The sequence below is a fragment of the Malaclemys terrapin genome, chromosome 13 (assembly GCF_027887155.1).
Source record: "Malaclemys terrapin pileata isolate rMalTer1 chromosome 13, rMalTer1.hap1, whole genome shotgun sequence".
NCBI classification, from domain to species: domain Eukaryota; kingdom Metazoa; phylum Chordata; order Testudines; family Emydidae; genus Malaclemys; species Malaclemys terrapin.
The window spans coordinates 36,173,277-36,224,711 of record NC_071517.1 but is presented as its reverse complement, the minus strand read 5'-3'; the positions used below and the strand labels follow the sequence as shown (position 1 = coordinate 36,224,711).

The 51,435-nt window shown below is 41.2% G+C and overlaps 3 protein-coding genes across 3 annotated transcripts; all 3 read right to left on the bottom strand.

Annotated features, from left to right (window-relative positions):
• Positions 1–6,603: 6,603 nt before the first annotated feature.
• Positions 6,604–7,305, bottom strand: LOC128848024 (olfactory receptor 1030-like). The gene has a single exon (XM_054047732.1). The coding sequence runs from the start codon at positions 7,303–7,305 to the stop codon at positions 6,604–6,606; it is 702 nt and encodes a 233-aa protein (XP_053903707.1).
• A 9,480-nt stretch (positions 7,306–16,785) lies between these two features.
• LOC128848096 (olfactory receptor 1009-like) lies at positions 16,786–17,724 on the bottom strand. The gene has a single exon (XM_054047873.1). The coding sequence runs from the start codon at positions 17,722–17,724 to the stop codon at positions 16,786–16,788; it is 939 nt and encodes a 312-aa protein (XP_053903848.1).
• A 23,004-nt stretch (positions 17,725–40,728) lies between these two features.
• LOC128848077 (olfactory receptor 5A1-like) lies at positions 40,729–41,661 on the bottom strand. The gene has a single exon (XM_054047836.1). The coding sequence runs from the start codon at positions 41,659–41,661 to the stop codon at positions 40,729–40,731; it is 933 nt and encodes a 310-aa protein (XP_053903811.1).
• Between the last annotated feature and the right edge of the window lie 9,774 nt (positions 41,662–51,435).

Sequence of the window (51,435 nt, the reverse complement as noted above, 5' to 3'; positions counted from 1 at the left end):
GACACACAGGAGAATCTGGGCAGGCCAAAAGAATGTAAATCAGATAGGTTCTGTTCCTGTAACTTAAGGGGGAAGCCAATCTAATTTAGCTTCTAGTTAGAGTGACCAGACAGCAAGTGTGAAAAATTGGGATGGGAGTGGTGGGTAATAAGAGCCTATATAAGAAAAAGACCCAAAAATCGGGACCGTCCCTATAAAATCGGGACATCTGGTCACCCTACTTCTAGTGAAGTATGAGATTAGATGACACTAAGTATGTGTGCAGGGCCCTGGGAGGGGCAATGCTTCAACCACTACCCAGGGTTTTTTCTCTGGTTTCAAATCTTCACATCCTCAGCTCAGAACACAAACTACTCCTGACTCTCTGAGTCATCAATTTATCCAGTCAGGCTCTTTGAATTGACCTCGACTAGGTAATCAGCTGGACAAAGGGTCTCTACTCAAAGTGCAGCTTCAAAAGGATGAATTCCAGGTTAGTCATTTGCATCAGCTTCACCCCCAACAATTTCACTGAAAATCCACTTCACACATATCATCCCCAAAAGTCCTTTGAAGTCCCCAATATCTCCCAGCAATTGCATTATTCATGTCTTCCTCCTAAAGAAGCACCATACTATCCTACAGAAGTACATAAACATTTGCATTTTTAATAAAATGAACTCCAAAGTTGTGAAACTTAATTCAGTAAGGTTTGTCCAGGACTTTGCAGGACACTATCATATCTGTCAAAATGACAATCTTGCCATATAGTATCTGAATCTCTTGCTGCCCTTACGCAACTCAAATCTTCTTCTAGCCTTCTTCCCATCTATATAGGGTTGGCTCTTTGTGTCTTCTTATCCATTCCAGTCTGTCTTAAAGGCAGTTCCTTGGAAACTCTGAAGCTAATCAAATCATTTACCATGACATCCATCCATCTAGTTGTGGGTCTGCCAACTCTTCTCTTACCCTACACTTCTAAGTTTAACTCCCTGTTTCCTATTTTTTATTTCTTCTGATCTTCTTTTCACATGGCCAAACCAAGTAAGCATGGATTCTTTTAGCTTTTCTGTAGCTGGTACCAATTTCACACTTCCCTTAATTCATTACTTCTGAAAACGCTCCGTTCTTGTAAGTACAAGTGTCCATCTTAACATTTTCATTTCCACTGCATACAAGATCTGCTCCTGTCTCTTCCTCAAACACCAGCATTGGGAGCGTTACAAAAGTGCAGCTTAATTACCATTTTGTACTTCTCGTCAATTTAATAGGCTTAATGAAAACTCAAATGCTCATATAGTGCCCCATCCTGCAAAAGGTTTACTCCTGTGAATAGGATGAACACAGGAATAATCTTATTGAAATTAAGTATGAGTACAGGCTTCTACCATGAGCATGAATCTTTCGGCAGGATGGAGCTCGTACACAATGTTGATTGGACTCAATCCCGCAGGTGGTCTATAAGTGGAAGTCCTTTTAGCCTCAGATGGATTTCTGAATGCAAACAGGTTGTCAGGATATGTCCATTTAGTTTAAAAACTAGTAGACAGAACAAGAGAAATGCACATAGAGGGGGAGAGAAAAGAACAGCAATAACAGAAAATGCAGCTTCTGTCTCTGGTGTTGACTCTCATTTGTAACCTCACTCCTCTAGAAACACAGGTCCAGCACATGGTTTTATTAGCCACGCTGAGACCTGACAAGCTTCTACCAGTATTGGGCTGGTTTGGGCATTGCTTTTAGATGCCTTTTTCTGGTCACAGGCTCACAACAGTGTTGCAAAATACACTGATTGTACTGCTAAACCAAACTTTCATTAGTCAGAAGGAAAAAATTGAGGGATAGGAAAGATAAGAAATTAAGTTGGAAAGGAAAAAGACATTGGCTCTCTCTCTCCCCACCCAACCCCCACACATAATGTCTTACATCTCAGGTGGTATTCAGAATTTATCTGAGGAGGTTGGTGTTGTCATCTGGGTTTCTCTCTCTGGCCCAATCTGATCAGGACATCTCTCAGCATTAGGATGGCAAAAGTCCCGAGTCCTAAGAGACGGTGGGGTATCAGCCAGGATGTTGAAGCTCACTCCAGTAGCCAGTTTTTCTCCCCAAAGTCTCTATTTAAGAATGCCAAAAGGGAGTGATGGGTGCAACAGTCCCTCCCCTCATTACGTTGTCCACCAGTTAGTCCCAGTTTCTTATATGCTGATTTTTGTCAGTCATTGATTTCTCCAGTTTGGCTCTTTGAAGGGGTATGTCCATTTAGTCTAAACATTCAAGTGCATGCAGTATCATGTATACAGAGAAGAAGAGATTCACAGAAACAATAATAGGGAAATGAAGAAGCCCATTCAGTGGAGACCTCCTCTCTTTCTTCTTGAAGGATTTTCATCAGGTGAGTGTGATGGTTTGGTGAACCACTGTTGGGAGGGTGTTCTATGCATGTGCTGATGGCATGAAGAGGACACAAAATTAGATAGTGGAACTTCTTGCCACAGAGAGACTATAAAGAACAAAAATGTAGCAACATTCAGATAAGGTTTGGATAAGAAAAATATTCATAGTTATTATAATTAATTATGACAATATATTAAACATCATGTTTCAGCGATTAAGCCACATAACCCAGTCACTGTCCAACATTAAACAGTTTTAAACAAGGTTCAGAGTTTGGTTTTCAGAGACTCCAGTCTGCGTAGTATCTTGTCAAACACAACCATTAAACATCTCTTTTTATAACCTTTTATTAAAGACAAGAAGGAAGAAAAAAACTATTTGAAATGTAAAATATTAAATATGGTTTTCATTTTAACAACATCCCTTCTTCCCTTTCTCTTGAGCTGGAGACAGTTTTTATAAAAAAAGAATTAGATAAGTTGGTCATCAATGGCTATTAGTCCAGAAGGCCAGAGAGGCAACCGCATGTTCTGGGTGTCCCTAAACCTCTGACTGACAGAAGCTGTGAATCAGCGACAGGGGATGTATCACTCAATAATTGTCTGTTCTGTTCATTCCCTCTGAAGAATCTGACACTGGCAGGGGTGGCAGGTTTGTAGAAATGTTGCTGGTGCCCATAACCCGCCCTTGCCCAAACTCCACCCCCCAAAACTCTGCCCCCCCACCTGCCCAAGGCTCTGGAAGGGAGTTTGGGTGGGAGAGGAGGTCTGGGGTGCAGGCCCTAGGCTGGGGCAGAGGATTGGTGTCTAGGTTCTGGAGGGAGTTTGGGGATGGAAGGGGTGCAGATGGAGGGGTTGCAGGAGTGAGGGCTGTGGGGTGTGGGTGCAGATGAGGGGTTTGGGTGTGAGAGGGGCTCAGGGCTAGAGTAGTGGTGTAGGGGGTGAGGGCTCTGTCTGGGGCTGTGGGGTTTGGGGTGTTAGAGAGGCTCAGGGCTGGGGCAGAGGGTTGGAGTGTGGGGGGATGAGGGCTCTGGCTGGGGCTGGGACTAAGGTGTTTGGGGTGTGGAAGGGGCTCGGGCTAGGGTAGAGGGTTGAAGGTGCAGGGGGGTGAAAGCTCTGGCTGGGGGTGGGCTCTGGGTTGGGGCAGGGTTGGGGATGAGTTTGGGGTGCAGGCAGGTTGCTCCGGGACAGGGCCAGAGAGGAGGACTCCCCCCGGCCCTTTCCCTGCCGGCAGCAGCAAGCTCTGGGGGAGGAGCCCCACTTTCCTGACCCCCAGCAGCACACTCACCCCCACCACTGTCACTGAATGTGCTCCTAGGGCCCCTCTCAGGTCCAAGAATCTCCCTTGACTTCCCCATGGGGAGTGCCGGGGGGCGCTGCGTGCACCTCCTCCCCTGCTGTTGCCCCTGAGTGTAGCTTCACTAGGGGTGAGGGATGGGACTGCCTCCTTGCCCAGAATGGGGCAGGAGTGGTGACTGCAGGTGGGGGGGGATGTGCTGGTGGAGGTCCTGCTGGAAAAGGGAAGGGTCTGACGGGGAAGGGCAGGCTTAGAGTCAATCTGCCCTGGCAGTCAATATGGAGGGCGTTAGGACCCTGCAGCAGCAGTTGCTGCAGTGAGGCAACGTGGAGCTGCCCTGAAGAGACAGTTAGTGCTCTGGAGCCCTGGGAAGGCAAGAGGGGGCCAGGAGAGGTGCAGGGGGGCACAGGTGGGACCGGGGAGGGGACACCTGGCCCCAAATATTGGTGGGGCTGAACCCCTGGCTCTGAATATTTCTGGTGCCCAAGCACCACATGGGCATGGAACTCGCCGCCTATGGCACACTGGCCACTGGCAGAAACATGATACTGGGCTAGATGGACCATTGGTCTGATGTGGGATGGTCTTTCATTTGTTCTAATGTTCTAACATGATGATAGGTGGTTCCCTACTCAATGGGAGATGACGAAGAGAGGGGTGTGTTCTAAACTCTAGTGCTGTCAAAGAGTTCAGTCCCCATACCCCCTTGAGCAAGTCACATTTTTCTGCTTTTGATTCTCAGCTGGGAACCCTCTAACCCCACCTAAGGCCTTTTTTACATGAAGCTGGGGCGGGAGGAGGAAGAAGAAGGAATTAGAAGGAGGAGACCACTTATAACTTTTTATCGCAATGGTCAGGGTAGTCACCTGGGATGTGGGAGGGCCCCACTTTAAGTGCCTGATAGAGAGACAGGATATAAACAGGGGATTTCTCCCCACCCATGTGGATGCCCTACCCACTGTGTACACTCATGTGGGTCTCTCTCTACCTCTCCTGTTCAAGCCTAAGTTCCTTTGTGGATCTAGCCCTCCCTGGGGAGTAAACCCATTGGCTCCAATGATTGTTATATTATCATTATTACTTATTAATTATTATTATTGAAAATTCCTTGAGATTTTTATATGGTAGAATAAGATAACTGATATGAACCTTGTGACTTTGTCCTCACCCACAACGGTTTCACATTTGGGGATGTGACGTTGCAATCTATATGGTTTTATATAAATATGCTACTGAGTGAATATAATGTGACTGGAATATGCTTCATGCAAAAGGTCTCTTGCAGGTATCATTATAAAGCTTATAATCTACTGAGTGTGATCATCCTATTTGTATAACTGTACCACTCTTGTATCTGAAACTAGAAATATGAAATATCACTCTGAGGGCCTATTGTAATTATGCAAAGTGTGGGCCATTAATGATGGTTTGGAATCTTGATGACTCCCATTAACCAGGACCATTGTCTGCAGGTGGCTGTGTTTTACCTGTAAGTCTTCCTGTATATGTGTGTATTGGCAAGTGGGCAATGAAGCTTTGCAGTGACATGTGATCACGTCACCTGAACTAGAATCCATCTTTAACCTGATGTCTTTCCATTGAGAAGGAGGGGGTGGGAACCCAGAGAGGGACAAACAATTCCCGCCTTATGTAAAATATATATAAAGGGGTGGAACAGAACAAAGGAAGGGTAGGAGCCATCATGAAGAATCCCCTAGCTCCCACCTGAGATGGAACAAGGGCTGTAAAAGGGGAAATAATTGTGCCCAGGCCTGGAAGGTATCCAGTCTGAGGAAAAAACGTACTGAAGCATCTCTGAGGGTAACTTGAAGAAAATATTCACCAGCAACCACACACGAGAGAACAAAAACACTAACCCAGGAACCTATCCTTGCAACAAAGCCCGATGCCAACTCTGTCCACATATCTATTCAAGTGACATCATCATAGGACCTAATCACATCAGCCACGCCATCAGGGGCTAATTCACCTGCACATCTACCAATGTGATATATGCCATCATGTGCCAGCAATGCCCCTCTGCCACGTACATTGGCCAGACCGGACAGTTCTACGCAAAAGAATAAGTGGACACAAATCTCACATCAGAAATCATAACATTCAAAAACCAGTAGGAGAACACTTCAATCTCTCTGGCCACTCAGTAACAGACTTAAAGGTGGCAATTTTGCAACAGAAAAGCTTCACAAACAGACTCCAAATTAGACACCACCAAGTTAGGCTTGAATAGAGACTGGGAATTACACACATTGAATCTAATTCCCCATGTTAAGTATTCTCACACCTCTTGTCAAACTCTCTGTAATGAGCTATCTTGATTATCACTACAATTTTTTTCTCTTGATTAATTAGACTCTTAAAGTTGGTAGGACAGCTCCCACCTTTTCATGTTCTCTGTATGCGTATATATATCTCCTCACTATATGTTCCATTCTATGCATCTGATGAAGTGGGTTGTAGCCCATGAAAGCTTATGCTCAAATAAATTTGTTAGTCTCTAAGGTGCCACAAGTACTCCTGTTCTTTTTGTGGATACAGACTAACACGGCTACTACTCTGAAATCTGATATTAAATAGATTTACAACAAATTAGTCAAAAACAAAAGAACAGAGATTAATAGATGAAGAGATTCTTTTTATAGAATGGGCCAGATCTTCAGCTGGCATAAATTGGCCATAGCTCCCCTGAAGTCAGTGGGTCAGATTAAAGAGATATGGAGAGAGAGGAAAGGGAGAAATGTGTGAATGACTCTACAGCCCGGAGCTCAGAGCACTCACTCTGGATTTAGGAGACCCAAGATCCAGTCCCTCGTGCTCCAATGACACTTGTACAACTGGGAATCTGGCCGGCTGACTTCATTGGAGCCACACTGATTTAAACCAACTGAGGTTTTGTCCCACCATGTCCATCAGTTACCTGAGCTGAGAATTTCCCAAACACAAGTTATCCACATTTCTATGCTCTCTGATGTAAAAATATGGGTTTGGTGTCAGGTAGAATAAGCCAACCACAATCAGGTGGGAGCTGCAGATGGAGAAGGCTTTATGCCTGCCCTCCACAGATCGTATCCTCAGGATAGTCGAGATGATGTGAATGTAGGTGATCAGGGTGAGGAGGAAGGCGCTTGATGCAAATATGACAGCAGAAGTAAGAAGCACCACCTGATTGGTGAGGGTGTCAGTGCAGGACAGTTGTAATAGAGGAGGGCGCTCACAGCTGAAATGGCTGATTTGATTGGGCCCACAGAAATGCAACTTGAAGGTAAAAACAGTGTTAAGCAGGGCATGGAAGAAACTTATTGCCCATGCACCACCCACCAGCTGAACACAGATCCCTTTGCTCATTCTCTCCATATAACGCAATGGGTCACAGATGGCAGCGTAGCAGTCATAAGCCATCGCTGAGAGAATGAAAGCTTCAGTAACAACTAAGAGGAAAAAGAACATCATCCGGGTAATGCAGCCATTGACAGAAATAGTTTTGCGCTCTGTGAGTAAGGTCATCTGCGTGTTAGGTACCGTGGCTGAGGAATAGCAGATATTAAGAAAGGATAAATGGAAGAATAATAAGTACATAGGGATGTGACGATGAGACTCAGCTCTTATCACCACCATGATCACTATGTTACCAGCCAGAGTGATTAGGTAAATAATTAAAAACACCAAGAAGAGGAAAATGTGCACCTGTGGGTCACTGGAAAGTCCCAGGAGAATAAATTCGGTCACTGTGGTTTGATTTTCCATTGATATTTTTCCAGCAAAAATCCGACCTATAAGACAAATGAATAAATAAATAAAATTAACTCAGGTTATAAAAGTGAATTGAACTGTCATCTAGAGGTCATCTCTTCAGTAGGATGAATATAAAGTGAGCCCTATTTTTTTTAAATAGACAAGATTTAGAAAAGCAACAGTAATAAAATGGATGGAATTTGTGTGTTCTACAATGACAAAATGGGCCAGATACAAAACAGGACTTAGGTCCCTAACTGCCACTTTAAGCACTTAAATCACAGAATCAGGCCCCACAGGTATTCACAAAATCTGCACCCAGCTGGGACTATGGGACAGTCAGATGCGGGCCTTGCTTAGCCTCTCCTGTTGAATCTGTTTCACGGTGGTTAAAGAATTAAAGAGGCATTGGAGAAAGGGGACTGGATACTGGATCTCCTGCATCCAGTGTGAGGGCCCTAACCACCAGTCATTCACTTGCTTGCTGTTTCTCTCTGGCCTAATAACTCTTTAATCTGTCCCTCCCCTCTAACATCAGCAGAGATACAGCTGTTTTTACTCCATTTGAGTATCTGGCCCCTTTACTCCAATGGAGCTATGGCTGATTCACACCCACTGAATCTGGGATCTCGCCAATTCTATAAGTACCTCTTCATCTATTACATTTTGTAATTTGTATATAGCAGTGGTTTTTGGCCTTTTTTCATTTGCGGACCCCTACAAAATTTTGAATGCAGGTGCAGACCCCTTTGAAAATCTTAGACATAGTCTACATACCCCCAGGGGTCTGTGGACAAGAGGTTCAGAATCACTGTTGTAGGATATTTAATATCTATAGCATATTATTGGATTCATCTCTATTAAAATATCTAGGATTTCTATAATAATAATAAAATAATAATAATAATAACCCCCCAAGACATAGAAATACTGATTCGGGCATAGGCTGACAACCCAATCGAATACAGAGAACACAGGCAAATCGATAAATATTACAAATGCCATAAAGAGGGCCTCAGAATACCTGAGCTTTATGTCAAGCTCCTCCACTGCCAAGGTGTGTGAGTGGAAGTGGGTAACCCCAGGCTGAAATCATGCAACTGTCCAAACAATTCAAGAAAACCAGAGATAATTTTCAGCCAAAGAGTGAAAAGGACGTGTAGTGCAAACCAAGAAGTGATCTAACATTGGATTTTGTCAAAACCAGAAGAGAGAAGCTGGAGGACATGAATGCTCCAAGACTTGAAGGAGAGAAATGACAACACCGAGAAAGAAATTACTGAGCATTAACTCATTGGACAACTGAGAGGTTAATAGCAAAGAGGAGTCATTTATGCAAATGGAGACTGAAAGCCTGGAAAGGCAGATTAGTCATGTCGACCCACATGCAAACATTTTGGTAAAAGCAATGACTCAGGATCAACAGTAGTGTGGCACACTGCCAGAGTGATCAAGTGAAATCAAAGGGATAAGTAAAAATGTGAAATCCAAAAAAGACAGCTGCTAGTGATGCAACAAGTATTGAATAGCAATCAAGATATAGACAGGATGGCTGACAGTGTGATAGAGGAAAATGTCTGCTATCTGTGGAGGAAGAAGTTGATAATCAAGAATACAACATCAAAACATGTTAAAAGTGAGACAGAGAAAAAGATCATCTGGTGGTGATAACAAGCAATGACAGAGAGTGAATCCCAACCCAAGAAATCATGAAAGATAGTAGAAAAGAAATCCCCACACAAAGACTGAGTACATGGACAGTGGTGGAGAGAGATAAAACCCATTAGGGATAGACGATGAATAACCTCATGGCTTCTAGAAGGATATTGGAAAAGAGAGACAGAAAGCCTAAATATGAGTGCACAAGAGGAGTCCTTAAGGGTTATTTACATAGAAGTAAGATCAAGCAACAAAAGTGCTCCCTGAACTGCGTAATGTGTTCTGAAAAGGAAGAGACTGTGGAACGCCTGATGAGCCTGGCTAGGAGAGAACACACACATAAGGCCACCAAGTTCCTGCACTGGAGTCTCGGTGGAAGCACATATTTAAACGAATTGTGTGTTATTACAACTACCAAACCAGAAGCTCTATAGAGAATGAAGAGGCTAAGATTTTAAGGGATCTGGCAATTGTCACAGACTGAACAGTGCAGAAAAACAGGCCAAATATTAATAGATATCGCCATACCAGCAGATAGTGTCATAAAAAAGAAACAAAGAGACAAGATAGCAAAGTATGAAGAACACTTCCACACAGTAAATTGATTATGGAAAAATAGAATACAGATGATCCCAGCGATTATTGGAATACTTAATGATCCCTAAGGGTCTGAATGAGCAGATGAAGAACATGTGAGGAGTGCAAGACATCATGGTCAGTGACTTCCAGCAGACAGAGCTCTCAGACACTGCGAGAATGTTAAAGAAAGTCAAAGGAAAATGAGATCATTTGATCATCGAAAATGTAGGAATTGTGCAGAGGGTTTAACAAAACTCCTGACTACCCAAACCTAGTGACTCAGTGCATGTAGGCTTCATTGGTGACTTATGGGGATACATTTTAGAGAGTAACTTTTCCCTTTTTATGCTTAAAGATCTTGCATATTGTGAAAGCTATCTGTTTAAAAAAATCCCCCCTATGTAATACCGAGGCACAGTAATAATGATCATAATAAATGATTGTGCCCAGCAAACACACTCTAGGCACGCTGACATGATTTTAAAAGGAGGGATCTGATTGTAACTTAATGGGAGTTTTGTTTCTAAGTCACTTAAACTCAACCCAATGTAACTTTTGACTCAGGATCCTGCACATCTGAATATCAGGCTGTTCCTACATAAGAGAATCTCTCCTGCCCTAATGGAATTGACATTGATGTGTAGAGGAAATGGGAATGAAGTCAATGTTCTGTCCAATGTCAAATATAAGTTTATCCCATATGTATCCCAGAGAGAAAATACATCTTTTCCCAAAAAGCAACAGAGGGTCCTGTGGCATCTTTGAGACGAACAGAAGTATTGGGAGCATAAGCTTGCATCTGAAGATCTTGCATCTGAAGAAGTGAGGTTCTTACCCATGAAAGCTTATGCTCCCAATACTTCTGTTAGTCTCAAAGGTGCCACAGGACCCTCTGTTGCTTTTTACAGATTCAGATTAACACAGCTACCCCTCTGATATCTTTTCCCAACTATCAGCTAATCAGACAAATGCCTGAGCAAAGAGATGGACCTTGCCTTAGTGGTAACAAAGGCACTGTGCACAGTGAAACCAAAAGCTGTGTCTTCTCTAGAGAATGCCCTGCCCCTAATTTACTCACCCTCCAACACACAGACTCCACAAGTAGAAACTACTGTTACCCTGCACCAGCTGATCTCAGTTTTCTCAGTGCTGCCTGGAGAAAGAGAGAGAGAGAGAGATGTCTGGGTTGCCAGCCATGACCCCTATGCTAATACTGACTCTGTGTGAGCCGACTGCTGAATCCAGGCAGAAATAAAAGGGACGCTGCAGAGAGACCCACCCCTAGATAAGAGGTGGGGGCAGAACTTGGTCCTTTGAAATTAAAAGGAAAATAAAAAAGATAACAACGAATAGAAACATGAATCAACTAACCTGCTTTTTTAATGTGGATCATAAATATGGTGAGATCATTCAGACCTGTGATTTTCTCTTTTTGTTTTCTTAGTCTATCTACTAACTTATTGATTTGTCTGTCTAATCTCTCTCTGCCTCTGGGAAACAGCATTTAGGACGTCAATTTTTTTTTTGTTTTTTTATGAGGAGCAGTGAGAACCTATCAAGGTATGTAGAGTTATCAGTGGGAGTGGAACAAAGACCCTTCCCTTTCCTTAGCAAACTCCAAGACTAAGTGTTGATTTCTTGAGAGCTGTTTAAATGCTGTCTTGTTCCCCCCGGAACAAGGTCCCTGAAGTTCACTCTCTGTGATAAGCTACCAATAACACTGTGTTGGGTCAGCCCTTACACAACGGTGTATGGTTCATAACAATGAGGGTACTGAGGCTTAGATTATGAAAAGATCCCAAGTGATTTAGGTTTCCAATCTCAGGGACAGTCAATTAAAAAGGCATGTATTTAGGCTCAGATTCTCTAAAGTAGGCTAAGGAGTTAGACATCCAAATAGCAAATCATTTAATCTCCCTAGACTCCTTTGAAGATGATTGCCATAATGTATAATTACAACAAGAGGGCAGAGAGGATTAAAGCATGGGAATAGGCCAGATATCCTTAAAGATCACCAATAGATGGATACACAGGTTAACGAATGAGAAAGGAGGAAATAAACTGTAAAATGCCAGGAAAGAATAGGAAATGAGACAAAGGAGAAGCTATGTTGTATAGAGATGGGCAAAATTTTTCAGACAAACAGCTGATTGACCTGATACATTTGTACTGAAAACTGTTTAGTTTCCTCTCCTCAGCTGTGTTTAATGGATATGTTTCTTCTGCATATAAGAGAGATGTCATCACAACATTATGTAACACTTGTTTCTTAGTTGTCACATAGACATCCTGCTACCCAAACAGGGGCCTTTGAATGATGCTGAAATGCCATTGACACAAGACCCATCAGAGGTGTGACTTCTTCAGACATAGAACCTCCTGCTGTCAGCTGAGTACCCAGATACATAAAACTATTCACCCATTCAATGTTGTTGCCATTTACATGCTCTATCGGCAGGTCATGAATAACCCGGGGCAAAAGAAATTGCCCATCCAAATTATTTGTCAAAGCATTCAGTGAAATCAGAATGAGTCTACAAATAACTCAATGGCACAAAACAAGGCCAACATTCCCAGCTAACGTTTGACTGACTAATAAAACCACTGACATGGGTCTATGCCTTTTTCAAGAGATCAGAACTTCCACCTACATCTCAGTACATTTCCTTATGTGAATAGTATACATTTTTATTAATTGTTTAATGTGTTACATCATGATAGACTATCAGCATTATTTCTCTTTATATGTCTCTGTGTGTTGTTTATTCTTCTATCGGGATATATCTCTCTCTGACAAGTTGGACCACTTTTATTAGTGAAAAAAGAAAAGCTTTCAAGTGAAAAGGAAGTTCTTTTTGAGATCACTGTTCAATGGGTAGAACATCCTCTGTGGGGCAGAGACTCCATATCTTGTGGATATGAAGTGAGCCAGCATGATATGGAAAATAAACCTGCATCAAAAGGATATTGTTTTCCCTCCGAAAGGGAGTATGGGGATTGGAGCCATGAACCAGATGGAGATTCTCAGGGTCTGCTGAGTGGGGTTTGCTCCTTACACAGGGCTGACTGTGCAATGATTGCACAGACCTGCATTGCTCTTCCTTCTGACAGGGGTATTTTCAGGCTGACCAGTTACCTGTCTTCACTGCGTTATTCCAAGCAAAAGATAAACTGCCTAACAGACCAGCTTCACATTTCTTCTCAGAGAGATTACACAGGGATTTCCCTGTGGATTCATGTTCTTCACACCCTCATGTCAGAACAAAAACAATGTCTGACTCTGTGAGTGACTCATTAATCGAGTTTGTCTCTTTCAAGTGACTTTGCATATGTAATCAGCCAGACAATCTCTTCCCAAAATGCTGCTTCAAAAGAAGGGTTTCCAGGTGAATCATTTGCATAGGGCCGGCCCTAGACCAAATGGCTCCCCAAGTGAGAAGCGTCTTCGGCACCTTCTCTCCATTTGTTAAACTTTTGAATACCTTATTTTTTATTGCATTTGTAACACATTTCATGACGTTGGTGCATGATTTCAATGCATGATTTATCCCTGTCATATAAGAAGATAAATTTGCACACTAGGATTTGTAAATCTGTATTTTGTCACTAACAACACAGCTGGAGAAACATAGACATGGCCCACAGTCTTATTAGCCACCTATAGACGTGCCAAGCTTGTACCAGCATCCAGCTGTTTAGGATGTTACTTTCAATGGCCTCTTTCTGGTCACAGGCTCACAGCAGTGCTCCTAAGTACACAGTCTTTTCCTGCTAAGCCAGACTCTCATTGGACAGAAGGCAAAAGGGGAGGGATAGGAAAGAGAAGAAATAAAGCGGTGAAGGAAAAGGAGATGGGGTGAAGGGGAGGAAGACAGAGTGAGAGAAAGTCTCACATCTCAAGCGGTATTTGGGATTTAGCGGGGGGCAGTGGTTGTGTCATCTTCCTCCCTCTCTCTGGACCAATCTGGTCAGGACGTCTCTCAGGATTAGGATGAAGAAGTTCTGGGGTCCCAGGAAATGGTGGACGTGTCGCCATGATGGTGACGCTCACTCCAGTAGCCAACTTATCTACCCAAAGTCTCTTTCTTTAAGAACTCCAAAAGGGACTGCTGGGTGCAATAGCCCATCCCTTCATTACTTTGCTCACCAATTAGGCCTAGTTTGATAAACAAGACAGTGTGAGCTCAAAAAATCAGTGTATGAGGCATGACCTTAGCACAGTTTGTTAGTTCTATCAGGAGACCGTTTCCTTTGGACTAATTCAGTCTCTCTTTCTCCCTCCCTTGAGTGTCTTTTTCCATCACCATTTGATATTATAGGCTACTGTGACATCTGATGAACTGTCGCATACTTTTTACAGTTGAGCTCACAATGAGGGTAAGTTTGTAGGCCAAATAACCACAACAATCTGCAGTCCATTGGTGAGGTTATTTCCCCCAAATGACAGAAGGTTATTACCATCAATCATCTGTTAAGCACCAACAAAATACAAGTCTGTATGCTTAAAATGAAATTAAAGAGAGTCTATGATCCAAAAATATATATAATATGGCCTGTATGATACAGGAGAACAGACTAGGGATCACAGTGGTCCCTTCTGGCCTTTGAAGCTATGAAATCAGTTCCTTGTTATACTTGGCAGTGTACAAATATTACAGATGATACAGAAATTTCCATCACACAGGAAGCTCCATATTTTGACATTTTCTTTAATCTCACCAGGGGCTAAAATATGAAATCTCATGGAGAATGTCTAAACAGATACAGAAATGCCTAAACATTTCATTTTTAAATTTGATTGTAACAAAACATTTCCTCTTGAAATGTCCATTTAAAATGAAAACTTACATAGTGAATGAATATTATTGTGTACAATGAGCTTGAGATGAGTCATTTTATTGTCAATTTAAGTAAAAATGGAAGTTTTCATTTCAATTGGACATTTTGAAATGAAAGCTTTCATTTCATTTTGGGATATCAAATTGAAATAGAATCTTCCCCCCGTCCCAACAAAAAAAAAAAAAAAATGAAATATTTTTCTTCCAAATTCAGATTTTCACACAGAAAATTTCTAACTTGATGTAAGAACACTTTCAGATTTTGTTATCCAAACATAGGAAAAACTTTTGACCAGAAATAACAAACATAAAAGTGGTCATCATTCCTGTTCTAAAGAAATTACAGCCCAACAGAGTGCTGCTTAGTGGGAAGGACACTTTGCAAAAGCAGGAGGTGAGAGTAGCTAAATCATGCTATTTTCTATTCAGTGTGCTGGTTGCAAAAGTTGTGAATTTTAATGAGGAAGAGGGACATGATTTTTTTCATGAAAATTTTCCCATTCTCAACCAGCTCTATTCATTTTTTGTGAAAAATGTGAAAGAAGAAATTCTCCATGTGAAACCGGGAGGAGAGGGTGGTGTCTTTCATAATGGGGAAAGGGAGTGCATTTTGTTAGTCCTAGGCTGAGATGGGAAGAGATATGGGACTACCAGTGGGCACATGATGATTATGTGATTCAAGGCAGAGACAGGGATGGAAGAGATCAGGCTTCAATATCTTCCTCTCCACTGACTTTCTGACTGACCTTGGGCATGTCACTGGGACTACATTTTCCCCATCCAATAGAAGTAGGGCACCTAATTTGCCTAAACTCTTTTGAAAATCCCAGCCTGATGGTTGACTCTTGATTTACCCGAGACCACATTTCCATAAGACCAACTTTGACAAAAGGTAGATTCTGAATCATAACTTTATTTGCTGAGGCAAGATCCTCAGCTGACATATATAGGTGTAGCCCTGTTTCTTTCAGAGGAGTTATGTTTCTTTCTACCATCTTTGGTGCTGCATCTAAGGGTGAATTTCACCAGGGTGCATAGTGCCAGCACCACTTCCTGTTATGTTTAGGATTTAAGTGGAAACTCGATGATACGTGGGTCTTTCCAAATCAATGGTGAGGGAAATTTGAGGAATGTAAAATCACTTTAGAATATGGACACTATGGGCCAGATTCCCAGTTCATGTAAATCCATATAGTGCCATTAAATCAATGGAACGAAGTGGATTTACACCCAGAGTTAGATTCAGAAAGGGACGTAGCTGTTCTAATGCTGAGCATTGTAGTGGATAACTTTTATGTGATTTTTTTCAATCACTCAGTTTCCAGAGTCTGAGTTGGGCGGCCAGGCTCCCTACACAGAGAATGGGAAGACATAGGCAACTAGGAATGGGATTTAAAAAAAGCCAACATGACAGATCGTTCCTTAGCCAATGGGAAAGGCCAAGCAGAGGGTTGTGTTCTAAACCCCGCAGGTATCACAGGAGTTCAGTCCCTATCTCCTCTGCGGGAAGGCACCTCCTTCAGCTTGGGATTCTCAGCTGGGAAGTCTCTAACCCCATTTAAGGTGGCAAAAAACATGGTGAGAGAGGGGAGAGAAGAAGGAAATAGGTGGAGGAAACCCCTCAACTTTTATTCTAGCAGTTAGGGATGTAGCAGACCTGCCTGATAAGGAACAAGCTTTTAAAAAGGGATCTGCTTCTACCTATGTGGGTGCCCTAACCACTGCGATATGAGATACCTGATATGTGTCTCTCTCAATCTCTCCTAATAGAGCCTTAATTCCTTTGTGCCTCTTGACCTAGCTGTCGATCACACTCATTATTAATTATTGTTATTATTGGAGACAGAGACACTAATAGTTATGAATCCTATAAGATACCAGAGATAATAATTGGGTTATCAACAAAATACTCTAGAAGAACTACAGAATGCAATAGACAAAGATATTATTTTCATAGAACTGGCCAGATCCTCAAGTGGTATAAATTAGCCATAGCTCCATTGCAGTCAGTGGGTCAGATTGAAAGAAAGAGAGAGAGAGCATGAATGGCTCTAGATCCTGATGCTTCTAGCACTCACCCTAGATGGAGACCCAGGATCCTGTCCCCTTTGCTCCAGTGTCTCTTCTACCCAATGGGGATGTGGCCTGCTGAATTCATTGGAGCCACATTGGCCAAAACCTCAGCTGGTCTAAATCAAAGTGTCAGATACCCGAGCAGAGAATCTACCAAACACAAGTTATACACAGTTCTATGTTCTTTGTGGGTTTTTTTAAAATAAGATCGACACTACCTGAGAAATTTGAATTTCCCCAACATTTTCCTTAGAGCTGTTTTCACCTCCTTGTTTTTCAGGCTGTAGATGATGGGGTTTAACATGGGGGTCAAAACACTGTACTGGATGGAGAATATTTCATCCAGTACTACAGAAGAGACTGAGCTGGGTTTTGTGTACTGGAGAAAACCTGTCAGGTACAACAAGCCAACCACAATAAGGTGGGAGCTGCAGGTGGAGAAGGCTTTACGCCTGCCCTCCACAGAGTGTATCCTCAGGATGGTGGAGATGATATGAATGTAGGAGATCAGGGAGAAGACAAAGGAGCTTGATCCAAGTATGACAGCAGAAGTAAGAAGCACCACTTGATTGGTGAGGGTGTCAGTGCAGGACAGTTGTAATAGAAGAGGGAGCTCACAGCTGAAATGGTGGATTTGATTGGGGCCACAGAAATGCAACTTGAGGGCAAAAACAGTGTTAAGCAGGGCATGGAAGAAGCCTATTGCCCATGCACCACTCACCAGCTGAACACAGATCCTTGTGCTCATTGTGTCCATGTAACGCAATGGGTCACAGATGGCAGCATAGCGGTCATAAGCCATGGCTGAGAGAATGAAAGCTTCAGTAGCAGCTGAGAGGAGGATGAAGAACATCTGAGCAATGCAGCCTATGACAGAAATAGTTTTGCGCTCTGCTAGGAAGTTCTTCAGCATATTAGGCACCGTGACTGAGGAATAGCAGATATCAACAATGGATAAATGGAAGAGGAAGGAGTACATAGGAGTGTGAAGGTGACAATCAGCTCTTATCACTACCATGATCACTATGTTACCACCCAGAGTGATTAGGTAAATAACTAAAAACACAAGGAAGAGGAAAATCTGCATCTGTGGGTCACTGGAAAGTCCCAGGAAGATAAATTCGGTCACCGTGGTTTGATTTTCCATTTTCATTTATTCAGGAAATCCGTGATCTGGAAGACCAGAAAAAAAATAAAATTAACACTTATTATGAAAATAAATTGAAATAGTATGTGGAGATCAGCTGTTCCATAGGATGAATGTAAAGAGAGCTCTATTCCATTCCATAAAATGTGTGTTTTAAGTAGACTAAATTTAGAGAGCAAGAGAAAGAGAGAGGTGAGATGGTATTTGTGTGTTTTAAATAATCAAAATAAGCTGCATACACAAAAGGATTTGGGAATCTAACTGCCACTACAGATGCCTAAATCCTATAATCACGTCCTACTGGTATTCACAAATTCCCTGCTCATCTCTGACTAATGGATAGTCTGATTTGGGGCTCCCTTACTCTCTCTTCTTGAAGCTGTACCTCTATGCATAATTCATTAAGAGGCAGTGCAGGGTTAGAGGATACGTAGTCTTCTGCATCCAGGGTGAGTGTTCAAGCCACCAGGCCATAGAGGAATTTATTCTTTTGCTCTGCAATCTGGCTTTATGACTTCAATAGAGTTACAGCTGAGTTACACCAGCATGGGATCTGGCAGATTGGCTGCAGTGAAACTATGGCCAATTTACAATAGCTGGACATCTGGCCAAATCTATAAAAATAATCTCCTTCTCCATTACAATCTGTCAGTTGTTCTAGACTATTTTGTTGAAAACACTATTTAATATCTGTAGTATATAATTGGATTCTTACCTATTAAAATCATTAGGATTTTTCAAGAAGAAAAATCATAGAATCATAGAACTGGAAGGGACAGCAAGAAGTCATCCAGTTTGGCCAACCTGTTCTGAAATAAATAAAATGAACGGAGATATCCCATCTCCTAGAGCTGGAAGGGACCTTGAAAGGTCATCATCAAGTCCAGACCCCTGCCTTCACTACCAGGACCAAGTACTGATTTTGCCCAAGATTCCTAATTGGCCCCCTCAAGGCTTGAGCTCACAACCCTGGGTTTAGGAGGCCAATGCTTAAACCACTGAGCTATCCTTAGTCTGATAAACTTAAAAATCTCTTAAAAATGATGGAGATTCCAAAACCTCCCTAGGCAATTTATTCCATTGCTTAACCACTCTGACAGTTAGGAAATTTTCCCTAATGTCCAACCTAAACCACCCTTGCTACAATTTAAGCCCATTGCTACTTGTCTTATCCTCAGAGGTTAAGAAGAACAATTTTTCTCCATCCTCCTTGTAACAACGTTTCATGTACTTGAAAACTATTATCATGTCCCCTCTCAATCTTCTCTTCTCCAGAATAAACAAACCCAATTTTTTCAATCTTCCCTCATAGGTCATGTTTTCTAGACCTTTAATCATTTTTTTGCTCTTCTCTGGACTTTTCCCAATTTGTTCATATTTTTACTGAAATGTCGCACCCAGAACTGGACACGATACTCCAGTTGAGGCCTAATCAGCACGGTCTAGAGCGAAATAATTACTTCTCGTGTCTTGCTTACAACACTCCTGCTAATACCTCCCAGAACAATGTTTGCTTTTTTTGCAATAGTGTTACACTGTTGACTCATATTTAGCTTGTGGTCCACTTTGACCCCCAGATTCCTTTCTGCAGTTCTCCTTCCTAGGCAGTCCCTTCCCATTTTGTATGTGTGCAACTGACTGTTCATTCCTAAGTGGAGTACTTTGCATTTCTCCTTATTGAATTTCATCCTATTTACTTCAGACCATTTCTCCAGTTTGTCCAGATCATTTTGAATTATAATCCTATCCTCCAATGCACTTGCAACCCCTGCCAGCTTGGAATCATCCGCAAACTTTATAAGTGTACTGTCTATGCATTATCTAAATCATTGATGAAGATATTGAACTGGACCCAGAACTGATCCCTTTAAGACCTCACTCATTATGCCCTTCCAACATGACTGTGAACCTCTGATAACTACTCTCTGGGAACTGTTTTTCAGCCAGCTATGCACCCACCTTATAGTAGGTCCATCTAGGTTGTATTTCTCTAGTTTATGAGAAGGGCTTGCGACACTGTATCAAGAAGAAATGAATGTGACCAGAAAACATTATCTCGACACAGTGACATCATTTTGAAAAGAGTGGCCTGATAGAAAATTAATTGGACTTTTCCTCCTAAGTCACTTAAACTCCGACTCAGTGGGATTTTTGACTCTGTTGTCTACACGTCTGAATATCAGGCTGTACATACAGTAGAGAAATGAACCTGCCCTTCTGGAAGTGAATGACATCAGTTATTAATGGAAAAGGGAATAAAATCAATGTTCTGTCCAATGTCAAAATTATTTGTCCCCATACACCCCTAGAGAAAAACTAAACTTTTCTTCCATTATCAGCTCATGAGACAAATGCCTAAGCAAAGAGATGGACCTTGTACTAGAACATGAATGTCAACACAAGCAGATTCTGTGCACAGGGAAATTCAATTCCAAGGGCATTTTCCAGAGAATCCCTTCCCCTCTCTCTCTCACGCACACACGCCCACACACACACACACCCTGCTCTCAGCTATCTCAGTGCTGCCTTGAGAAAGAGAGAAAAAGAGTAAATCAGTACTGATTCAAGTAAATCAGTTTCACCAGCCATGGACCCTGTGCTGTAACTGAGTCTGTGTGAGCAGACTGCTGCAGCCAGGTAGAAGTCAATAGGACTCTGCAGAGATCTACCCCTAGGGTAGAAGGGCAGAATCTGGTCCTTTGAAATGAAAAGGATACAAAAAATAAAAAGGAATAAAAATATGAATCAACTCACCTGCCTTTTAAGTGCAGATCATAAATATGGTTAGATCATTCTGACCTGTGATTTTCTCTTTTCTTAGTCTATCTACCTCATTATTGATTTGTCTATCTAGTCTGTCTATCTGTCTCTGGAATACAGCATCCAAGGAGATCCAATATTCTTTACCCAGAGCAGTGAAACCCCTCAAGGTGTGTAGGGTTATAAGTGGGAGTGAAGGAAAGAGCTTTCCTTAGCTGACTCCAAGACTAGGAACTGATTATTGAGAGTTGTTTAAATGCTGTCTTGTCCCCCCGGGACAACCCCTGAAGTTCACTCTCTGTAACAAGCTCCTAGTTACATTGTGCTGGGTCAGCCCTTAAGCAATGGTATATGGTACCTAAGAATGAGAGCATTGAGGCTTGGGTTATCATATGCATCCGAGTGATTTAGGTACCCAATCTCAGTGACAGTCAATTAAAAAGGCATGTATTTAGGCTCAGATTCTCAAAGCAGCTGAAGGACTTAGATGCGCAAACAGCAGCACATTTCCTCTCCCTAGACACCTTTGAAGGTCCTAGTCTTAATGTATAATTACCACGAGTGCAGCAGAGGAGAAAGAATGGGGAATGACCAGCCATCCTTTAAAAATCATTAGTGGCTGGATACACAAATTAAGGGATGAGAAAGGAGCAAATAGACTGAATAAGATGGCAGGAAAGAAAAGGAGATGAGACAAAGGAGGAGCTTTTCTGAATACAGGTGGTAAAATTTTTCAGACAAGTAGTTTATTCACTGAAAAATGCAGTTTGGTTGACCCTATACTATTTGTGAATAAAAAAAAAAAAGTTTCATCCAGGGCAAAACAGACAAACAAACATTTAAAGTCACAAAGCAGCACAGGGCATCTTAGTGCCTCCTTAATACCTTTAACCTAGTGGTTAGGGAACTCACTGGGGTCATGGGAGATCCTCATCCAATTACTTCTCGGTCTGATGTAGAGAAGAGATTTGAAGTTAGGTCTCTTATCTATCAGGAAAGTGCTTTAATCTCTGTGCCATAGGCCTTGCTGGAAACCTAAGCATAAGTAACTGTATTAAACAAAGGCGGGGAAACAGAGTAGGCCTGTCTTTGACAGAATAACAATGCACCAGGTAAGCATATTGCTGAGCAGAGAGCACGGTACAAACACACACAGATCTCTCAAGTAGCTATGTAAATACATTCTTAAGAAATGGTATAAGAGCGCACTGACCCCTCATAAGATAAGATTGGGATCACAGGATAATGGGTGAGGATGTTTTGTTCTAACTAGCAGGTATGAGGATAAGGGTGGTAACTAACAGCATCTGCAGTGTAATACGTAACTTTTTTGTATCGGTGTATAAAAGGAGAAGTCCAAAGAGGGGCATCTTCGTATCTGTCAAGGGGACAGGACCATGATGTCCCATCTTGTCACAGAAATACATGTATTAGTGTCCCTGTGACCCATTAGACAGGGCACTAGTACCGTGCTTTGCTGACAATAAACTTGGCCAAGGGCCTTAGCCACCAAATGGAGCCTGTGGTCTTTCTTTATGAATAACATTGAGGTCTGCTGAATCAGTAAGCTGCATTTCCTGCTTGTGCAGCTGATATCGGAGCTGCAAGAACAACAGCACTGAGCAGCCTTAACAACTCTCCACAGCACTAACAACTTGGTCTATAAGGTATTTTGGGGCAGGGCTTTCTCAGTGTCTCTGAAGGTAGTTTGCTTTGTAAAGTCAGCAGCATATAAGCAGCAGCAGAAACACATGGCTCTAATGCAGCCATGGTGGCACGTAGAGTGGGTTTCCATCTTGAATGATCCATTCCAAGTCTTCTTCCTTTCACAAGAGTCAGTATGGGATGACTTAGGTTTCTTAAATACCACAAAATTGCATCTTTCAATCTCATCCATGGTTGCACTGGTGCTCTACTTCCTTCTACCTCAGCTCTATAAACCTTCTGTAAAAGCATATGGTCTCCTGAACATTGTGCATAACCGCACCATTGCAGTCATCTTCTTCTCAATTAATGCAAGACTGCAACTTCCAGGGATCATTTAAGTATCTCCCTGTTTGTGAAAAAATCAAATCAATGGATGTCAAGGATATGTGATAACTTTTGAAACTGAAAACTGTTTAATTTCCTCTCCTCAGCTGTTTTTAATGAATGTGTTTCTGCTCCGTATAACACAGTTGTCATCAACAGCATATTGAATGCTTGTCTCTTAGTTGTCGCACAGACATTCTGCCTCCCAAACAGAGGGCTTTGAAGGTGCTGAATTGTCATTGACACAAGACCCATCAGATGTGTTACTTCTTCAGATATAGAAACTCGTGCCTCAAACAAGTACCCAGATAGAAAAACCTATTCACCCATTCAATGTGGTTGCCATCTACATGCAGCATCAGTGGGTCAAGAGCAACCCCTGGGCAAAAGAAATTTCCCAATCAAATTATTTGTCAAAGCATTCAGAGAAATCAGGATGAGTTCACCAATGACTCAAGGCCAACATTCACCCCTAATATTTGGTGGATTAATGAAATCCAGCAACATGTGTCTATGCCGTTTTGAAGAGATCAGAAACTGCCCCGTGCATTTCTGAACATTTCCTCATGTGATTGCTATACAGCATTTTGGATTGTATAATATGTTATGTCACAGTACACTATCAGCATTATTTCTCTTTGTTCCTCTCTGTGTGTCATTTATCCTTCCATCAGCATCTATCTAATCTATCTATCAATCTATCTATTATCTGAGTGACAAGATAGATGAGCTAATATCTTTTATTGGGCCACTTCTGTTGGTGAAAGAGACAAGCTTTTGAGATACACAGAATTTTTCTTCAGGTCACTGTGCAATTGGTAGGACATCCTCTATGAAACGGATACTCCACGTCTTGTGGACATGAAGTCAGCCAGCACCTCATGGGAGGTAAACCTGCATGTTTTATTCATAAGGTAAAACCACTACAGAGAAAACATATTAAAAATACGCTAAACATATGCTAATAAGCTTACCAGTCATCACTCCAACTGTAGCCTGGGCTCTGGCAGAAGCTCTCCTTCAATCCCCACCCAGCAGTTTTCCTGTTGTTTCAACTTCATCACATACTCAGCTCAAAACAAGAACACTCCTGACTCTGTGAGTGACTCATTTATCCACTTTGGCTCTTTGAAGAGACCTTGAAAACATAATCAGCCAGACAATAGGTCTCTGCTCTAAGTGCAGGTTCAAAATGAGGGATTCCAGAGGAGTCAGTCGCATTCCCTTCCCCACCCCCAAGAACTTCCTTGAAAATCCACTTCACATGTCTTGGCCCCAAATGTCCTTTGAAGTTCCTAATATCTCCCAGAGATTGCACTAATCAGAACTTCCTCCTAAATAAGCTCCATAAAATCCTGCAATAGTACATAAATATTTTTAATACAACAAACTCCAGAGATGTTTACCTTAATTCAATAAGGTTTAAGGTAATTCATTAGGGTTTGTGCAGGATGTTACAGGACACTTTCATATCTGTCACGGTGACAATCTTGAAATATAGTGTCTCAACCTTTTACTGCACTTACTGGACTCAATCCTTCTTCTAGCCTTACTATCATTTATATGGGATTGGCTCTTTGTGTCTTTGTAATCCATTCCAGCCTGTCTTGACAGCTATTCCTCGGAAACTCTGCAGCTAATCAAATCCTTTACTATGACATCCATCCATCTAGTTCTGGGTCTTCCTACCCTTCTCTTACTCTCCCCTTCTAAATGTAACACCCTGTTATCCGATCTCCTTTTCACATAGCCAAACCCTCTAAGCCTGGACTCCCTCAGCTTTTCTATAACTGGTACCACCTTCACACTCCCCCTACTTTGTTCATTCCGAACATGATCAATCCTTGTAACTCCAAACACCCATCTTAATGGTTTTGTTTCCACTGTATTCAAGATCTGCTCCTGTCTCTTGCTCAGTACCTAGCATTCAGAGCCCTACCAAAGTGCAGGTCTAATTACCTACTTTTGTAGATCTCACTTTTCACTTTGATAGGCCTAGTGAAACCTCAGATGTTCATATCCATATTCACATAGTGCCCATTCTTGCAAAAGGCTTACTCCAGTGAACAGACAGAACAATTGAGTAATTAAAATTAAGTATGAGTATGGACCCCTACCATCATTGTGAATCTGTCTGCAGGATTGGGGTCATACATAGTGTTGTTTGGGCTCAATTCTGCAGGTGATCTAAAAGTGAGAGTCCTGCTGTCCTCAGCTGGATATCTACATGCAGAAAGGCTATGGGGATCTGTCCATTTAGTCTAAACACTCAAGTGCATGCAGTACCATGTCTATAGAGAATAAGATATGCACAAAAACCAGAATAGCTGAATGGAAAAAGCCCATTCAGTCAGGTCATCCTTTCTTTCTTTCTTTCTTTCTATAGAACTGCATAAGACGATGGGGGTGATTTGGTGCAGCAGTGTTGGGATGGTTTTCCATGCATGTGCAGATGGTACGAAAAGACACATGATTTGACTGTGGAACTCCTTTCCACAAGGATACACTGAGACCTTAAATGTAGCAAAATTCAAAAAGAGATTGGGTAATAAAAATATCCAGAGTTGTTATGATTAATTATGATAACATTACTGGAAGGGATATTAAATACCATGTCTCTTCTGAGGTTCTTGAATCTTCCTCTGAACATCTGTTCCTGGTCACTGTCAGAAATGGGATAGTGGATTTCGATGGCATGTCTGTCTGAGCATGTCTATTTTTATGGCTCTGTGACACAGACAATGGCATTACAAGAAGAGAGCAGTGTTCTTCAGTAGCATCTTTGTCCCAGAGATCTCAAAATACTTTATGTGCATTAATATATTAACCTCTGCAATACATCTGCCCATTTATTTTCCTCAAATTACAGAAGATTATTACTATCAAGAGTCTGTTAAACACCAAGCAACTACTAGTCTTTCTGCTTAAGATAAAATTAGAGAAAGTCCATGACCTAAAGGGCTTAAATATAACAAAGAACCTGGAAATACCACTTCTTCTTCTTTTATTATTATTTATTTTATATTACAATTAGGTGAGATTAATGCCTTGTCATGCTTGGTTCTGTATTAATATTTTAATGCAGAAATATCTAAACATTTGATTTTGTCCTTTTTGATTGAAACTAACCATTCTTTTGAAGTGTCAATTTCATTCTCAATAAATATTTTGATATAAAATGACATTGAGATGAGTAATTTTGTCATTTTAAATAGAAATGTCAACTCTTTTTTTTTATTTCAGCTTTACATTTTGAAAGAAAATCTATCATTTCATTTTGAGAGGTCATATTGAAATGCAATTTTTGTTTAGATTTTCCCAATGCAAAAATCAAATGTTTTACTTCAAAATTCAGATTTTCCAGCAAAAAACATTCTAACATGATGAAACCACACTTTGAAATTGGAAAAACAATCATGGTAAAAATGTTGACCAGAACTAACAAACTTAAAAGTACCCATCATTTACTGCCATGAAGAATTGACAGTACTACAGAGTGATGCTTAGTAAGCAGGACACACTGAAAAAATGAAGACTAGAGTAGCTAAATAGAGATACTTTTTAATTTATTTAGTAAGTGGGTTGTAAAAGTTTTGTGTTTGGATAAGGAGGACGGACATGTTTTGTTTTGTTTTCTTCATGAAAATAGTCCCATTGTTCAACTAGATCTATTTATTTTGTGTGAAGAATCTGAAAGAAGAAATTTTCCCTGTGAAAATGGGAGCAGAGGTTGGTGTCTTTCTTAAATGGGACAGAGAGTGCATGACATCAGTACTAGGATGGGATGGGAAGAGTGATGGAAGTGGGCACATGTATGAAATTTTGGCTGAACACACTGGACAGGGAAGGAAGAGATCAGGCTTCCATGTCTTGCTCGCCACAGTCCCAGCCTCATGCCCAAGGTCAGCCAGAAAGTCTAAGTTTTTCCCATTGAATAGGAGTTGAGCACCTGACTCCCCTGGATACTTTTGAATAGCTCAGCCTATTGGCTGACTCTTCATTTACCCCAGACCATATCTCTAGAAGTCAAACATTGGCAACGGTTGAATTCAAAGTCATATCTTTTTTCATTGAGACAAGATCCTCAGCTGGCAGGTATCGGAGTAGCCCTGTTTATTTCAGTGGAGCTACGCAGCATTTCACCAGCTGGGGTTCTGCATCTAAAGGTGAATTTCACTTGGGTACAGAGTAGCAGCACCACTTCCCACTATGTTTATGTCGTCAGTGGACACTCAGCAATACACAGGGCTTTCCAACTCAATGGTGAGTGAAATTTGAGGAAAACAAAATCACTTTAGCATACAAACACTATGGTCAGAGCCCCATTTGATGTAAATCCATGTACCTACATTGACTTGACGGCACCAAGTCAATTTACACCAAGGGGTAGGTTCACAAAGGGACATAGGAGTTGTGATGCTCAGCATTGCAGTGCTTAACTGTGAAGTGCTTAGAAAATCATAGGGATTCACAAAGCCAGAGTTTGGAATCCCGGCTGCCTCCTCAATGAAAGGGGAGAGATAGGTCATGTCCTAAATAATGCAATGGAAGATGCTGAGGACATGAGTGTGCCCTAACCACCCCAACCTTTCAAGGTGTGCATTGCCTTAATCCTCTGGAGGGAAACATTTTTTCTGCTTGAGATTTCCATCTGGGAACCCTCTAACCCCAACTAAGGTGTATTTTGCAATAAGCCTGGGTATGGTGGTACAGAGAATACTGAGAAGAAATTAGGAGGAAGAAGCCCCTCCTTAGTTTTATCTCAGTGGTTCTGTTACTCACCCAATATGGAGGAGACTCTTGGTTCAAGGGCCTGATGAGAAGAAGAGATTTAAATGGTGATTTGCCCCCTCCAATATGTGTGACCTAAGGACTGGGATATGGGATATGTTGATGTGGTTCTCTCTCAATCTCTCATGTTCAAGTCAAAGTCCCTTTATGAATCTAGCCACAGCTCAGGATGGTGGAGATGATGTGAATATATGAGATCAGGGAGAAGAGAAAGGAGCTTGAGCCAAGTATGAAAGTAGAAGTAAGAAGCACCAATTGATTGGTGAGGGTGTCAGTGCAGGACAGTTGTAATAGAGGAGGGAGCTCACAGCTGAAATGGCTGATTTGACTGGGCCCACAGAAATGCAACTTGAAGGTAAAAACAGTGTTAAGGAGGGCATGAAAGAAGCCTATTGCCCATGCCCCACTCACCAACTGAACACAGATCCTTGTGCTCATTCTCTCCATGTAACGCAATGGGTCACAGATGGCAGCATAGCGGTCATAAGCCATCGCTGGGAGAATGAAAGCTTCAGTAACAGCTAACAGGAAAAAGAAGAACATCTGGGTAATACAGCCATTAACAGAAATAGTTTTGTGCTCTGCGAGTAAGTCCATCAGCATGTTAGGTACCGTGGCTGAGGAATAGCAGATATCAACAAAGGACAAATGGAAGAGGAAGAAGTACATAGGGATGTGAAGGTGAGAATCAGCTCTGATCACCACCATGATCACAATGTTACCAGCCAGAGTGATTAGGTAAATAACTAAAAACACCAAGAAGAGGAAAATGTGCATCTGTGGGTCACTGGAAAGTCCCAGGAGAATAAATTCGGTCACCGTGGTTTGATTTTCCATTAATATTTTTTCAGCAAAACTATGACCTATAAGACAAATAAATAAACAAATAAATTTAACTCAGATTATAAAAGTGAATTGAACTGTCATCTAGAGGTCATCTCTTCAGTAGGATGAATATAAAGAGAGCCCTATTCTATCATGTAAAATATATATATATATTTTTAAATACAGAAGATTTAGAATAGCAACGGTGATAAGATGGATGGAATTTGTGTGTTCTACAGAGACAAAATGGGCCGGATACACAACAGGACTTAGATCTCTAATTGCCACTTTAAGCACTAAATCACAGAATCAGGCCCCACAGGTAGTCCCAGCTGGGCGGGGATTTTGTGAATATGGCACAGTCTGATGTGGGACTTGCTTAGCCTTTCCTGTTGAATCTGTTCCACTGTGGTTAAATAATTAAAGAGGCATTGGAGAAAGGGGATAGGATACTGGATCTCCTGCATCCAGGGTGAGGGCCCTAACCACCAGTCATTCACCTGCTGGCCTAATAACTCTTTAATCTGTCCCTCTAACATCAGCAGAGATACAGCTGTTTTTGCTCCAGCTGGGGATCTGGCCCCTTTACTCCAGTGGAGCTATGGCTGACTCACACCCCCTGGGGATATGGCCAATTCTATAAGTACCTCTTTGGCTATTACATTTTGTAATTTTTGTAGAGCAGTGGGTTTGGGCCTTTTTTCATTTGCAGACCCCTACATTTTTTTTAAGGGATATGCAGACCCCTTTGAAAATCTTAGGCATGGTCTACGGATCCCTAGGGGTCTGTGGACCACAGGTTGAAAACCACTGTTGTAGAGTATTTAATATCTGTAGCATATTATTGGAGTCATCCATATTAAAATATCTAGTATTTCTATAATAATAAAATAATAATAGTAATAAACCCCCGAGACATAGAAATACTGGTTTGGGCATAGGCTGACAACCCAATCAAATACAGAGAATGCAGGAAATTGATAAATATTACAAATGACATAAAGAGGGCCTCAGAAGAGCTTAGCTGTATGACAGGCTCCTCCATTGGCAAGGTGTGTGTGTGGAAGTGGGTAACCCCAGGTTGATACCATGCAACTGTCCAAACAATTCAAGAAAACCAGAGATAATTTTCAGCCAAAGAGTGAAAAGGATGCGTAGTGCAAACCACAAAGTGATTTAAGGTTGGATTTTGGCAAAACCAGAAGAGAGAGGCTGGAGGACATGAATGCTCCAAGACTTGAAGGAGAGAAACAAGAACACTGAGAAAGAAATGACTGAGCATTGACTCACTGGACAACAGAGAGCTCAATAGCAAAGAAGAGTTATTTACGCAAATGGAGACTGAAAGCCTGAAAAGGGCGATTAGTCATGTTGACCCACATGCAAACATTTTAGTAGAAGCAATGACACAGGATCAACAGTACTGTGGCACAAGGGGTGATCAAGGGGAATCAAAGAGATAGGGAAAAATTTGACATCCAAAGAAGACAGCTGGTAGTGATGCAACAAGTATTAAATAGCAATCAAGACAAGGACAGCACATCCGACAGTGTGCTAGAGGGAAAGGTCTGCTATCTGTGGAGGAAGAAGTTGATAATCAAGAATACAACATCGAAACATATTAAAAGTGAGACTGAGAAAAAGATCTGGTGGTGATAACAAGCAATGACACAGAGAGCATCCCAACCCAAGAAATCACGAAAGGTAGTAGAAAGGAAATCCCCACAGAAAGACTCCAAACATTTTACACAGAAATGAGTGCATGGACAGTGGTGGAGAGAGCTCAAACCTATTAGGGATAGAAGATGAATAAACTGATGGCTTCTAGAAAGATATTGCAAAAGAGAGACAGAGAGCCTCAATATGAGTGCACAAGAGGAGTCCTTAAGGATTATTTACATAGAAGTAAGGTCAACCAACAGAACTGCTCCCAGAATGTGTTCTGAAAAGGAGGAGACTGTGGAGCGCCTGCTGAGCCTGGCTAAGAGAGAACAGACACATGAGGCCACCAAGTACCTGCACTGGAGTCTCTGTAGAAGTACAGTTTTAAATGAATTGTGTGTTATTACAACCACCAAATCAAAAGCGCTCTAGAGAATGAAGAGGCTAAGATTTTATGGGATCTGGCAATTGTCACAGACTGAGCAGTGCAGAAAAACAGGCCAAATGTTAATAGATATCACCATACCAGCAGAAAGTATCATAAGAAAGAAACAAGAAGACAAGATAGCAAAGTATGAAGAACACTTCCACAGAGTAGATTGATTATGGAAAAATAGAACACAGATAATCCCAGCGATTATTGGAATACTTAGCCCTGGTCTACACTGGGGGAGGGGAATAGATCTGTGTTACTTAAGATGTACTTAGATCGACTTACTGTGGTGTCTTCACTACGGTGAGTCAACTGCTGCTGCTCCCCCATTGACTCTGCCTGCGCCTCTTGCGCCGCTGGCGTATAGGAGTCGATGGGAAAGGGCTAGACTAGACGCGATAAATCGATCCTCGCTGGATTGATCGCTGCCCGCCGATCCAGTGGGTAGTGTAGACATACCCTTAGAGTGATTCCTAAGGGTATGACTGAGCATCTGAAGAACAAGTGAGGAGTGCAAGACACCATTGTCAGTGACTTCCAGCAGACAGCACTCAGACACTGCGAGAATGTTAAAGAAAGTCAAAGGAAAATGAGAGCATTTGAGCATCTAAAATGTAGGAATTGTGCAGAGGATTTAACAAAACTCCTGACTACCCAAACCTACAGAGTCGGTGCAGGGCAGGATTCATTGGTGACTCATGGGGATAAATTTTAGACAGTAACTTTCCCCTTTTTATGTTTAATGATCTTGTATGTTGTGAAAGCTATTCGTTTAAAAAATCCCCCCTATGTAATATTGAGGGACAGTAATAATGATCATAATAAATGAATATGCCCAGCTAAAACTCTCTAGGCACAATGACATGATTTTAAAAGGAGAGATCTGATGGTAAGTTAATGGGAGTTTTTTTCCTAAGTCACTTAAACTCAACCCAATGGGATTTTTGACTCAGGATCTTACACATCTGAATATCAGGCTGTTCCTACATAAGAGAATCAAATCTATGTTTATCTCATATGTATCCCAGAGAGAAAATAAATCTTTTTCCAATTATCAGACAAATGCCCGAGAAAAGAGATGGACCTTGCCTGAATGGTAAGAAAACACTGTGCACAGTGAAAACAAAACAAAGCTAAGTGACTTCTCTAGAGAATGCCCTACCCATAATCTACTCACCCCCCAACACACAGACTCCAAAAGTAGAAACTACTGTTATCCTGCACCAGCTGATCTCAGTGTTCTCAGTGCTGCCTCGAGAAACAGAGCGAGAGAGAGATGTCTGGGTTGCCATCATGATCCCTATGCTGCTACTGACTCTGTGTGAGCCAATTGCTGCATCTGGGCAGAAATTAAAGGGACTCTGCAGAGAGACCCACCCCTAGAAAGGGGGTGGGGAAAGGGGAATAACTTGGTCCTTTGAAAGTAAATGGAAAATAAAAGATGATAATCAATAAATTCATGAGTCAACTCACCTGCCTTTTTAATGTGGATCGTAAATATGGTCAGGTCATTCTGACCTGTGATTTTATCTTTTTGTTTTCTTAGTCTATCAACTTATTGATTTGTCTGTCTAATCTCTCTCTCTCTCCCTCTGGCAAACAGCATCTAGGATGTCAAATATTTTTTTTACCAGGAGTAGTGAGACCCTTCAAGGTACGTAGGGCTATCAGTGGGAGTGGAACAAAGACAAAGACCAAGAGCTGATTTCTTGAGAGCTGTTTAAATGCTGTCTTGTTCCCCCTGGAACAAGGTCCCTGAAGTTCACTCTCTGTGATAAGCTACCAAGAACACTGTGTTGGGTCAGCCCTTAAGCAACGGTGCATGGTTCATAAGAATGAGGGTACTGAGGCTTAGATTATGAAAAGAGCCCAAGTGATTTAGGTTTCCAATCTCAGGGATAGTCACTTAAAAAGGCATGTATTTAGGCTCAGATTCTCCAAAGTAGGCTAAGGAGTTAGACATTCAAATAGAAAATCATTTCATCTCCCTAGACTCCTTCGAAGATGATAGCCATAATGCATAATTACACAGGAGGGCAGTGGAGGTGAAAGCATGGGAATTGGCCAGCCATCCTTAAACATCACCAATAGATGGATACACAGGTTAAGGAATAAGAAAGGAGCAAATAGACTGTAAAATGGCAGGAAAGAATAGGAAATGAGACAAAGGAAAAGCTATATTGTATAGAGCTGGGCAAAATTTTTCAGACAAACATCTGAATCACTGAAAAATGCTGTTTTGATTGATCTGATACATTTGTGAATTTGAAACAAGCTTGCCAAATAGTTTCATCTAAGGCAAAGGGGAAAAAAGGCACAGGGAACCTCATTGACTTCCAGGACCTTAAAACAGTGGTTAGAGAACTCATCACCTGGCACATGGGAGAAACTCGTTCACGACCCACCTCTGTCTGTTGTGGAGCAGAGATTTGAAGTTTCGTTTCCCATCTCTCAGGAAAGTGCTTTAATCCCTGGGCTATAAAGTAGTTTTGGGCAGGGCTTTCTCAGTGTCTCCTCTTGAAGCTGTTCTCTTGTATAAATCAGCAGCACATCAGCATCAGCAGATACACATGGCTATAATGCAGCCATGGCAGCGTAGAGAATTGGTTTCCATCTTAAATGGTTCCTTGCAAGTCTTCTTCCTTCTACAAGAGTCAGTATGGGAGGATTAAGGTTTCTTAAATCCCACAAAATTGCATATTCCAATCTTATTCTTAGTCAGCCTCGTGCTCTATATCCTTTGACCCCAGATATAAAAAACTTCAGTAAAAGCATAACAACTTCTGGGAGTTGAACATGACTCCACCATGGCAGTCATCTTCTCAACTGATGCCTAATTGCAACTTGCTGGGATCATCTAAGTATCTCCTCATTTGTGACAAATCAAACATATGAAAGTTAAGAATATGCTGTAACTTTTGACACTGAAAACTATTTAGTTTCCTCTCCTCAACCATGTTTAATGGATATGTTTCTTCTGCATACAAGAGAGATGTCATCACAACAAACGTAACCCTTGTTTCTTAGTTGTCACATAGACATCCTGCTATCCAAGCAGGGTCCTTTGAATGATTCTGGAATGCCACTGACATTGGCTACTCAGATACATAAAACTATTCACCCATTCATTGTTGTTGCCATTTACATGCTCTGTCGGCAGGTCACGAATAACCCCGGGCAAAAGAAATTGCCCATCCAAATTATTTGTCAAAGCATTCAGTGAAATCAGGATGAGTTCACAAATAACTCAAGGGCAAAAAAAAAGGCCAACATTCGCAGCTAACCTTTGGCTGAATAATAAAACCACTGACATGGGTTTATGCCTTTTTCAAGAGATCAGAAACTGCCCCCTACATTTTGAACATTTCCTGATGTGAATAGTATACATTTTTATTAATTGTATAATGTGTTACATCATGATAGACTATCAGCATTATTTCTCTTTATACCTCTCTGTGTGTCGTTTATTGTTCCATTAGCATATCTCTCTCTGACAATTTGGACTACTTTTATTAGTGAAAAAGAAAAGCTTTCGAACAACCCGGAGTTCTTTTTCAGGTCACTGTTCAATGGTAGAACATCCTCTGTGGGGCAGAGACTCCATATCTTCTGGATATGAAATGAGCCCGCACCATATGGAAAATAAACCTGCATCAGAAGGACATTGTTTTCTCTAGGAAAGGGAGAAAGGGGCTGGGAGCCAGGAACCAGATGGAGGTTCTCAGGGTCTGCTGATTGGGGTTTGCTCCTTACACGGGGCTGACTGTGCAGTAATTGGTAAAGTTCAGGACAACTGCACCTGTGTTCCCCCTCTATGGTCCAGTGAGGCCACCCAGTCTCAGGTGTCCTGCTCCCCAGTCATTACCTCTCTTGGGTGGAGACCTGCGTCGTTGTTGCTTCTGACAGGGGTATTCCCAGGCTGACCAGTTACCTGCCTTCACTGTGTTAATCCAAGCAAAAGATAATCTGCATAACAGACCAGTTTCACTTCTTTTCTCATAGACACTACACAGCGTAATTGCTATGTTTCTAAGTTACCACAGAGCTCTTTCTAAGCAAGCATATTTTAGTCTTAAGGTAAATCGCTAAATAGAAAAATATATTAAAAACAATAAAAGCTTAGCAGAGATCACCCCAACTGCGTTGTGGGCTTTAGTAATAGCTGTCCTTCAACCCCCACTCAAGGATTTTCCTGTGGATTCATGTTCTTCACACCCTCACCTCAAAACAAGAACAATGCCTGACTCTGAAGGTGCCTCATTTATCGAGTTTGTCTCTTTGAAGAGACCTTGCATATGTAATCAGCCAAACAATCTCTGCTCAAAGTGCAGCTTCAAAAGAAGGGTTTCCAGGTGAGACATTTGCACAGGGCCAGCCCTAGACCAAATGGCACCCAGGCAAGAAGAGTCTTTCCCACCCACCCCCCATTTGTTAAATGTTTGAAAACCTTATTTTTTAATTGCATTTGTAGCACATTTCATGACTTTGGTGCATGATTTGCATGCATGATTTATCCCTTTCATATAAGAAGATAAATTTTCACACTAGGATTTGTAAATCTGTATTTTGTCACTAACAACAAAAACAGCACCCCGAGACCGACACCCCACAAGCCCTGGGTCGCCTCCCCTAAATCAAGGCCTGCATTTGCATTCCCTTCCCCCTCCCCCACAAAATGTCCTAGGACATCCACTTTACTCGTATTGTCCCCAAGAGTCTTCTGAAGTTCCTAATAGCTCCCAGAGGTTGCATTATTCATGATTTCTCCTAAAGAATCTCCATGCAGTCCTACAACAGCACATAAACATTTGCATTTTTAATACAACAAACTCCAAATAGGTTAATCTTAATCAGTATGTTTTTCCAGGATATTACAGGATATTGCCATTTCTGTCACAATGACAATCTTGCAATATAGCATCTGAACCTCTAGCGGCACTTACTCAACTCAAATCTTCTTCTAGCCTTCTTCTAATTTATATAGGGTTGGGTCTTCAAGTTCTTCGTATACATTCTAGTCTGTCTTGTATATATTTTTTCTGAAATCCAGTAGCTAACCAAATCCTTTACTATGACATCCATCTATCTAATATGGGGTCTTCTTACCCTCCACTTCTAAATTTAACTCTCTCTTTCATATATGTTCTCCCGATTTTCTTTTTGCTTAGCAAAACCATCTAAACCTGGATTCCCTCTGGTTTTTTTTATAATTGGTACCACCTTCAAATTTCCCCTACTTTGTTTTTTCTGAACATGGTCCAGCTTGTAACTCCAACCACCCATCTTAAAAATTTCATTTCCACTGTATTCAAGATTTCCTCCTCTCTCTTCCTCAGTGCCCAGAATTCAGAGCCCCACAAAAATGCAGATCTAATTACTGTCTTGTAGACAGTAATTACAATTTGGTTAACCTAATGAAAACTCAAATGCTCATATAAACATTCATATAGAGACCCATCATGGATAAGTCTATTCCAGTGCATATGATGAACACATGAATAATCATATTCCAGTTAAGTGTGACTATGTATCACTACCATGATTCTGAATCTCTCTGTAGGATTGAGATCACACACAATCTTGATTGGGCTCAATCCCTCAGGAAGAAGTCCTGTTAGCCTCCGCTGGAGACTTGAATGCAGACAGGCTGCAGGGATTCAACCATTTAGTCTAAACACTCAAGTGCATTCAGTATCATGTCTCTAGAGAAGAAGAGATGCACATAAAGATAATAGATGAATGAAAAAGCCCATTCAAGTATATTATACTTTCTTTTTTTCTTTCTATAGGATTTGCATAAGGTGAGGGTGTCTGTTTCATGAACCACTGTTAGGAGGGTGTTCTATGCTTAAATAAGACACAAAATTAAACTGTGGAACTCCTTGCAACAGGGAGACATAGAGACCAGAAATGTAGGAAGAATCAGAAAGGGATTGCAGTAGAAAAATAGCCAGAGCTATCATAATTCTTTATGATAAGAGTTTTGGAAATGATATTAAATATCAAGCTTCAGGTCTTAAACTAAACTCTAACAATTAGAGACTCTGCAGTGGGGGCAGATTATCCCACATCTGTATACTGTCAGTGTTATTGAGTTTTCTTCTGAACAGCTGGTTCCGGTCACTGCCAGAAAGAGGAATCTAGACTAGATGGCAGGTCTGACACAATATGGCAATTCGTATGTTTCCATGACACAGACAATGGCAGTACAAGAGGCGAGCAATTTTCTTCAGCATCTTCCTTTATCCAAAAATCTGAAAAGACTTCATGTGCATCACCATATTTTCTATTAATTTAGATGGAATATATGGCCCCAAAGGTGTTAACATAACCCAGTCACTGTCCAGCATTAAACAAGCTTCAGAATTTGATATACAGAGAGATCAGCCTACTTGTTACCATGGCAAACACACCATTAAACATCCTTTATAGCTTTTATTAAAGACACAGAAAAGAAGGAAAAACAATTTAAGCCTTTGAAAAGCAAAGTGTTAATAAGGCTTTTATTTTAACAACATCCGTTATGCCCCTCCACTTTAGCTCAAGTAAGTTTTTGGAAGGAAAAAAACAACCAAAAGCCTTGTTTGACAGACTTTTAGATGGCATTAAAATTGATAATAACTGTTCTTTTTTGGAAAAGAGAAGAAATTAGTAGGGCAGGGCAGAAGCTATGGTTGCTGTTCTTGTTAAATTCCGATCCCATTTCCTAGAAATCAAAACAGGAGAAACACATACACAAGTGGAAAGAAAGGAACAGCAAAGAGAGAAAACACAATTTCAGTCTCTGGGGTTGACTCTCATTTGCAACCTCACGGCTGGAGAAACACAGGCACGGCCTACAGTCATTTTAGCCACTTAGAGACCTGGCAAGCTTGTACCAGCATCCAGCTGTTTAGGGCATTACTTTCAGTGGCCTCTTTCTGGTCACAGGCTCACAGCAATGCTCCTAAGTATGCAGTCTTGTCCTGCTAAGCCAGACTCTCATTGGAGAGAAGGGAAAAGGGGAGGGATAGGAAAGAGAAGAAATAAAGTGGTGAAGGAAAAGGAGGCGGGGTGAAGGGGAGGGAGACAGAGCGAGAGAAAGTCTCACATCTCAGGCAGTTTTTGGGATTTAGCTAGAGGCAGTGATGGTGTTATCTTCCTCCCTCTCTCTGGACCAGTCTGGTCAAGACATCTTCCAGGATTAGGATGAAGAAGTTCTGGGATCAGGGAAATGGTGGGGGTGTCAGCCATGATGGTGACGCTCACTCCAGTAGCCAATTTATCTACTCAAAGCCTCTTTCTTTAAGAAGCGCAAAAGGGACTGCTGAGTGTAATAGCCCATCCCCTCATTACTTTGCTCACCAATTAGGCCTAGTTTAATACACTGATTTTTCAGTCTCACATGGTCTTAGTTATGAGGTATGATCTTAGCACAGTCTGTGAGTTCTATCAGGAGACCTTTTCCTTTGGACTAATTCAGTTTCCCTTTCTCCCTCTCTTTAGTGTCCTTTTCCATCACCATTTGCTATTAGAGGCTACTGTGACATCTGATGATCTGTCACATACTTTTTACAGTTGAGCTCACAATGAGGGTAAGTTTGTTGGCCAAATTATTACAAGATATATTAAAAACAACAATCCATCTGTGAGGTTCTTTTCCCCAAATTACAGAAGGTTATTACCATCAATCATCTAAGTATCAACAAAATATTACTCTCTGTGCTTAAAATGAAATTAAAAAGTGTCTATGATCCAGAGAGCTTAAATATAATAGTCTGAGACACTGGAGAAACCATGTCTTTATTTATTTTTATTTATATATATATATATATATATATATATATATATAAAAATCTGGCCTGGGTAATACAGGAGGTCAGTGAAGGAGATCAAACTGGTCCCTTCTGGCCTTTGAATCTCTGAAATCAATTCCTTGTTATACGTGGCAAATATTAGAGATGATATAGAAATTTCCATCACACAGGAAGCGCCATATTTTGACATTTCATTTAATCCCATCAGGGGCCAAAAAGATTAAATGTCAACATTTTCATGAGATGAAAAATTATAAAAGGTTTGGATGCAGAAATGTCTAAATATTTCATTTTTAAATTTGATTGTAACAAAACATTTCCTCTTGAAATTTCCATTTCAAATGAAAACATTCATGTTCAATGAATATTTGTATTTACAATGAGCTTGAGATGATTCATTTTATTGTCAATTTAAGTGAAAATAACAATTAAAAAGTCATGTTTTCATTTCAGTTGTACCTTTTGAAACAAAAAATTGCATTTCATTTTGAGACGTCAAATTGAAATGGAAACTCCTCCCCCCAACAAAAAAATAATGAAATATTTTTCTTCAAAATTCAGATTTTCACACAGAAAATTTCGATCTTGATGTAATAACACTTTCAGATTTTGTTTTCCAAACATGGTAACAAATTTGACCAGAACTAACAAACATAGAAGTGGTCATAATTCCTGTTCTAAAGAAATTACAGGTCTGTCACATCTTAGGCACATTTAACATGTGCTATTTCAGCTTTATGCAGTCGTCAAGAAAAAAAAAAAAGAGAAAAATAACAATTTAAATACTGTTTCTGTAGTGCGGGCGATTCCATCTGCCATTACACTCAATGTAATTTTGACTATACGCGATTTTTGCTTTAGGTACTGACTGCGGAACGTAACCCCAGCATAAGATGAGACAGTCCAACAGAGTGACGCTTAGTAGGAAGGACACCCTGCAAAAGCAAGAGGGGACAGTAGTTAAATCATGCTATTTTCTATTCAATGAGCTGGTTGCAAAAGTTGTGAAATTTAATGAGAAAGAGGGACATGATTTTATTTTCATGAAAATATTCCCACTTTGAACTAGATGTATTCATTTTTTGTGAAGAATGGGCAGATGGATAATTGTGTGATTCAAGGCAGAGACAGGGACAGAAGCGATCAGGCTTCAATATCCTTCTCCACACCGAGTTTCTGACTGACCTTGGGCATGTCACTGGACTATATTTTTCCATACAATAGAATTAGAGCCCCTGACTCTTCATTTACCCGAGACCACATCTCTGTAAGTCCAACTTTGACAAAAGGTGGATTCTGAATCATAACTTTATTTGCTGAGGCAAGAGCCTCAGCTGACATCTCAGTGTAGCCCTGTTTCTTTCAGTGGAATTATGTTGCTTTCCACCAGCTGCGGTGCTGCATCTAAGCGTGAATTGCACTGGGTGCATTTTGCCAGCACCACTTCCTATTATGTTTAGGATTTAAGTGGAAACTCAGTGTCAAACAGGTCTTTCCAACTCAATGGTGAGGGAAATTTGAGGAATGCAAAATCACTTTAGAATATGAACAATAAGGGCCAGATTCCCAGTTCATGTAAATCCACATAGCATCATTAAATCAATGGAACTACATGGATTCACACCCAAAGTTAGATTCACAAGGGGATGTAGCTATTCTAATGCTGAGCATTGCAGTCAGTAAGTTTTAGGTGATTTTTTATAATCACTTGGTTTCCAGAGCCTGAGTTGGGAAGCCAGGCTCCGCAAACAGTGAAAAGGGAGACAAAGGCACCTAAGAATGGGATTAAGAAAAGCCAACATGACAGATAGTTCCTTAGCCAATGGGAAAGGCCAAGAAGAGGGTTGTGTTCTAAACCCTGCAGCTATCACAGAACTTCAGTCCCTATCTCCTCTGGGGAAAGGCACCTCCTTTGACTTGGGATTCTCATCTGGGAATCCTCTAACCCAACCAAAGGTGGCAACAAAATCCTGGTGAGAGAGGGGAGAGAAGAAGAAGGAATTAGGAGGAGTAAACCCCTCAAATTATATCCTAGCAGTAAGGGATATAGTAGACCCGCTTCAAGTGCCTGATAAAGAGAAAGATTTTTAAAAGGGATCTGCTTCCTCCCATGTGGGTGCTCTAACCACTGTGATATGGGATACCTGATATGTCTCTCTCTCAATCTCTCCTAATAGAGCCATAATTCCTTTGTGCATCTTGGCCCAGCTGGGGATCACCCTACTTATTAATTATTATTATTATTATTGGAGACAGATACATTAATAGGGATGAAGCCTATAAGACACTACAGATATTGAATAGAGTTTTCAACAAAATACAGAACTACAGAATGCAATAAACAAATACATCATTTTCATAGAACTGGCCAGATCCTCAAGTGGTAAAAATTGGCAGTAGATCCATTGAAGTCAGCGGGTCAGATTGAAAGAGCTATTGGCCCAAAGAGAGAGAGAACCAGAGCATGAATGGCTCTTGATCCTGGTGCTTCTAGCACGCACCCTACTTGGAGACCCAGGATTCAGTCCCCTTTGCTCCAGTGTCGCTTCTTCCCATTGGGGATGTGGCCTGCTGAGTTCAATGGAGCCCCACTGATTTAGATCAGCTGAGGCTTTGGCCCAAACTGTCAGATACCTGAGCTGAGAATCTCCCAAACACAAGTTATCCACAGGTCTATGCTCTTTGTTTTTTTTTTTAAATATAAGATTGACACTACTTTAGACATTTGAATTTCTGCAACATTTTCCCTACAGCTATTTTTACCTCCTTGTTTTTCAGGCTGTAGATGATGGGGTTTAACATGGGGGTCAAGATGCTGTACTGGATGGAGAACATTTTGTCCAGAACCACAGAGGAGACTGAGCTGGGTTTTGTGTACTGGAAAAAAGCTGTCAAGTACAACAAACCAACCACAATAAGGTGGGAGCTGCAGGTGGAGAAGGCTTTATGCCTGCCCTCCGCAGAGCGTATCCTCAGGATGGTGCAGATGATGTGAATGTAGGAGATCAGGGTGAGGAGGAAGGTGCTTGATCCAAGTATGACAACAGAAGTAAGAAGCACAACTTGATTGGTGAGGGTCTCAGTGCAGGACAGTTGTAATAGAGGAGGGAGTTCACAGCTGAAATGATTGATTTGATTGGGCCCACAGAAATGCAACTTGAGGGCAAAAACAGTGTTAAACAGGGCATCAGTGAAGCCTATTGCCCATGCACCACTCACCAACTGAACACAGATCCCTATGCTCATTGTATCCACGTAACGCAATGGGTCACAGATGGCAGCATAGCGATCATAAGCCATCGCTGAGAGAATACAAATTTCAGTAGCAGCTAGCAGAAAAAAGAAGAACATCTGTGCAATGCAGCTATTGACAGAAATTGTTTTGTGCTCTGATAAGAAATGCACCAACATCTTAGGGACAATGGCTGAGGAATAGCAGATATCAACAAAGGATAAATGAGACAGGAAGAAGTACATTGGGGTGTGAAGATGACGATCAGCCATTATCACCAGCATGATCATCATGTTTGCCAAAAGCGTGATTAGGTAGACAACTAAAAACACCAGGAAAAGGAAACTCTGCATCTGTGGGTCATTGGAAAGTCCCAGGAGTATAAATTCAGTCACTTCAGTTTGATTTCCCATTGATCCTTACTCAGGAAAACTGACCTGTGAGACTGGAAAAAATAAAATTAACACACGTAAATTGAAATGGCATGTGGAGATCATCTGATCAGTAGAATGAATGCAGAAAAGGACTTTGGCACCAAACTACCGCCTTTGTTGCCTAAATCCCAGGATCAGGCCCCACTACTATTCACAGAAACTCTGCTCAGCTGTTATATTGGGACAGTCTAGGGTGACCAGACAGAAAATGTGAAAAATCGGGACAGGATGGGGGGTAATAGGAGCCTATATTAGAAAGATCCAAAAATCGGGTCTGTCTCTATAAAATCGGGGCATGTGGTCACCTAGGACAGTTGGACATAGGGCTCCCCCATTATCTCGTATTGAAGCTGTTTCTCGGTAGTTAAATAATAAAAAAAAGCTTTGGAGCAGAGGGACTGGATACTCTGTCTCCTGTATCTGGAGGTGAATGCCCTAACCACCAGGATATAGTGTCTCTCTCTGGCCTAATATCTCTTTCATCTGTCCCATTAACTTCAATAAAGCTACAGCTGATTTACACCAGCTGGAGATTTGGCCCATTGGTGCCTATGGAGCTATGGGTGATGCACACCAGCATTGGATCTGGCCAGTTCTATAAATACTCTACAAAAACTACAGAATGTAATATCTGTAGTATCTTACTGGATTGATCCCTATTTAAATCCCCAAATTTCTAGAAGAAAAGGAAGAAACCTCTGAGGCCTAGAAATTCTGGTTTACCATGGGTAAAGCCTGTCAACCCAAACCAGTATGGAGAATATGGCATGCATAATATTATCGATTACCTCTAAAATGGGCCTCAGAAGATCTTATCGGTATGACAGCCTCCTCCCCAGCAGAGTGTTTTGTGTGGAGGTGGGCAACCTCATGTATCATGCAACTGTCCAAACAACCAGAGATCATTTGTGACAACAAAGTGAAAAGGAGTCATCGTATAAACCAAGAAGTGATCCGAGCTTTTCTTTTGGCAAAACCAAAAGAGAGAGCCTGGAGTAAACAAATGCTCCAACACTGGAAGGAGGGAAATGACACCACCAAGAAAGAAATGACCGAGCATAGACTTACTGCACAACTGAGAGCTTTATTCCAAAGAGGAGAATTTACACAAATGGAGATTGAAAGCCTGAAAAGGGAGATTAGTCATGTAGAACTATGTACAAACATTTTGGTGGAAGCAGTGACATAGGATAAACATAAGCCAGAAATGGAAGAAAATTTGAGGACAAATAAAAGAGCGAAAGAACACCTGAAGAAAGTAAAGAAAATATGAAGGATTTGTTGATCGAGATCATGCAGAGCCTAAGAGACATTGAGCCCTACCAACTGTGAAATTTGTAGACCATCACTCACTGGATGATATAATGCAAGCACTTAATGAAGTGGTCAAGGAAACTGGAGGAAAAAAACAACAAAGATTAGCCAATACAATTATATAATTTATGCTACAGTTACAGTAGCAGCTCTTTGGTTTAACAGCAAGACATCTGAACATATGGACCATTGGAAAACTTCCTATCTTCAAGAACCTCCATGGAAAAGAAGGTTAAAACAGAAAAATACGCTTTTTCATTGAGATACAGCCTACTGGATGAATATGAGAAAAATCGTTTGAAGAGAAAAAAAGCAGCAAACAGCCTTGGAGATAAAATATCAGCTGAATGAAAGGATGTGAGAGTTATGAAGGAACAATGTAAAGAGAAACTGATCGCTTAGTGTCATGGACTTGAAAAATTTCAGCACAAAGTTATTAGTATCAAGAGAACAGTCACTTCACTAGAGACCCTTGGAGATTCTTTCATCTGATTGATATTAAAAAAAAAACAGAATAGGCAAAAATAGAGAGCCAATACATGATGATGAAGAGTTGCACTGCTTCTGAAAAGAAATCTGGTCTGAGACTGTACAACATGAGCAAAGAGTGAACTGGCTTAGAAATGAAAGAAAAAGTTTACAAAACACAGCACAGAGGAATACACAGAAAGGCCAAAGAAAGAAATGAGGTACTGAGATAAATGAAAAATTGGAAATCACCCGGACCAGATGGGATGCCTGGATTCTGGCTGAAACGCCTTACAACACTCCATGATTGTTTATTTGAACAACTTAATAAATGTTTGAAGAATGGATTTCGAAGATGGATGGTGACAGGGACAAAGAAAGAAAGAAAGAAGAGAGCCTATGACTTATAGACTGACCACATGTTTACCAACTATAAGAAAACTTCTAACAATAATTCTGGCAAAGACGATCTGGATAGTGCTAGCTCACAATGGAATGCTGGTTCCTGAGCAAAAAGGCAGCACAGTAAACATGAAAGGAACAAAAGGCCACCTCTGGCTAAACAGGAGGGTCACAGAAGATTGAAAACAAAGAAAGTCTACCCACACAATGGCTAACTTTTTTCTACCAGAGAGCATCCAACAGTGTCTCACAATCAAGGATCACTGCAACTGTCCAAGGTTCATCCACAGATCATTCCTTTTCTGCAGCAATCTATATTTAACTGGAGCACTCGACTCTCCCAGGACGGGACTCATTGATGAGATTCAAATTAAAAAGAGAAATCTTTCAAGGGGATTCCTTAGCACCAGTGCTGTTTGCCGTAACCATGCTGCCACTGACATGGATGCTTGTTGAGATAATCACAATTTACCATATCAGCAAAGACCAACAACCAGTTAACAATTTGTTCGACATGAGCAATCTGAAACTACATGAACAGTCACAAAAAGGAGCTACAGAGATTGATGATGTGTGGAAAAGTTTGGTGAAGATATAAAGCTACGCGTTGGCTTGGCTAACTGTGTGTCAGCATCTGTAAAAATGGCCAGACTGGAACAATCTGATGACATACAAGTTAATGAAGGAACTATCCATGATATCTCAGTATGACCCCTACAAAATCTTGGAATCAGGGAACTGTCAGAGCTACAAAATAAGAAACTGAAAGAAAAAGTGAGGAAAGAATATTACAGATGTACAATAACTGCTCTATGGACAAAACTGAAGTCTAAGAATGTGCTCTGAGCCATTAATATGTGGGGGGATGCCAGTAGTACAGAATATTGCTGGAGTGATCAAGTGGAATGGAGAGAAGAAAAAAATGACATCCAAAGAAGACAGCTGCCGGTGACGCATAGAGTATTAGACAGCAATCAAGTCATGGACAGGATGTACATCCCACGATGTGATACAGGAAAACCTCTGCTATCTGTGGAGGAAGCAATTGATAATGAGCACTATAATGTCAAAATATATGAGGAGTTAACCAGAATAAAGATCATCCAGTAACAATAACAAGTAATGACTGAGCTGCATCCAAGCCCAAGAAAGCATGAAAGAAAGGAGAAAGCAAACTGCCAAAAAAGAGTTGAAAGATTTACAGAGATCAATGCACGGACATGGGTGGAGAGAGATCAAACCCTATTGGAGATAGAAGATTAACAAACTCATGACTTGTAGAAGGATCCCTCAAAAAAGAGGCAGAGCCTCATTATGAGTGGATAAGAAAAATCCTTATGGGGCTTAATTATGTAAAAAGTAAAATTGATCGAAAACTGCATCCCGAGCTGCAGAATGTGTTCTAAAAAGGAAGAGATGGTGTTGAACAACTGCTAGAGCCTATCTGGGAGAGAATATATGAAGAGACACTCTGCATTTGCCAAGTGTCTGCACTGGAGCCTCTGTACAAATCCATACTTGCCACAAACTGCTATTACAAACACCAAGCTGAAAGCGCTCTAGAGAATGAAGATGGTAAGATTTATGGGATCTGGCAATTGTCACAGACCGAATGGTGCAGTCAAACAGGCCAGACATATTTGTAGAAAAAGACAGCAAACAAGCCCATGTTAATTGATGTTGCTGTGCCTGCACACAAACAAAAAAACAAGGAGAGAGGATGGTGAAATGTGACGAATGCTGCCTTGAAGCTGAGCAATTATAGAAAACTAGAACACAATCCAAGCAGTTATTGGAGCTAGGGGTAAAATAGGACAGGACTGCAAGACATCGTGGTCAGTGACTTCCAGCAGAAACCACTCTTCGGCACTGTGAGAATGTGAAGGAAAGTCCAAGGAGAATGAATGAATTGGAGCATCTGAAATGCAGGAATTCTGTCGAACGTTTAATAAGACTCCTGATTACCCAAACCTACAAAGTCCGATCAGCCAGTATTTATAGGTGACACATGGGGATACATTTTAGACAGAAGCTTCCTCCTTTTGACTCAGTGTCCTGCAAGTCTGAATATCAGGCTCCTCATACATAAGAGACTCTGTCCTGCCCTCTTGGAAGTGAATGGCTATTTTGACATTGATTTTTAGTGGAAATGGGAATGAAGCCAGTGTTCTGTCCAACGCCAAATTGATGTTTCAACCTGTCAAGGCTGTATCCCCACTTTGAACTTTAGGGTACAAATGTAGGGGCCTGCATGAAAACTTCTAAGCTTAACTACCAGCTTAGCCCTGGTCCGCTGCCACCATTTCCAATGGATTCCCTCCCTGGAAAGCCTTGAAAAACCTTCGCCAATTCCCTGGTGAATACAGATCCAAACCCCTTGGATCTTAAAACAAGGAGAAATTAACCATCCCCCATCCTTCCTCCCACCAACTCCTGGTGAATACAGATCCAACCCCCTTGGATCTAAAACAAGGAGAAATCAATCAGGTTCTTAAAAAGAAGGCTTTTAATTAAAGAAAAAGGTAAAAATCATCTCTGTAAAATCAGTATGAAAAATAACTTTACAGGGTAATCAAACTGAAAGAGCTTAGAGGACTCCCCTCTAGTCTTAGGTTCAAAGTACAGCAAACAAAGATAAACACTCTAGTAAAAGGTACATTTACAAGTTGAGAAAACAAAGGAAATCTAACACACCTTGCCTGGCTATTTACTTACAAGTTTGAAATAGGAGAGACTTGTTTAGAAAGATGTGGAGAACCTGGATTGATGTCTGGTCCCTCTCAGTCCCGAGAGCGAACGCCCTCACAAACAACGCACACACACAAAAGCCTTTCCCCCCCCCCAAGATTTGAAAGTATCTTGTCCCCTTATTGGTCCTTTGGGTCAGATGCCAGTCAGGTTACCTGAGCTTCTTAACCCTTTACAGGGCAAAGGATTTTGGAGTCTCTGGCCAGGAGGGATTTTATGGTATTGTACACAGGACAGCTGTTACCCTTCCCTTTATAGTTATGACACAACCCAAATGTCTGTCAGAGAGAAACAAAATCTTTTCCCCATTATCAGCTCATCAAGCAAATGTCCAAGCAAAGAGATCTTGTGCTAGAACCAGAATGTCACAGGCAGATTCTGTGCAAAGGGAACTCCAAAGCTAAGAGCCATCTCCAGAGAATGCCCTGCCCCCAACCTCACCACCCCCAAACACAAACACTACTGCTAACATGCACAAGCTGATCTAATTTGTCTCAGTGCTGTTGAGAGTGAGAGCTGGGTGATTCATATAGTAGCTGGGTTACCAGCCACGGCTCCTCTGCTGTAACTGACATTGTGAGCAGAGTGTTGCATCCAGTCAGAAGTCAACTGGACTCTGCAGAGAGACCCACCCCTAGATAAGTGGAGCAGAATCTGGTCCTTTGAAACTGAAAGATTCAAGTGAATAAGAATATGAATCAACTCACCTTCCTTTTAGAAGTGGATCATAAATATAGTGAGATCATTCTGACCTGTGATTTTCTCTGTTTTTAGTCTATCTACCTACTTATTGATTTGGCTATCTAGTCTGTCTATCTGCATCAGGAATAAAATATCTCAAGACATCCAATAGGTCTGTGGATGTGACTCTTGGACCCTTTACCCGGAGCAGTGAAACTACTCATGGTGTGTAGAGTTATCTGTAAGAGTGGACCAAAAAGGTTTTCCTGAACTGCCTCCAAGACTAAAAGCTGATTTCTTGAGAATGGTTTAAATGCTGTTTTGTTCCCCTTGGGACAAGATCCCTGAAGTTCACTCTCTGTAACAAGCTACCAGTAGCACTGGGCTGGGTCAGCACTCAAGCAATGCTCTGTAGTGCCTGAAAATGAGAGCAATGAGACTTGAATTATCACAGGACTTAGGTACACAATCTCAGGAACAGAAAAAAAAATGTGTATTTAGGCTCCTATTTTCAAAACAGCCAAAAGGAGCTAGACATCCTAATACCAAATCATTTCATCTCCCCTACACTTCTTTGAAGCTCCTAGCCATAATATATAATTACCACAATATGACAACACACGGATAGCCTTAAACTTCACTAATGGGAAAAAGGAGTAAATAGACAACATATGATTTGGATACTGCCTCACGTGACTCTCATAAACAAACTAGTGAAATACAACCTAGATGGAGCTACTATAAGGTGGGTGCATAACTGGTTGGAAAATCATTCCCTGAGTAATGTCGGAGAATAACAGAGTTCTCACTTTTTGTTTGGGTACAGCAAGTCAGATACTTTATTTTACTCAAGCAATTGCATAGAGGGAGAGACCTAAACAGGTCTCTCAACAGGTAAACATTTGCAGCAAGCATTTATACCTTTCGTTACAGACAATAATGAGCAAGAGATGCATTTTGTTTATACATAGGTCATTCTGATATCTTGTTTTTTCTCACTAATGTAAACTCTTAGTCTACATTCCATATTATCTACACATTATCTACACAAGGTCGCAACAACTTCTCACACAGTTCTTTCCCACTCGCCTCACACATGCCTCGCTTCTACAAATCTCACATTATTAGGATTACAGTTAGCCTGACTCTTGCTAACAAACTGTCATGCATTGCAATCCCCTTCCTGTCAGTTCTTTCTCTGCTTCCACAGTAGTTATCAGTGGTTCACAGTAATGCTGGAAGGGCATAATGAGTGGGGTCCCGCAGGGATCGGTTCTGGGTGTGGTTTTGTTCAATATCTTCATCAATGATATAGATAATCGCATAGAGAATACACTTATAAAATTTGTGTATTGTACCAAGCTGGGAGGGGTTGCAAATGCTTTGGGGGATAGGATTATAATTCAAAATGATCTGGACAAACCGGAGAAATAGTCTGAAGTAAATAGGATGAAATTCAATAAGGACAAATGCAAAATACTCCACTTAGGATGGAATAATCAATTGCACACATCCAAAATGGGAAATGACTGCCTAGGAAGGAGTACTGTGGAAAGGGATCTGGGAGTCATAGTGGATCACAAGCTAAATATGAGTCAGTGTAACACTGTTGCAAAAACAGCAAACACCATTTTGGGATTGTCATAACTATAAAGGGAAGGGTAACAGCTGTCCTGGGTACAGTACTATAAAATCCCAACTGTCTAGAGACTCCAAGATCTTTTTCCCTGTAAAGGGTTAAGAAGCTCAGGTAACCTGGCTGGCATCTGACCCAAAGAACCAATAAGGGGACAAGATACTTTCAAACTTTGGGGGAGGGGAAGGCTTTTTGTTTGTGCTCTTTGTTTGTGAGGGCGTTCGCTCTTGGGACTGAGAGGGACCAGACATCAATCCAGGTTCTCCACATCTTTCTAAACAAGTCTCTCCTATTTCAAACTTGTGAGTAAATAGCCAGGCAAGGCGTGTTAGTTTTATCTTTGTTTTCTCAACTTGTAAATGTACCTTTTACTAGAGTGTTTATCTTTGTTTGCTGTACTTTGAACCTAAGACTAGAGGGGAGTCCTCTGAGCTCTTTAAGTTTGATTATCCTGTAAGGTTAATTTCCATACTGATTTTACAGAGATGATTTTTACCTTTTTCTTTAATTAAAAGCCTTCTTTTTAAGAACCTGATTGATTTTTCCTTGTTTTTAGATCCAAGGGGGTTGGATCTTTATTCATCAGGGAATTGGTGAAAGGTTTCTCAAGGCTGCCCAGGGAAGGGAATTACTTTTTGAGAATGGTGGCAGCGGACCAGAACTAAGCTGGTAGTTAAGCTTAGAAGTCTTCATGCAGGCCCCCACATTTGTACCCTAAAGTTCAAAGTGGGGATACAGCCTTGACAGGGATGTATTAGTAGGAGTGTTTTAAACAAGACACGAGAAGTAATTCCGCTCTACTCCACGCTGATTAGGCCTCAACTGGAGCATTGTGTCCAATACAGGGCACCACATTTCAGGAAAGATATGGACAAATTGGAGAAAGTACAGAGAATAGCAACAAAAATGATTAAAGGTCTAGAAAAGATGACCTATGAGGGAAGATTTGAAAAAAAATGGGTTTGTTTAGGATAGAGAAGAGAGGACTGAGAGGGGACATGTTAACAGTTTTCAAGTACATAAAAGGTTGTTACAAGGAGGAGGGAGAAAAATTGCTCTCCTTAACATTTGAGGAAAGGATTAGACACAATGGACTTAAATTGCAGCAAGGGCGGTTTAGGTTGGACATTAGGAAAAACTTCCTAACTGTCATAGTCGTTGAGCACTGGAATATAATTGCCTAGGGATGTTGTACAATCTCTATCTTTGGAGATTTTTAAGTGCAGGTTAGACAAACACCTGTCAAGGATGGTCTAGGTAATACTTAGCCCTGCCATGAGTGCAGGAGACTAGACTAGACAACCTCTCCAGTTCATATAATATCAGGGTTGGAAGGGACCTCAGGAAGTCATCTAGTTTAATCCCTTGCTCAATGGAGGGCCACTCCCCAGACAGGTTTTTGCCTCAAATCCATCCCCTCAAGAATTGAATTCACAACCCTGTATTTAGCACACCAATGCTCAAACCACTGAGCTAACCCTCCTTTCTAAGAAGTCACTGATGCAGTGCAGAATTTAACCCAGCTCATCTGTGTCCCAGTTCAGTGCCTTAACCACTGCCCTACAATCAGCAGCCCCAAGTCTATGATTCTATGATGGCAATAAATAAATGTTGAGACAAAGGAGGAAATAAACTGTAAGTTTATTCACCTAAAAGGATGTTTTGGTCAACTCAAAATTATTCATGATTTTAACACAAATTTTACTGAATGATTTCAGCCAAAAAAATAAAGATTGTGCTAAATTCACAAAACAGCAGGAGGAAGCGGAGTACTTCTGCTGCTGCTATTCTTGTTACTTCAGTCCATTGGTTAGGTCAATCTCCTTGCATGTGGGGGACCATGGTTCACTTCCATTCTCTACCTGGGGATGGTGGCAGAGATTTGAAGCAAAATCTTGGGGGAGGGCTAACTCAGTGGTTTGAGCATTGGTCTGCTAAACCCACAGTTGTGAGTTCAATCCTTGAGGGGGCCACTTGGGGCAAAATCAGTACTTGGTCCTGCCTAGTGAAGGCAGTGGGCTGGACTCAATGACCTTTCAGGGTCCCTTCCTGTTCTATGTGAGAGGTAGGTATATCTCCCATCTCTGAGGAAAATGCCTTAATATCTGGGGTATAAGGTATTCTGGAATATCAAAGCTGTTCCACAAGGTATAAATAACTTAAAAAAAAATACTCAATGGACCAATGAGTTGAACCTAACACTGAGGTACAGTGTAATTCTAGCCCCATGACTAGCCAAGTATTTTATATAAGTGGAATAGCTTCAATAGAAAAGCTTGAGAAAACTCTACCCCTGTGTACCTATATGCTTGAGGTGAGGGCCTTCAGCTGGGAGATCAAAGCTTCAGTCCCTGGTCTACAGGAGGTAGAATGGGGAATTGAACCCAGGTCTTCCAGAACACCAGTAATTAACACTGGGCTAATGGTTGGACCAAGGGTCATCAACTCCTCTTTTGGGCAACTTGGTCAACCAAGTCCCATTGACTTGTGCTCTAAATCATTTA

Excerpts from the sequence above, each read along its gene's own strand:
- LOC128848024 (XM_054047732.1), bottom strand. The coding sequence starts at position 7,305 with ATGGTGGTGATAAGAGCTGAGTCTCATCGTCACATCCCTATGTACTTA.
- LOC128848096 (XM_054047873.1), bottom strand. The coding sequence starts at position 17,724 with ATGAAAATGGAAAATCAAACCACGGTGACCGAATTTATCTTCCTGGGA.
- LOC128848077 (XM_054047836.1), bottom strand. The coding sequence starts at position 41,661 with ATGGGAAATCAAACTGAAGTGACTGAATTTATACTCCTGGGACTTTCC.